Source organism: Malaclemys terrapin, chromosome 7 (genome assembly GCF_027887155.1).
Source record: "Malaclemys terrapin pileata isolate rMalTer1 chromosome 7, rMalTer1.hap1, whole genome shotgun sequence".
NCBI lineage: Eukaryota > Metazoa > Chordata > Testudines > Emydidae > Malaclemys > Malaclemys terrapin.
In genome coordinates, this window is record NC_071511.1 from 45616706 (window position 1) to 45688349 (window position 71644).

Here is a 71644-nt window from a genome sequence, read left to right on the forward strand (position 1 = left end):
CCAACAACACAGTGCCCCTTCAACATCAGTGTGAGTTGTTGAGTCAAGTCTCCATAGGAAAGAAGATCAGTTTCTATAGAACCAACACTGCTTCTGGCAGAAAAGTGAACTTCCATTGCCCTTTTCCCCTTCATATACTGAGTTGGCCCAAAACTTCTTAGTGTGAACAAGTGTAACCCTTCTACCAGGTGTTGTTAGCAGCAAAAAGGGCCAGGTTTGTTAATCTAGGGATTTCTTCAGAAACCCTAAATAATAGCAGCTTGAGCCCGTCACCAGGGCAGTGCTTTGGAACAACTCCATACAAAGCCAGACAGGACTCTGGGGGCGCCTCCTCTCTCTGAGCATACTGTCTCCAGGGCAAGAAGCTTACACAGCTTAGACCTTCCTGGGTTTGACCTCAGAGCATTCAGAATCCCCTTCCACGTGGTGTGCCTCCCACAGCAAGTCCGCCTGTGTGGGGCTCCTGGGGATGCCAGAGGGCCCGGCACCTGAACTCCACAGTCAGATGTGAGTGTGACTCAGCCAGCTGGTAAACCAGAAGGTTTATTAGGTGACAGGAACACTGTGTAGGACAGAACTTGTTAGCACTGACTCACTTACAGCACCCTGGCTCCTGCCCTGCCCGTTGCTCCTCCTCCGGCCTTTGTCTTGCTTCCTGGGCCAAGAGTCACCTGGTCACATCCCCCTCCTGGGTCTCAGGTTACGAAGGAACGGCCATAGTATACATGCTGGCAGCTGGAGCAGCCCCCCCACAAAAGTCACACACCCTTATGCCCACCACCTAGACATTGGTGCAATACACAGGGAAACTGAGGCACACAGAGTATTCATGCAAAATAGTAAGGCTCACATACAACATAACAAGGGTAAATCCCCACTACGTCACAGCCCCCCAACCCAGAATCTTCCTCTGGGCACCCTTGCTAGACAATATTCCCCACTCACCCACTAGCTCCAGAGGTTTAAGACAAGAAAACATTATTTAAAAGAGGCAGTCAGGCAGGGAGACAGGGTATGGGACAATAAACTTGAGGAAGCATGCAATTAACAAATGAACAGCAAATATTAAATAAGATTCCCCATTCTCTGAGGTTTCTTGGCAATAAGCTTAACCTTCATTCCTCTCACAGTTGTGAATGGCTAATGCATGCTAGCCACTTTCCTCCCCACTCTCTGGCTCCCCACTCATAATTTGTTGTCCAGGGTTGGCAGAGTCCAGGGGGGAAAAAATCCAGCAAGTCCATCTCCAGCCCATAAGGGCTGCCTCGGCAGCTCCAGAAGCTCTTCCACCTGACCCAGCGGAAGTAAGTCCATCTTTGATTGTTGAGTAGGGGGGCCCACCCTGTAGTCCCTCAGCTCAGCAGCTACTCTCTGCCACTTAAGGCCAAAACACCTGCCTTGGTACTGCTTCTGGGCCATCTGCCATCTCAAAGTTGCTTCAGCTCTATACTAAATCTTCAGAGCAAAACATCAGCAGTACATAAAATCCTGAGGGTCCTTCCATTTTACCACACACCAAAACAAAAGCCCCTTTCTTCTCATTAGTCTTGGCTAGCCTCCCTTACCCAATTATGCCTGATTGCAACCTTGGTCAGGGTTATTCCTCAGTCCAGGCAAAATTGGTTCAGTTCTGTCGTTCTTTCATTTCCCAGCAAGGATAAAAGCATTGTATTGCCCCATAACTGAAAACTTAACTGTACTTTAATCAAAATGCCCCAAACTGTCACATAATTGAAATGCACATGAGACCTAGCCCATTTAGCCATTTTCCCTGCTCACCAAAAGACGATGGCAGACAGACCCCTCTCCTGTGGAGTCCCTGTCCATTGGGAGTTCTCAGGCAGCTCTGGGCTGCTCTTCTCCTTGGTCACTCACAGTTGTCAATAATGAGTTCCCTACTCTCTAGGACTTCAGGCCCCCGGGCTTACATAAGATAATAAGAGAGTCCAGAGTTTTGCTGTTACTTGTAATTACACTGCATTACAGTGTACAAGCAAATAACAGAAAACCCAATATGAAAAAATGTACCATGTAACCTTAATAGCTGACACCCTATAGATGACTATTCTCAGTCCATTGATAACAACATGGGTTTAAAATGGACAATATTTAAATAGAAATAAGTATGTACAAACTTGACAGACAGACAATGATTTTCATTTATGAACACATATGTCAAAGACGGTACCAGCCATCTTTATGCTGATAGACTTGGTGCTTGTAAATGCAGGAGAGAAATCGGAGACAGACAAGCCACAATAGAGATGAAATCTGCAGAAAAATGTCATGGCTTGTGAATGTGAAGAACTGCAAATAGCATGCTGAAGAATAGGAAGGATCAATTTTTCTTTGAGACAAAGAGGAGAATAAAGAAATATAAATGTCATTGTTCCTGTGCAAACAAAGCTTGGAAAACAAGGTTGCATAAACCAGGTTATATCAGTCATTAGTTTGGTTTACAGATACATGGGGAAACTAATTGGCAAGATATTAAATTACCAGACTAAAAAGCCCTGGGAAGGGACAGATCTCAGGGAGAGTGTTAATGAAAATCTAAACGAAATGTTGGTAATGTCTATGCAACAAACAACCCCCTCTGTCTCTCTTAAGTAGTTAAACTTTAAGAAACAAAAATGAGTACAGGTGCAGGAACAAAAGCTGAATGCATGTGAAAAAACGCACACTCTACATCCCACTCGAAAAAGGAATATGCCTTATGTAAACAAAAAATAATTAGCAATGCAAAGTGAGTGTGTGCGGATTATTGACCCTAGGTAGCACGGATAGGTTGCTTAAGTGGATACCACAAAGTTAAGTAACAGTAGTGAGAAGGTGGAAGATTAGCCATAGAGGGCACAAAGGAGGAAAGTGGCTGAGCAGAGATGCGGATGTGTAGGTGGACCGTGATGCAGCCATACCTTGATTCATGGTCTTGCAGAAAGTCACAGGAGAAAAGAACCCATCCCGACTGTTGATTCTAGAGAGGGTATTTCTCTCACTAGGCGTTAGAATCATAGAATATCAGGGTTAGAAGGGACCTCAGGAGGTCATCTAGTCCAACCCCCTGCTCAAAGCAGGACCAATCCCTAGAAAGATTTTTACCCCAGATCCCTAACTGGCCCCCTCAAGGATTGAACTCTCAACCCTGGGTTTAGCAGGCCAATGCTCAAACCACTGAGCTATCCCTTCCCTGGGGGAGCCATGTTCTTCATGAAGGATGATTTGGGCTGTTTCAATAGCTTTCTCTTGAAGATGGTTATCACTGCTGAGACTGATTTTCTAAGGTGGACTGGAAGAGGGATGTCTACTAGCCACCGTTTGGCTGATGCTGTAACAGTTTGTTTAGGATTTGAAAAGCAAGGTGACAAGTTGTACCAGAGGGGGTAATTTTGTTCCAGGACAAGAGTATAGGTGATGTAGAAGCCATGGAGTGCTGACATCGCCACCAAATAGCTGAGCAGATTCTTGCTGGATCCCAACAATATCAATTTAAGCTTTTGTTTTGGGATAGGCCAAGAGCAGGTGATGGAGAGATTAGGTTGGCATTTTGCTATAACTGAGGCCTTGTCTACATGGAAAGGTTGTACTGGTATAACTTAAGGTGTGAATTTAAACCTCATTAAACAGTGCAATTCCATGTGTGGACACAATTATTTCAGTAGGAGTGTTTTTTTTGTGGTTTAGCTCAAGTCGATTGGAAACAGATTTAAAATATGCTTAAAAAAGAATGGCCACATAGGGGGTTGCATTGGTCTAGCTATACTGGTTCATAAACAGATTTAAGTTAAACCGGTGCAACTTTCTCATGCAGAGAAAGCTTTAGTCCCAATTTTCATCCAACAGGATAAGATCAAGTTCTTCCTCCCATTTTTTCCTTAATAAAAGCATATTTGATTACAGGCATTTGTAATAATTGCCATGAAACTGAAGCAACCCATGTCTTCTAAAGGCAACAAGCTGACGTTTGTGTTTCTGGTGACAACATTCTGTACAGAGATGTAGCTAAAAGGGGAGACATGAGCCCAGGAGTTGGTATTTTTTTTTAAACTTAGGGGAAGGTTATTTTTGGAGGCAGGTCTCCTATGCAATGAATACGATGAGTTTTCCGGTCCCATTGTCCTGTTTATAAAGTGGCCTTAGAAGAAGTGTGTTGGATTCCTCTTGGGTTAGGGCAGAAAATGAGAAGACTCTTCCTTCATTGTACCTCTGAGAGAAGCTGTGCATAGCAACTGACTCTATGTTGGAATCCCTCAGACCTGGCTGAGGATCTGCCATGTCTAAATGTCACTGTGTCTTAGGGTAGGTCTCCGGGTCCGGCGGTAAGCAATCGATCTTCTGGGATCGATCCTGGAAGAGCTCGCCGTCGACACCGGTACTCCAGCTCAGCGAGAAGAGTACGCGGCATCGACGGGGGAGCCTGCCTGCCACGTCTGGACCCGCGGTAAGTTCGAACTAAGGTACTTCGAATTCAGCTACGTTATTAACGTAGCTGAATTTGCGTACCTTAGTTCGAAGTGGAGGGTTAGTGTGGATCAGGCCTTAGACTTTGCATGAGTCACATTATTTCTGGTCTCGATTCAAGACATTATTCATGTAGGCATATGCTACATGCAGTCACTCATCCAGAAGAGAGACAGTGTGTTTATGTTCCCTATTCTTGTAGTCAGCTTTTGGAGGAAAATTTCTCCCTGCATAAGGGACCATCGAGGACTCAAATGGGGAAGCAGTAGATGTGATATATCTCGATTTTAGTAAGGCTTTTGACGTAGTCCCACCTGACATTCTCATAAGCAAACTAGGGAAATGTGGTCTAGATGAAATTACTGTAAAGGGGGTACAAAACTTGTTGAAAGACTGGCTTAAAGAGAAACTATCAATGGTTTGCTGTCAAACTGTGGGGGACAGATCAAATGGGGCCCCGCAGGGGTCAGTCCTGGGTCCAATACTATTCAATATTTGCATTAATGACTTGGATACTGAAGTGGAGAGTGTGCTTATAAAATCTGTGGATGACACCAAACAGAGCAGTTACAAGCACTTTGGAGGACAGGATTAGACTTCAAAACAACCTTGACAAACTGGAGAATTGGTCTGAAATCAACAAGATGAAATTCAATAAAGACAAAAGTGCAAAGTACTTCACTTAGGAAGAAAAAGAAATTAAATGCACAACTGCAAAATGGGAATAACTGCTGAGGCAGCAGTAATGCAGAAAGGGATCTGGGTGTTACAGTGGATTACAAACTGAATATGAGTCCACTATGTGATGAAGTTGGGAAAAGGGCGAACATCATTCTGGGGTGTATTAACAGGAGTGTTGTATGTAAGACATGGGAGGCAGTTGTCCCGCTCTACCCTGCACTGGTGAGGCCCCAGCTGGAGTACTGTGCCCAGCTCTGGGTGCCACACTTTAAGAAAGATGTGGAACATCTAGAGGAGAGCAACAAAAATTATAACAGCTTTAGAAAATCTGACCTATGAGGAAATGTGTAAAAAAAAATGGCATGTTTAGTTTTGAGAAAAGACAACTGAAGGGGGACCTGATAGTCTTCAAATATGTTAAGGGAAGATGGTGATCAATTGTTCTCCATATCCACTGGAAGTAGGACAAGCAATATTGGGCTTACCCTGCAGCAAAGAGGAATTAGTTCAGATATGAGGGAAATGTTTTTAAATATAAGGATAGTTAAGCATTGCAATAGGCTTCCAAGGAGGGTTGTGGAATCCCTGTCATTGAAGGTTTTTAAGAACAGGTTGGACAAACACCTGTCACGGGCGGCCTAGGTATACTTGGCTCTTCCTCAGCACCATGGGCTGGACTAGATGACTTCTTGTGGTCCCTTCCAGCCCTGCATCATTGGCTTAATAAATGGTACTACAGCACCAGGAATATGGAGGACAGTGTCCACTTCCAATTGCCTCTGGTTCAGATACAGTGGGGAAAAGTGAAGCTTCAGGGAGGTCTCGTCTGTCTCTTCCACATCTGGTTGTAATGAGGCAGCACAACCTAATCTTGTATCAAAGTGATAGTTCTGTGTGTGGGGCCACCTCTTCCACCACATCCTGCTCGTCTGTCCTCTCCCTGTCCTGTGCTACTTACCAGTTCTGCCTTCTGGCTCGAAAATGCAAGGGCCAGGATGTCCTAATTTCAGATTGACCAAGAAGGCTGGAAGAAGTGCTGTCTATGAGACAATGTATTTCTAGACAAAGGGATGCAGTGACTTCTAGGGAAAGGCAAAGACTTGTGATCAATCAGTCAGGAGTTTTTTGCTTCACTTTCTTTTCTCATTCTCTTTGTCTTTTCTGGTCTTCAAATAAAAAGGTGGGAAACCAAACATGGTCTGACAGTTAGAACAGGGAGCGGGGGCCAGGATGGCCAGGTTCTACCCCAGCCTCTGGCACTGATTTGCTGTGCAATCTTCAGCAAGTTACTTCACCTTTCTGTGCTTCAGTTCCCCCAGCTGTAAAATGAGGATAGTAATTCTTACCTACCTCTTGCAAATAAGGGCAGTGAGTCTTAATTAATGTCTGAAAGCACTTCAAGCTTCTTAAGGTGAAGGGTGATATAAGAGTACAAATCACAACTTTTAGTATGAATAACAAAAAGTTACTGTTAAAATTCCAAGTAAGTCTGGAAACTTGAAGCTGTTTACTTCGGTACGTCATTCCAAGAATGCATCCAGTGACTGACAAGCACTTTGAGCCATGTGGAATTTGTCCACTGCATTTAAGTTGTTGATTAAACGTAGCCTTTTAGCTTGTCCTCTTGTAGATGGCAGTTATATTGCTGAAAAAGTGAAAACATTAATGAGACCACTAGTGAGGGAATCCTATGTAGAATACAGCAAATAGATAGTTTAATAGTGCACCACAATGCTACACAACTGCCTCTGGCAACACCCAAAAGAGAATACCCTACCTGATCAAAGCTGCAGGAGGAATTTGGCTGAGACACAGGGGTTAACGGATGCATTTCCCTTCTCCCCCTGCCCCCTTCCTCACTCAAGTGGCCAAGTCTGAAAGAAAATGAGGTCACATATTCACTGCCCAGCCCATGGTTCACAGCAATTCGGTGGTAGAATGAACTTAGAATAGCCAGTGTTGAGACCCACAGTATGCTCTGTTGCTATTTTAGAGATTGCCTTTACATACAATGTAGCATAGGGAAAGTGGAGAGCACTTACAGCTATTTTCAACGTCTGTCTGTCTTTGTGCGTCATTACCTTCTATTGTGTACACAGCTTGGTAACCGTCTGGAACCACACAATCTAAACAAAGCAGGCTTCGTGCTCAGGCCTCCCACACAAAATGGATGGCGCCGCTGATCTTATTCAGGTTTGTCTTCACAGCAATTTTAACCTGGTGGGAGAGCATGTTATAACCCAACAGTCCCAGAGCATGTTCTACCACAGTCGAGTCTTGTATGTGTAGATGACACCAACATATGATTTAATCAGGTTACAGAAACATGTTATTGTAATGCCCAAAGCTGCTGTAGGTTTGGTGACATGGGTTGTCACAACAGGGGATGTGTCCTATCGACACAGGCAAGACCAACCTGTGTTAGATAACTTGAGTGGCCTGACGGAGGGCTATCTTTCTAAAGTGGATTGGCTCCAACCCCAAGTGTATACAAGACCAGATTAAAACACAGACAACAAACGGTTAGTCAGCTGGTGTGCTTGTATAGCACCAATCCCACTGGGTCCTGGTCTTGACAGGGTCTCCTCAGGGCTACAAATAATAACAACAAACAACACAGGAGGTTCCAGAGAAAAGAACGAGAGATGAAGCACCATGCACCATTTCTGATTTTATCCTCTGGTGCGGCACTCTTAGGGCTCAGTATTAAAACCTCCATGCTGTTAATAACAGGATTGGGTCCCTTCAGCTATCCAAGAGCTGCAATGTGGCCCTGACTGTGACCACTCCAGTTTTAAAACGGCGAGGCTCTACTGCTTTCAGTGATTTATTCCAGATTCACTAGTGCGAGTGACTAGAGAATCACGACCTTTATATATTGCTTCTATATTTTTAAAGCAATAGGAATTTGAAGCAATCACACAAGAAGTAATTAGGTCATGTTTAGGTAATAATTGCTGGGTTAGTCATTCCCTTCAGTAAAAGAAAAGCAATGCAGCTGTATTCAGAATAGCAAGAAGGTGCCAATCAGAATTACCCAACAGCCTGAGATTGAAAATCAGCGCCGGATGCATGTGTTTCCTTTTATGCATTATTATGCAAGGGCCTGGTGAGGTGACTGTTAATGATTTGCATCTTTGCTATTGATTAACTTATCACCATCCAGTGTTCCACTTCCTCACTGCAACAGGAAGCCAAAATATCACTTTAAGCTTGGCTAATTGCTGGTCTTTTCTGGGAAGAAGGAAGCGCCATTGAGGGACTGTTGAAAGGCTGTCATGTGACCAGAGAGCAGAGCAGAAACTGCATGAAGCAGAGGCTTCCTAAACAGAGTCAGCTGGGGTTTGTTTATAGTCCATTAAATGTCAGCTCAGCTGGTCTTTAAAGCTGACATGCAATGGGATCAAAATGCCATTGAGAGAGAGTAAGTCTTGTGGCTAAAGCACAGGGCATCTGGGTCTATTTCCAACTCTGCCATAGACTTTATTGCATTACCTTGTCTGAGTCATTTAATCTCTCTGCAGCTCTGTTTCCCATCTCTAAAATGAGATTAATAACATTTCCTTTTTCTGTCTTCTCCTGTCCTGACTGGGGGAGAGGGGCACCTGTATGATTAGTTAACCCTTCCTATTCCTCTGGGCTGAGACTAAAATTATTCCTTCCCTTCCACTTAAAGGAGGTATTTATGAAAAGAAAAATATGCCCAGGCTGTGTAGGCTGCATAGAGGAGACTAACACCATCTGTAGCAAAGGAAATGTGCCAGACATGGTGCCCAACAGGACAGAGGAGCGATGCCATGGGATGTGGTGCCCAAAGGGCCAGAGCAAAATACAGGACTGAGTCAGACAAAAATAAAACAGAAAAATATTTTGAGAGGTCACTTGGGTCTCCCCTTCCTCTCTGGGTACTTCCCCTTGTTTGCTGTTGCCCTGGTCTAATGGCTCTCCATTGTTCCACAGGTGAACGTGTCACCAACCAGCTCAGGTGTTAATGGGGCTATTCAGCAATATAACCTTGCCAAAGCGCTTTCCCGGCTGGCGTAACGTCACTACAGGACAATGTGTTTTCCACAACATGAGACAGTGGGCCAGATTCAGTCTTCTCCATCCGGAGCCGGCCTTCACATATCGGAATGAGCCTGTAGAACAATGTCCCACCCCCATGATCACACCCCTCTATATACGATGAACCTTCAGAGACTGAAGAGTCTTTGGGGTAATTTTGTGTGCGTGTCCCCTTCCACCCACCCCCACCCCCAGTCACACATGTTCAGCCCACCACCAGCACCTTCATTACTGAAGTGGAGTCCAGCAGTTTGTGCTGTGCAAAGCCATCAATATTTCAAAACAACAATCCAAGGGACGGTTCTCCATGTAAGGGTTGGGGGCTGCAAGGTTTTTATGTGCAATCTGATAAATGTTCTCTGCCTTTTCACCAGTTATTTAACTACAGAGCCCAGAGAGGCCAGCAATATTAACAGGAGTTAAAATAACACAATAAGATGAGCAATCTAGAGGGAAGGAAGCGATCCCCTGGTTATATATTGATCACGTGAGCCCAGGTCTTACAATAACCAGCAAGAGATGAACTTCAGCAATTCCATTGTGCCTGGCACTGTCTTCAAGTGGTGTTGCAGGCTCTCAGCTCCAACTCTATATCTGGTTAATGCTTTGCGGAAGGAGAGAGGAGACTGCAATAGCAGTGGACTAAGAGATTTCTGGGAATCTCCAGTTGTTCTGGGCCTCCTTCCAGACTCCTCCACTTACCCACACATAGCAGGAGTGCCCAACCTTCTCAGGAGGCAGAAAAAAACTGGGCCTCATGCCTCACCCTTCACTTGAGGCATGTGTAATATAGAGCTGCAAACCCCTTGTCCTGAGCCTGCATTCCTTGAGCTCCCTACACTCCTACTGATGACTAGGGGAGTTTTATGTAAGTCAGGCAAGCAAGATTTGGCCCCATACATATTTACTGCGGCCATAGAGGGCAGAGCTGTATTCTGTCCTGGGCAGGGCCCCCAGAACTCCCCCTGAACTCAATAGATTGTATTCTGCCCCTAGTTACAGCACTGGAACCCTAGTGAAATCAATGGGGCTAAATGTGTGTAAAAGGATTTGGCCTACATGGTGTTGTACAGACATTTTTGAGAGGCCCACCCAAGGCAGGCAGTGTAGTCCAATGGAGAGAGCATGAGTGAGAGGCAGGAGAAATGGGTTAGATCCCCAGTTCCATCAGTGACTCAGCAGGGCCTTGGGAAAGTCATTTAAAGTAACGTCGTGATACCGAGCACCAGCACCTTGGGGCAGTGACTGCCTGTTACTTGCAAAGTGCTTTGCCATCTGTGGACTAAGCATTATGGGGTTAAATCTAGGATACAATATAGAGGGGCTGATTCTGGTCTCCCACTGAGCCGGAGGGTGTATAAAACATGGCTTGTAGGGGAGTCAGTCCTGATCTACACTGGGGTGAAAGCACACAGAATGAGAACCAACATTTCCAAAAACTCTCATATAGCCACCAGGATTAAAAAAAGCCCAAACCTGTATTTAATCCCAGTGTGGAGTGGGAGCCATAATCATGCTTTTTAGATGATGGAACGGCAACAAGACTTTTAAAATTAAATTGCAAATAGGACTTGATCTCATGTTTAGAGAAAACAACATTTTGCTACACGAAAGAAAGGACGGTCTTGTGGCTAATAGAGTGGGCTCAATCCAGGTTCTGACACAGATATCTCGTGTGACCTCAAACAAGTCACTTAATCCTTCCGTGCCTCTGTTTCCCATCTGTAAAATGAGGATACCAACACTTTCTTTGTCTGTCTCGTCTATTACAATGGTAAGCTCTTCAGGGCAGTGTCTGCACAGCGCACAGCACAATGGGGCCCTGATAGTGGTTATGGGCTCTAGGTGACACCGTCACACAAATCGGTTTTAAAACAAAGCCTCCTATTAGCAGTGGTGCCATTTGTATTGCTGCTATTTTCAGGCTATTGTAACTGTCAGATTAAAAAAATATATATATATAACTCTTTGGGATGAACTGGCTCCTGCACGTTGCCGTCCCAAAGATCGTTCAATCAAATACCCTGCAGCTTTTTTGATTTACCACAGCAAGTAGGAAATAGGTGTTTTTCACTCATTAAGAAACTTTTCAGGTTCATTAAGTTGTCTTGGGTAACTCAGTAAAAAGACTCATCTTTAAAAACAAACTCACAATAGCCTTGTTCATCATTTGGGTCTGCAGCCTTTGACTGTTAAAAGTGACTGCATGTCGCATTTGTGGCCTAAAAGCTCCAGTGATGGGCACAACAGACATACAGATAAGATAAACGGGTGGCAGTGTAATTTTCTGTGAGAGACAAGGTGGGTGAGGTAATGTCTTTTATTGGACCAACGTCTGTTGGTGAGAGAGAGAAGCTTTTGAGCTGCACAGAGCTCTTCTTCAGGTCTGGGAAAGGTACTGAGAATGACAAAGCTAGATTCAAGAATCCTTTATTTCAGGGTGTGCTGCTTTAGCTGTCTTCCCTCTTATGAATTGCACCTTGCTATGTGAAAATAAGTAGTTAGCACAGTGATATTCAGACCTCAGTGGTTCAGGAACCAAATGAGCAATCAGTATTGCCCAAAAGAGCCACAGTAGTGTGAATTCAGTGTTTCATTTACTATAGTACTAAATCATAAAATCATAGGATATCAGGGTTGGAAGGGACCTCAGGAGGTCATCTAGTCCAACCCCCTGCTCAAAGCAGGACCAATTCCCAACTAAATCATCCCAGCCAGGGCTTTGTCAAGCCTGACCTTAAAAACCTCTAAGGAAGGAGATTCCACCACCTCCCTAGGTAACCCAGTGCTTCACCACCCTCCTAGTGAAAACGTTTTTCCTAATATCCAACCTAAACCTCCCACAGTGCAACTTGAGACCATTACTCCTTGTTCTGTCATCGGGTACCATTGAGAACAGTCTAGATCCATCCTCTTTGGAACTCCCTTTCAGGGAGTTGAAAGCAGCTATCAAATCCCCCCTCATTCTTCTCTTCTGCAGACTAAACAATCCCAGTTCCCTCAGCCTCTCCTCATAAGTCATGTGCTCTAGCCCCCTAATCATTTTTGTTGCCCTCCACTGGACTCTTTCCAATTTTTCCACATCCTTCTTGTAGTGTGGGGCCCAAAACGGGACACAGTACTCCAGATGAGGCCTCACCAATGTCGAATAGAGGGGAATGATCACGTCCCTTGATCTGCTGGCAATGCCCCTACTTATACAGCCCAGAATGCCGTTAGCCTTCTTGGCAACAAGGGCACACTGTTGACTCATATCCAGCTTCTCATCCACTGTAACCCCTAGGTCCTTTTCTGCAGAACTGCTTCCTAGCCATTCGGTCCCTAGTCTGTAACAGTGAATGGGATTCTTCCGTCCTAAGTGCAGGACTCTGCACTTGTCCTTGTTGAACCTCATCAGGTTTCTTTTGACCCAATCCTCCAATTTGTCTAGGTCCCTCTGTATCCTGTCCCTACCCTCCAGCGTATCTACCACTCCTCCCAGTTTAGTGTCATCTGCAAACTTGCTGAGAGTGCAGTCCATGCCATCCTCCAGATCATTAATGAAGATATTGAACAAAACCGGCCCCAGGACCGACCCCTGGGGCACTCCACTTGAAACCGGCTGCCAACTAGATAATGGAGCCGTTGATCACTACCCGTTGAGCCCGACGATCTAGCCAGCTTTCTATCCACCTTATAGAAATCCACCATTCATCCAGCCCATACTTCTTTAACTTGCTGGCAAGAATACTGTGGGAGACTGCATCAAAAGCTTTGCTAAAGTCAAGGAATAACACATCCACTGCTTTCCCCTCATCCACAGACCCAGTTATCTCCTCATAGAAGGCAATTAGGTTAGTCAGGCATGACTTGCCCTTGGTGAATCCATGCTGACTGTTCCTGATCACTTTTCTCTCCAATAAGTGCTTCAGAATTGATTCCTTGAGGACCTGCTCCATGATTTTTCCAGGGATTGAGGTGAGACTGACTGGCCTGTAGTTCCCGGATCCTCCTTCTTCCCTTTTTTAAAGATGGGCATTACATTAGCCTTTTTCCAGTCATCCGGGACCTCCCCCGATCACCAAGAGTTTTCAAAGATAATGGCCAATGGCTCTGCAATCACATCCGCCAACTCCCTTAGCACCCTCGGATGCAGTGCATCTGGCCCCATGGACTTGTGCTCATCCAGTTTTTCTAAATAGTCCTGAACCACTTCTTTCTCCACAGAGGGCTGGTCACCTTCTCCCCATACTGTGCTGCCCAGTGCAGCAGTCTGGGAGCTGACCTTGTTTGTGAAGATAGAGGCAAAAAAAAATCATTGACTACATTAGCTTTTTCCACATCCTCTGTTACTAGGTTGCCTTCCTCATTCAGTAAGGGGCCCACTTTCCTTGACTTTCTTCTTGTTGCTAACATACCTGAAGAAACCCTTCTTGTTACTCTTAACATCTCTTGCTAGCTGCAACTCCAAGTGTGATTTGGCCTTCCTGATTTCACTCCTGCATGCCTGAGCAATATTTTTATACTCCTCCCGGGTCATTTGTCCAATCTTCCACTGGACAAATATGCATATTTAAACAGTATGATGGGAAATATTTAGTGTATATATATTCTCACAGCAAAATGACTGACCAAGTATTATTATTTTATCAGCTACAATTGGTTAATAACATAGTAAAAGCCTCCTGATTGGTTAATAACTTAGATTGGTTAATAATTAAAATCACAGTGTTTTTAAATGCTGCGAAGAGCCACAGGACACATTAAAGAGTCACTTGCAGCTCACAAACCTCAATCTATCACTGAGTTAGCATATATTCTAAAGGACCATTCAAGATGAAGTGACCTGTTAGCACCTCTGCAGTCATAGGACAAAAAGCAAGGTTACCGTGTTCCAGGTTGTTGTAATAAGTCATAAATCCAGGGTCTTTATTAAGACCCTGATTTTTAGTGTTGAGCAAAGTCATGAATTTAAGTGCCCAGGCTTGTCGTTTGAAAGTGTTACACGGGTTACCTTTGAGGATGAGTCCTGATCTATCAGTCTATGTCTGACCTCTTTGGGATCACTCATTCTCTTTGACATTTTAAAGCACACGGATTAAACATAGCAAGGTGCAATTCATAAGAGGGCAGCCCGCTAGCGCGCCACACCTGCAGTAAAGGAATGCTGCTTATTTCTAAAACTGCAGAGTCACTGCGAGTGCTTATTCTGAATTTAAATCAGTTTAAGGAGTCACTAGGCAAACAGAATGGTTCTCTTTTTGGTGCTGTCCCTTCCTATTCCTAGGTGAGGGAGCCACCTGGTGGCCATTTTCCTCTCTTGATTTCCAGCTGCACTGCTTTTATATAAATAAAAGTGTCTCTTGAATTTTTATAACGTCCCTTATAGCTGTTGGGACCAGATTTCTCAGGTAAAAATCCAGGACCACTGGACAGGGTGCCAGTGTGTGCGAGGGAGTTGAACCAGTTTTTTCCTGTGCAGCCCACTCACCATTTCAATGTCCCCATTCTCCCAAAACCACACTGCCCTCTCCTCCAAACTAGACCCCATCTCCCTCAAAACATGCTGTTCCCCTGCCTGGTTGCAGATAGTATCAGTGCTGCTGCTGGCCCATCCGTGCTCCTCCTTCCTTGGTCTCCCAGCTCCTCCAGGGAGAACAGTCCCTCCAAACCAACACAGGCCCAGTAACAGGGACAGCTGAGGGCTCTAGGCATGTGACAATGGAAAGCAATCACAAAAGGCATGGCTTTCTTCTAATACTGAACAAGGAACTTTGTTATAATAAGGGAAACACCCTGAGCCCTAAAGCTACCATGTCTGGCTCTCCTTCAATGCAAAACTTCTGCCTAGAACCTTTCCCAGCTCCTCTCTTGCCTGGCCTCCTGCTGCAGATTTAAAGGGCCAGGACACAGGGTTCTCACAGCTGTGTCTGTATTTCACTGGGCCATTCAGATAACAGGTTCCTTGCTCTGGGAACACACCAGGTTCATTTTGCTATTTCTTCACAGGTGACATGATTTTGGCTGGGGCTAGTGACTGTCTGATGATGACAGGAGACGCTCCATCTCTCCCCCAGATTCCAGCCAGGGCAGAGCTGAAGAGAGGGAGGGGAAAGGAGACAATTGTACCAGGGACCAGAGCTCTGGGTGGGTCCACAAAGTCTATGTAAATAAAGTTAAATGGGGTGGGGGCAAACGAACATGTTGTACTGGGGCCCCAAATTTCTCTTGACAGGCCTGCCCGGGTGGATCCCCTCTCTGACTTGCCCACCTCCTGGGGAAGAGCAGCCATCCCAGGATGCTTTGGGAGGTAGGCAGCACATTCCCCGCAGAGTGAGATCAAGACAGCTGATGTTACAAATCTGGGCCCTGTCTCAGGGACTTTACTTATGTTCTTTCCTGCTGTTATTACTCTAAGGCCCTGTCTATTGACCTATGGAAGAGGAATAAGCTATAGTGGGGTAAGACCCCCTATATTTGTAGGTATATCTCCCCTCGAAGCAAAAGGACAGCGCTCTCCCATGGGAAAGGAGGGGTGGGCAGACCCTTAGCTGATCCCAGTGGTGCTGGGCTGTAGTCAATGGGGCACACTGGCAGGTGCTGACAAGTGAGGAGGAAGTTTGCTCTCCTCATACCATTAGGGATAAGCAAAGGAATTTGTCCTGAGGGGCTACTCACCCAGTGTAGGCCTTTGCAGTCCCGATGCACCTATCCCTACCTGTGCGCCCCCTAAAAGGACAGGGCTGTGTCACAACCGCTGCCACAGCCAATTCTCACTAGAGCTCAGATTCCTCTTCGTGAAATCTCCAACAAAGCACCCACCTCGCACCCCAGTGAGATGAGGGATCCCACAGAGATTCTAGTCCTCCTCAGAGGGATTGTTCACCCCTGAAACTCAAGCTTGCAGGGTCAGGAAGAGCCCCCTCCCCCCCAACCCAATGCTCAAAGGGGCAGAAGGGCTGTGAGCTGCTAGGGTGGCTGTGAGGGGGAGAGGGAAAAAGAGGGTGAAGGGTGGTGGAGGGTGGGTAGGGGTGTCTGGAGGAAAGGTGAAGGTCAGTGGGGCATGGGCAGGGGCTGAAGAGCTGTGAGGGGGAAAGATTGTGGAGGTTATGGTGTAGCTGGAGGGGGAAGGGCTGTGAGGGGGCATTAGGGTGACTGGAAGGCTGGGGGGGGTACTATGGAGGAGGATGGGGGAAGCACTAGAAAGCTTTTTCCCAAGCAGTGAGAAAGGAGGTTCAAAGGGCACAACTCCCCCAGGAGAAGAGATGAGAGAAACTCCGGCCCAGGGGCAGGGGGAGAGATGGACAGGGCAGGATTACAGTGCTGGCAGCACTTGTGATGTTATTGGGAGTCTCATGCTCTTGGGGGTTTGCTTTGTTTTTTCCTCAAAGCCCCAGCTCATGGAGTCATGCAGTTATGTGAGACTCTGCTTTCATTTCAAACAAAGTAAGTTGCTAACCCTTTAGTTGCAGAAAAAAGGATGGCAGACATGACCCCCTGAATGCGCAAGTCCAAGGAGATGAATAAAAAGCCCTCACCATTTATTAGATGTTCAAAATCTCATGATTTTCAAGCCCATCTCATTACTTTTGGGGGCCTGATTCAGATTTGAATGTCATGGGCTGGTAATATAAAGATTGAGGCTTAGGTACAAGAGGCGCAGGCCTCAAGCCTCATACACCAGTCCTGTGGTGACATCAAAATCTCAGCTTCCATTGGGAAAAATTATGTTTCTAGCCCTCCTGGTTGCAAAGAGAAGTGTGAAAGCTGATGCAGTGATATCTGCCTGTGTCTGCAGGCAGCCGCCAGAGCTGGGGAGGAAGATACCAGGACCCAGCCCCACAAAAAACTGGACCCCTGCCCCTCCTTTGGGCTGGGAGCGAGGAAGCCTGAGAGACAGGAGAGCCAGTTGGTTAGAAAATCAGATTAGAGGATGCAGGAGGGAAAGGAAGGAAATGTCAAAGAAGGAAGGGAATTATATATAGGAGTCTGAGGTGGGATAATGAGAAGCAATAGGATGGGTTGAAGCTAAAGGGGACAGAGCAGCTGGCCTCCAGCCCAATCCCCAACTCAGCCTCCATCTCCACTCAGAACTGTACAGACTTCAAGGAGAAGATCTGGAGTAGGTAAGGTAGTCTGACCCATTAGCTTTTCTTGTACACAGCTGAGAAGGGAGGGGGGAAGTAAGAAAAAAACACTTGAGAAAAACCCTTCAATCACCCAGAACCAATCCATTCATTTCACATGCTCAGTCCCCTCACCACTACATAGATTTGTGTGAATTCTTCGACCATGAAAAATAAGCTTAGTATAAAACAATAGGGTAACGCTCATTACTTTATTAACTATTTGGCACCCTATAGAATGTTTGCTGCTTATCCCTGATTTCACTATTTTTTGTCTATAGACTTTGTCTGTGTATTTTGGGGGGGAGATCTATTGGTTGTCAAATGGCAATCCCTTATGCTTGTTATATTATGCCCCTTTTCATGAGTGAGCTCCGGGGGAAGGAGGTTAATTTTTATAGATGGCCAGTAAAGGAAATTACATAAGTATCAGTATAGTCTGACTGTGTGAAGCCCCCAGAATTCGGTGAGAAATGGGTCTGGTGTTTTGGTGCTTTTGCAGACTTCATGCCAAGTTGATTGCTTGGAGTTCTGCTGCTGTAAATCTGCATAGGACCTGGTCCTCACTTTCTGCCCCAGCTGCTGAAAGTTGTGCTGCTGTCCATTGCTGTCCCCATGAAAGCTTGTCTAGAGTTTCTTTCTCAGGAGAGTTTTGGCCAGAGGGAGGTTGGAGGTTCTGTTGGTTAAAGACTCTTCAAAGTTTTTCTCCTGCATCTCTCCGGTGCCAACAGATGGGTTTTTTACTGTATCTGTCTGTCACAGCTTCCCATGAAGACTGGAACTCCACCCTCCTCTGGCTTGGAAGTGTTATTTTATTACAGTGTTATTGATTCTACATGGTTTAAAATCCTTCCTTATGGAAATGTGTTAATAGCCTTTGGCACTAGTTATAGTCCAGTATGATAATCATACAGTGCTTTGTTTCCTTTTCATCAACAGGAGGCATCCTCAATCCCGAGTTTCAGAAATTTTTTTTGCTAAAATGTTTATAAAGTTAATTTAATAAAACAATCTTGCCACCTACAGGTCTTTTGCCAGTCATTTCCAAACTCTGGAAACTTTTTCTTTATTCAAGACCTATATTAATTCCCTTTCTGACTCGAACACCCAAATAAGGGGCGGAAACTCTGCACAGCATCACAATTAAATTTATCCTATCATTTAAATTGTTAATCATCAGTAATTTAAGTCAATATACATTTTATTAATAATCATATTTTACAGATTAATACAAATCCTTCATTTTACTTGAAAGTCAAAGATTAAGTATGAAAACTTTCTTTACACTACAATGTCTATTGAAGACCTTTCTATCTACTTGTTTACATTATCAAAACTAAGTATAAAAAAAAGAAGAAGAAAGGCACTAACCTCTAATTGCATTAAAATGCATTTAGTTGTAAGTAGGCTTGGAAGGACTATGCATCCGAAGAAGTGGGCTGTAGTCCACGAAAGCTTATGCTCTAATAAATTTGTTAGTCTCTAAGGTGCCACAAGTACTCCTGTTCTTTTTGCAGATACAGACTAACTCGGCTGCTACTCTGAAACCTAGATTTTTATTGGTGAATGTCAGTAAATGTTGATTTCATCATACACACATAAACCAACTAAATATTTCCAACAATAATCAAGATTTTCCAATAGGCAAAGTATGAAAAATGATGCTTGAGAACTTATTATAGATTGATTTAAAGATATTTACTGTGTATGTTTTGATATGTGATGTGGGCAATGTGTGTTTTAATGGTTATAAAGCTTTAATTTTTTGAATCTCAACTTCTACTCTCCTTAAATAATTGTCTGACACCCCCCATAGTGTCCTGCAAATGTGAAAATTTAAATTGATTAAAGTAAAATGCTGAAAAACAAACCTCAATATTATCTGTTAAAATGACAGACAGACAAAAATCTGCACATAATGGTCTAGCCTCCTATGCGTTGTAATAGTTTGATCCAATTTCGGTTATTGGATTTAGTGTGCAGGTGTTGATGGTGTGTAGTATATAGGGGAGGTCAGACTGGATGATCCGGTGATCCCTTCTGATCTTAAACTCTGTGACACTAATTCTGCCAAGCCTGGTTCTAAGTATTTATCTGGTCTTGCAAACAAACCAACCTCATCTTTTAAACACGTCAAAATGACTTTGTGTTGTATTTAGAGCTGGTCAGGAAAATATAATTTTTTGTGTGTGTTGTTGAAAAATGCTAATTTGTCAAAACCAGAGTGCTTCATGGGAAAGGGTCAGCATTGAAATTTCTTAACATTTTTTTTGGGGGGGGAAGGGGTAGAAAACAAAAACAAAAAACAAGATTTCAAATTAGAAAACGTCCATTTCAACAAAACAGAAAATTCCAGTTTGAAATAACTTAAAAAAGAAAGAAAGAAAGAAAGAAAACTAATGAGAGTAAAACAAATTAACTGATCAAAATCAATTTTTGAAATGATCAAATTGAAACATTTTGATTGACCTGAATCACCTACCCACCCCACCTTTTTTTGTTTTTGTTGTTGTTTATGATGGAAATTGAGATTTCAGTTTTTCATCCTGATTTGAGACAGAAAATTTTTTTAAAATCTAAATAAATAAATAATAATAATAATGTGGAACAGAAAATCTTTCCCTCCAAGCTGTGGTTGTATTGTTCTAGTTGTATCAGACCTGCCATCAACATAAAAAAAATTGCAACTCTTGCTCTACTCCCACAAAACATTTTTCAAGCCAACTTCCAATTACTTTCAATGTGAAAGGAAAGCCTGTAAAGCACGTTTCATAGCAGTATTGGAATCTTATATAGTATAGTTAAGTAACTATTTATTTATATTTTTAGTTCATTTCCACATTTCTACTACACATGTGACTATATTTCTTGTCTTAAGGTATGTCTACACTGCAGTGACAGGGTCTGATTGCAGTTGGAGTAGACATACCTGAGCTAGCTTTAATTTAGTAGCAGTGAAAAGCTGCAGCAGTGTATACCTCAGCACGGGCTGTACAAACCCACTTGGTTAATTATTTGTGGGACTAGCCCACATTGAAGTTAGATTAAAGCTACCAGCTCATATTACAGAGGAACAGCCAGCAGCTGAAGAATTTCTGTAATTTCAAAGCTGAGCCAGATTAAAACAAGTGACCTAGATGTGAAAAGCTCCGTCTCCAATCGCAAGTCCACAGAGACTGGCCAGGCTCCATCTTCCCCTATAAATGTACCGAAGTGCCAACACAGTGCCCCACAGGGGACTAGAGGCCAAAGATCACACTGTGTTCAGGGATGCAGTGTTCCTGCTAGAGCAACACTGCCACTCTCTGTGTAGGAGAGAGCTTTCTATCTGGGTCAATGTGCCAGTCGCTGGAGTACCTCAGCATCAGGCTTGCTTTATATACAGGAAAGCAGCCTTTCAAGTGCTATCATCATCTGGGGGTATTGATGAAACACCCTTGGCAACGGGTGGCTTATCCCCTGACTCATACTGATGCTTCTGTAGACCCATTATCTCCTCTTTGGAATGCAGCAGAGACCAGGGATGTCTAGAAGGCTGAGCCTGAGTCCCCTCACCCATTGCAATGGCTTCACTCACATCATCGCGCACACACACGCACACACACACGCACTTCCACTGGAATTTATTCATAGCGATACTAAAAATATCAACTTGCAGGAGTCTTCAGTTGCCTGAAAGCACATTACAATCCTGAACTGGTAAAGGCTCCAAAGCAACGATCAGCGAGTCAGCAACATGGTCGAGTTTAGCACAGTTAGAATAAAGCTGGACAGGGAAGAAATAATTCCATTTCCCCCCCGAGTTGTATGCATTCTTCTTAATGCTCACTACATAATATTTCCCAATGCACAAAACCCCAAGAGGAGATCAGCACCACAGCATAGACTCATAGACTCATAGACTTTAAGGTCAGAAGGGACCATTATGATCATCTAGTCTGACCCCCTGCATGCTGCAGGCCATAAAACCGTCCCTACCCCTTCCCTGGACTCTGCTGTTGAAGTCCCCAATCCTGTTTTAGGTGACTTCAATCGGCAGAGACCCTCCTGCTAGAGATCCCTGCCCCATGCTGCGGAGGAAGGCGAAAAACCTCCAGAGGCTCGGCCAATCTGCCCTGGAGGAAAATTCCTTCCCGACCCCAAAAATGGCGATCAGTCAGACCCCGAGCATATAGGCAAGAGTCACCAGCCTGACCCCTGTCAGCCATTATACGATTTACCTACCATTGTTTGGTTTTCCTTGACTACTATGTTTTACCATTAAACCATTCCCTCCATAAATTTATCTAACTTAATCTTAAAACCAGACAGGTCCGTCGCCCCCACCGTTTCCCTCGGAAGGCCGTTCCAATATTTCACCCCTCTGACGGTCAAAAACCTTCGTCTAATTTCAAGCCTGAACTTCCCCACGGCCAGTTTATATCCATTCGTTCTCGTATCCACATTAGTACTAAGCTGGAATAATTCTTCTCCCTCCCTTGTATTAATCCCTCTAATATATTTAAAGATAGCAATCATATCCCCCCTCAGCCTTCGCTTTGTCAGACTAAACAACCCAAGCTCCTCTAGTCTCTTTTCATACGACAGGTTTTCCATTCCTCTGATCATCCTAGTGGCCCTTCTCTGCACCCGTTCCAGTTTGAGTTCATCTTTTTTAAACATGGGAGACCAGAACTGCACACAGTACTCCAAGTGAGGTCTCACCAGCGCCTTGTACAACGGGAGCAGGACCTCCTTATCCCTACTAGATATACCTCGCCTAATGCATCCCAAGACAGCATTGGCTTTTTTCACCGCCACGTCGCATTGTCGACTCATAGTCATCCTGCGGTCTACGAGGACCCCTAGGTCCTTCTCCTCTTCCGTTACTTCTAACCAATGCGTCCCCATCTTGTAACTAAAATTGTTATTAGTCATCCCCAAATGCATTACCTTACACTTTTTACTATTAAATTTCATCCTATTTCTGATACTCCAATTCACAAGCTCATTCAAGTCTCCCTGCAGGATATCCCTATCCTCCTCCGAATTTACAACGCCTCCCACCTTCGTATCATCCGCAAACTTTATCAGCCCACTCCTGCAATCGGTCCCGAGGTCAGTTATAAATAGATTAAATAAAATGGGTCCCAAAACCGAACCTTGAGGCACTCCACTAGTAACCTCCCTCCAACCCGACAGTTCACCCTTTAATACGACCCGCTGCATTCTCCCCATTAACCAATTCCTTATCCACCTCTGGATTTTCATATCGATCCCCATGTTTTTCAGTTTAACCAATAATTCCTCATGGGGTACAGTATCAAACGCTTTACTGAAATCCAGGTATATTAGGTCCACCGCATTTCCCTTATCTAATAAATCCGTTACTTTCTCAAAGAAGGAGATCAGATTCGTTTGGCACGATCTGCCCTTCGTAAAACCATGTTGTAATTTATCGCAATTGCCACTAACCTCCAGGTCCTCAACTAGTTTCTCTTTCAGAATTTTCTCTAACACCTTGCACACTACAGATGTTAAACTAACAGGCCTGTAGTTACCCGGATCACTTTTTTACCCTTTCTTGAAAATAGGAACCACATTAGCTATTCTCCAGTCTAACGGGACCACCCCCGAGTTTACAGATTCATTAAATATTATCGCTAACGGGCCTGCTATTTCCCGCGCCAATTCCTTCAATATTCTCGGATGAAGATCGTCCGGTCCTCCCGACTTAGCCCCATTAAGGCAATCAAGTTTTGTTTCTACCTCGAATACGGTAATCCCCCATCCCGAATGCCCCTCTGTAGTGGTGCTAGTATCCCTAATACCTTCATTGGCCTCATTAAACACCGATGCAAAATATTCATTGAGATATTGCGCCATGCCTAGATTGTCTTTAATCTCCTCTCCGGCAATAGTCTTCAGCGGTCCCACTTCTTCTTTCTTTGCTTTCTTCCTATTTATGTGGCTGTAAAACCTCTTACTATTGCTTTTAATTCCCCTCGCTAGGTCCAACTCTACACGGCCTTTGGCCTTTCTCACTCTATCTCTACATTCTCGGACTTCACTAAGGTAAGTTTCTTTATTAATCCCTCCCCTCTTCCACTCTTTGTACGCTTTCTGTTTTTTCCTAATCACCCCTTTGAGTCGGTCGCTCATCCAGCTCGGTCTAAATCTCCTGCTTTGTAATCTTTTTCCCTTTTTTGGAATGCAGGCCTCCGACAGCTCATGCATCTTTAACTTGAAGTAATCCCAGGCTTCTTCTGCCTTTAGATCCCTTAATACGTTTGCCCAATCCACTTCCCTTACCAGTCCCCTTAATTTGTTAAAATTGGCTTTTTTAAAATTATAAACCCTAGTCTTTGACTTAATTCTGTTACTCCTCCCATGTATTTTAAACCGAATTAGCTCATGATCACTGGAGCCCAAATTGTCCCCCACTAGCACTTCCTCAACGAGGTCCTCACTGCTTACCAGAATCAAATCTAAAGTGGCCTCCCCCCTCGTCGGTTCAGCTACCACTTGATGAAGGAATTGATCAGCAAGCACATCTAGGAACATCTGAGCCCTATTATTACTACTAGCGTTTGTGCCCCAATCTATATCCGGGAAGTTAAAGTCCCCCATAATTACACAGTTTCTATTAGTAATTACTTCTCTAAACACATTAAATAGTTCCTTATCCATATCCTGGGTCGATCCCGGCGGTCTATAGCACACTCCAAGCACTATCCCCGGAGAGGCTCTAGTAGTCCTATTACCCAGTGTGAGTATTGCCCAGACGGACTCTGTGTTATCTAATCCATCCACTATTATTTCTTTACAGCTTATTTCACTGTTGACATACAATGCCACCCCCCCACCTTTACCTTTGTTCCGGTCTTTCCTAAACAGCGTATACCCCTCCATACCTGTGTTCCAGTCGTGACCGTCATTCCACCACGTTTCTGTTATTCCTACGATATCCGGTTTCAGCTCTTGGACCAAGAGCTCCAATTCCTCCATTTTATTACCTAGGCTTCTCGCATTGGTGTATAAACACCCTAATGTATGTCGTTTAGCCTGTCTCCCATTAGTAGCACTATATGTTGCGGGCCTCCTTGCGCCCGTCCCCCCTGTCCTTCCTATGTCCAATCTCGTCTCCCCGGCTATGTCTCCTCTCATTTTACTCACCTTTTCCATACTGGAATCTGGCGTGGAGATTAACTGTGCATCTCCCAACCTTCTCCCCAAACTTCCTAGTTTAAAGCTCTTTTGATAAGATGAGCCAGCCTCCCTCCCAGAAGTCTATTTCCTTCCCTACTCAGGTGAAGCCCATCCCGCGAGAACAGGTGTCTGTCCCCAAAAGCCTCCCAGTGGCCATACATCCCAAAGCCCTCCTTATAGCACCACTCCCTTAGCCAAGTATTTATTCTCACAATCCTATCAGCCCTTTGTTGCCCTTCCCTCGGAACGGGCAGAATCCCACTAAAGATAATCTGAGCCTCTATCTCCTTGAGCGTCTTCCCCAGCCTGGCATAATCTCCCTTGATTCTCTCTAACGAGAACCTAGCCGTGTCATTCGTTCCTACATGAAGGATTATCAAGGGGTTCTTACCTGCTCCTTTTAGGATCCTTTTCAACCGCAGGTCCACATCGCGTATCTTTGCGCCCGGGAGACAGCACACCCTTCTGTTCTCCGGGTCCGCCCTGGTCACAGGCCTGTCCAATCTCCTCAGTAATGAGTCTCCAATTACATACACCTGCCTTCGCCTGGCAACAGTGCCATCTAGTAATCTAGTCTCTAATCCCTCTAGTCCTGACCTGAGCCTGTTCCTATCTTCCCTAAGCAGCTTGAGCTTGTTTTTTTTTTAATTGATCTTTTTCATGCTTTAAAAGCTGTATATTATATATATTTACACAAAGGCAGTGAAAATGCACAGGCATCATCGCATACTGTTTGACTTGAAAGGAAGTTGTGGCATTGATATGAGGTATGTGAGAGACAGGTGAGAGCCATTCATCCTGCTATACTGTACAAATCGGTAAGGACGATATGGAGGGCTGACATGAACCAACCTAAACCCAGAAATGTAGAGTTAAGGACAGAGTTTTTTCCTTGGCTCACCACATAATCCAGTACACTTGGTATGTAAAAGTGGCTCCCTGTACTGATCTGAGATCCTCTAAGACACCAAGGCACAGAAATGAGAGTTATGAATGGAGCAGCAGTCTTACCTCTATGCATTTCATTATGTCGGGCTTTTAGCATTAGAGCAATGAAAGAGTACTTTGTATTTAATGCTCTTTTCCTCCGGCAGAGATTCAAGTGCCCCAAACTTTACAGCACCACATACACATCAGATGCCTCACATTCCTTGTGTCTGAACCCTACTGAAGCCTCAAAGTATGGAATCAAAAGGATTTCCACCCTCCATTTCTAGTCTTTTCCCCCGTGAAAACTGGTACCACCCAGGTAGGACTCCATGGGACAATGGAGGCCCTTATTACATATCCCCATTGGTAGAGCCTGGTACCAACCACTGTTCTTCTACCCTCAACACCTGCAGACATGTAGCATTGCCGCTTCCCCCTACCCACCTTAGCCAAACATCATTAATGAATCATCCCCCATACCAAAGTCAGGTACCTCTCTGCTGCGTCCCACTATTGCAGCTCAGAATCATTCACAGAGCCTAGTGCCATTGACCCATCCCCTTACTGGAGCACAGTAATACTGCTGCTTCCCTGCACTCAACTAGAGTCCAAAATCTCAAGCATTCCCCCAACCTTGAGCCCATACAACTTTCACTGTGGCATAGTAACCTCTGCTTCCCCAGCCCTGGCTAGAATCCAGTAGAGCTGGTGTGTTTATTGTTTTGATGGCAGCCTGGCATTTTTGCACTCTTCCCAGCACAATAGTGTATGTGGAGACACAGGATCTCATTAATATTAGCAGTCAGGTGTGTCAGTCCTGGTTCTTGTCAGTAGGAAGACAGTCCTCCCCAATAAATACTAATTTCCCTCAGAACGGGTTTGAAATTTTAACCAAATGATCAATATCATCTTTCTGTGCAAGGTCTTTTGGTGGTCATGTGCAGGACAGCATATATTTTATGACCCTTCCCCCCCCCCAAAAAAATAAATAAATAAATAAATAAATAAATTCTATTTGTCCTTCTTAAAAGCTCCGGCTGAATTTTTTGCTGTACAACCTGTGGTTATCCTTGCCCAACCAAGGCTGTTCATAACTTGTCCCAAAAATACTGCTGCCCACAGGGCTTCTCAGGCTAGAACAAGACTCTCTTCCTGCAGACACATTTCCAAAGCTGAAGGTACTTGGATTTCTTTTCCATCTTCTCCAGCAGAATTAACACTACATCCTTTTTGTCCTCCAACAACCGCTGCCGCGCCAGGTGAAAGGTAATTCTCAGGATGCCACTCACAGGCTGAAACTTGGAAAGCACAATAATTTTCTTGCTCTTGTGGACTGAATCCCACACGTTTTCCATCAAGGATCTCCCTGGAATCCAGTCTTTCTTCAAGATAAAATTTGAACCGAGCAAGGTCTCTCTCTTCCATTCTGACTTGGAGTTCATTATAGACCCAGTCGGCTGCAGCTTTCTGATCTTTGTTGAAAGCCACAAAGGCATCATATTCCACCTCTTCTGCACTACTTTTCTTCACTGAGCATGCCTGGAAATGTGTCAGGCACAGATAGAAGGTGTACCAGAGGTCCCAGCCAAAGAGGCATTCCATGGTAGGCACAGCCAAGAATGCCAAGGTGAAGAGCACAGAAACCCCAAAACAGGCAGAGTGAGACAGAGTCTTCAGAGCAGAAAAGCAGTTCATGGGTGAAGATTCTCTCGCCCTTTAGCTCGCATGGAGAGCCATGGGTGACTTCATTAGTCAGGTTGGGTATTGTGATGTTCATAATGATGATGAATTCAAACAGTAAATCGACGTGCAGCACAGTGGGTTAAATCTGAGGTCCACTTCAATCAGGTTTGGGAGGCACTCTGTGAACGGATTCCTATCAATATTTTGGAGAAAATTGTAGCTTAAGTCCAAAGGAGTTAGCATGGCCACATTGGCAAAGAAGTATTTGCAGATATCGTCTATCTTGTTTTTGCTCAGAAACAGCTTTCGAAGCTTGGCCTTCCTGGGAATGCTGCGGCAGGACAAGAAGGGGAGATCATTCCTAGTCCAACACCTCCAGATTAGGCAGGAGCTGCAGGTTGGTCCAGTTGAAAAAAAGTGATGTGATTGCTCCTAGCACACAAGATCTTTACAGTCTTAGGCAGGTTTTCAAGAATCTGTGAAGGGAGGCCCGTCAAGTGATTACTGGAGATATCTAACTTGATTAAAATTGGTCAGATTCTGGAAAAACCTCAGGTAGATGTCTTCATGCCCTCACATCATCTCTAATTGGTTTCTGTTGAACATCAGAACCTTTAAGGAGGTGCTGCTGATAAACCAAATTACAAATAGAATCAGAGCTATGAGCCAAACTAAGGTACTGCAGAGATTTGAGGTGTGCTATGAAATTCTGGTTGTGACCAATATCCTGCATCAAGAAGTGGTAACTGTTGTAACTGAGATCCAAGGCCTCCGGGGGGGGGAGCGCAGTAAAGGCAGTTTCAAAGTACAAAATTGATTTTATTGTAGGAAAGATCTAGCATGCGGCGGTTGTTCAAGTGGGTGAACTGCAAGCCATTTATAGATTGACATGCTATTTTGTGATAGGTCAAGGCACTTAATGCGAATCAAGTTCTTAAACAACACTGCTTTCACAGCCACAAGATTGTTTCCTGCTAAATTGAGAGTCTTGCTGTAATTCTGGTAACTGGGTTTAAAATTTTCTGGACTGGTGGAATTCAACTTTGCATTTGCTGCTCCCTCTTCAAAGTCACTTTCTGTGTCTATTGACACAAGCAGTTGCCTGCTTATGCCCAGGAAATGTGGTTCCCCACATGTCCTGAACTCATTCCTATTGTTCAGTTCTGTGATACTATTCTTTGACTAGGGTGACCAGATGTCCTGATTTTATAGGGACAGTCCCGATTTTTGGGTCATTTTCTTATATAGTCTCCCATTACTCCCCCCCCACACACTTGTCCCGATTTTTCACACTTGCTGTCTGGTCACCCTATTCTTTGACAGATCAATGTAGTTTAATCTAGGGAAGTGGCTAAAAATTGACATCTCAACATGGCTGATAAAGTTTAAGATCAGGTGTAAGTTAGTGAAATTCTTTAGCCCCATTAAAGGTTGCATGTCCTCTTCAGTGAGCAATCAGAAGAAAAACCCATTGATCTCCCAGCTCTTGCAATGACTCCAAGTATTGGAAGGATTGGGTCAGGTTGACCATTGTAAAGGTGTACTTCTTTTGGTAATTAAAAGATAAAAGCTTTTGGAGCCTGGTGAGCCAGTTGAATGCTGCGCTGCTTCTGATGGTGTTGTAGATATAGTTAATAGTCAGGTTAAGCATCTTTAAGTTCCTCAAAGCCTGAAATAACTGAGAATCTAGTTCATGCAAGGAATTGTCCGACAGCACCAACTCCTCCAGCAACCTCAGGGGAAGAAAGGAATCAAGGTCTATTTGGAAGGAACCATTGCACTCTGCACACAGGTTCAACATGTGGTCACATCTGCTGCAGTTCCCCTTCACATCCAATGTCCGGAGATTGGGGAGGTTTCCAAAAATCACCTTTTGAGATGTGGGTAATCCGGTTAAAGAAGAGAAAGATTTTTCAAGCCAGCTGGAAGGTTCTGTGGCACACTGGTCAGGTTGTTCTAGTTGAGAGAGAGCAGGGTCAGGTTATCCCAGGTAGGACAGGACTCCTTAAGGAACAGCCACCCATGTGCCACAGGGATTTTTGTAATAGCAGTTCATCCATGCTGAGCATTCTCAAACTGAGCAGATTAGTAAACACCTTGGGTTCCAGCCTCAGAATACTGTTGCGTAACAAGTTCAAGTACTGCAGGGTTGGGGGTAGAAGTGGAATGGATGCTAAACTGTGTTCAGACAGATCCAGCTGTTTCAGACGCTGCAATCCAATGAAGGCTCCCAGCTGGATGGTTATACGACATGGGACAGATGAGATGCTCAGCCCTGGAGGTAGACAGTCCACTCTCAGATTCAGTTTGACCAGGTTGGGGACAGGGCCGGCTCTAGGTTTTTTGCCGCCCCAAGCAAAAAAAATTTTGGCTGCCCCCCGTCCCAGCCCTGGGCTCCTCACCACACCCCCCCTACAACCCCAGCCCTGGGCTCTCCCCAACCACCCGCACCCCCCTGCCTCCCCAGCCCTGGGCTCTCACCCCTCTGACCCACACCCCCCTGCCTCCCCAGCCCTGGGCTCTCACCCCCCTGACCCACACCCCCCTGCCGCCCCAACCCTGGGTTCTCACCTCCCTCACCCGCAACCCCTTGCTGCCCCAGCCCTCGGCTCTCCCACACACACACCCTGCTGCCCCAGCTCTGGGTTCCCCACTACCCCCCACCATTGCCCCCCCCCACACACACACACCTCCTGCTGCCCCAGCCCTGGGATCACCCACTCCACCTGCACCCGCCTTCCGCTGCAGACCTGGGTCACTGGTAACTCGGTCCCACAGCAGGTCATTCAGCAGGAATTTTAGATGTGCACAGAATACAGACAGGATTGGTTCCCACATGGTTACAGAACTGCAGTAAAGTGGATCAATTTTCAGCTTGTGTGATTGGAGGATATCTGGATGCATATTATAAGACTGTCCTACATAAATGAGGAAAAGTTGAGGTGCCTTTATTATTCTTTTGTTCCACTCTTTCTTTCTATCGGGAATTTCCCAGTGCAATATCACTGTCTTCCTTTTAAACAAACAAACAAACAAACAAACAAACAAACAAAAGGCAATGGCTGTTGAAAATAGCAATTCCAGTCCTAATAACCACTGAGAAGCATTTCTTGCTCAATTTTATCCTACTTTTTCTACAGCAAGTTACAGTGGATCAGTATATTTGATTTGGCAGAAATGAAGTAACAGCTGCCCAAACTGAGCTTGAGCACTCCTGAATTCTGAGGTGTTCAAATCTGAAAGGCAGGTGCTGGGCGGGAGGGGGAGCCTGTGGCTCCGCAGGGGAGCACAGCAGCATGTATGCAGCAGCGTGTCTGCCGCTGCACGAAGCCAGACACGCTAGTCGGAGTGGCACGGTAAGGGGGTTGGGGGGTTGGAGAAGGGTTAGGAGGTTCCGGGAGGGGGGGGTAGTAAAGGGATAGGGAGCAGGGGGGGTTGGATGGGGCGGAGGTTGGAGGGGGCAGTCAGGGGCAGGGAGAAGGGTGGGGTTAGATGGGTCAGGGGTTTGGGGGGGCAGTTAAAGGACAGACAGCAGTTGAATAGTCATCGGAGTCCCAGGGGGTTGTCAGGGGACAGGTAGGGGGTGGGGTCCTAGAGGGGAAGTTGGGGGGGGTCTCAGGAAGGGGGAAGTTGGGTACAAGGACCAGTGGGGCTTAGATAGTGGGTGGGGTCCTGCGGGGCAGTTGGGGCACTGGTCCCGGGAGGGGGTCATCAGGGGACAGGGAGCAGGGAGGTTGGATGGGTTAGGGTTTCTGTAGGGGGCAGTTGGAGGGAGTGGATGGGGGCAGGGTGGGGCTACCTGGAGCATGGTGCCCTTAAAAGTCCAGTCACCACTTAACCAGGACAAGAAGAACTTGACTCCAGCCAAGCTCATTCTCTGCTCTGCCTCCCCAAGGGGAACACTCCTAACCCACAGCCCCTGCAGCAGCATTTCCACAGAGCACCAGCCCACCACTGAGGGATGGATGCCCCATTAACCAGGGCTACCATCCTGTGGCTTCAGCATTAGTGTCTGGGATGATTTGGGGCAAGATCTCGACCTCCCCGCAACCCACTTCACTGCTTCCAGAATTCCTCCTCCCCACCCCTGCTAGAGGCCCCTCCCTGCCCAACCTGGGTGGGGGTGGGAGGAGAGGGTTCTGAGAACTTGAGCTGTGGTATGGAGGTGGATCAGCTGTCAAGGGCACTGAGGCGGAGGTGGCAGGAGCTCACCCTTCAAGGAGGGGGTTTGGCACTGGAGGTTACTAGAAAGGACAACAAGACTCCATTCTGGTGGTCAGGAGGTGAATCCATCCCTCAGTGGTGGGCAGGTGCTGTGTGGAAATGCTGCTGGTTCCAGATGCTCTTAATTCCCCCTGATTCCTCGGGGCATTTGAATCGGTGATCATGCAGGGGGTTAGATTAGATGCTCTAAAGGTCTCTTCTGGCCATCAGGTCTACTAGTTTTGGAAGCACTGAGTGTAGCATTGGGAGCAGCCTCTGATGTTTTACTGTCTAGCCGGCTTGCTTCCTAGAATGAACACGCATTGAGTGGGGTGATCCACAGAGAGTAGCTCAAACCTTCAAAGTGTCTGGCCAGCGGCAGGACATTTGCCCTTCATGGGAGGGGTGTGTGTGGCAGTGACATCACAAAGGCCTTTTGCAGGACCTCAGCCTATTGGTCAAAGGTGGTGGGGAGGTGGTGACCTCACAGAGAGATGCTGACATCAGCCAGGCAGGATAGGGGCGCAGGGCCAGGGAAACCTCAGAGACCCCTGTGGCTTTGCTTCAGCAAGTCTCCTTTTCGAGGTCTCTCTTTGAGGACTCAGAGTGTATTAGGGTTCACATACGTGAGTGCGAGGAGGAGCCTCTTTTGAACTTTCTCGTTTCCTTTTACTGATTTTACTAGAAAACAGACGTCCCTGTTTAGAAGGTAAGAGTCTCCGAGATGTTTGGAACCTGTTCAGTCTGATCCACCTGGTGCCAGTTGAATTTTAGGCATGGAAAACACTAGTTTAAAGTGGCAGAATTTTATTCCCCACCTGGGATTTTGTCCCATACAATCACTGGGGACATTAGGGCTTGTCCTTTCCATTTTACCTTTTCCTCTATCCCTCCTTCCTTTCTCTTCATCTCTTCCTTCTTTTCTCCTTTCTCCTGTTTCCCTCCCACCACCAGGAGGGGTGAGGCGGGCTGGCTCCAACTGGCTGTAGGATCTGCTGCTGCAGAGGCTGTGGGTTAGGAATGTTCTTCTTGCGGAGGCAGAGGCAGAGCAGAGAATGAGTTTGGCTGGAGTCAAGTTCTTCTTGTCCTGGTTAATTGGTGACTGGGCTTTTAAGGGCACCATGCTCCAGGTTCATGCCTTCCTGTCATCCTGGAGCAGCTGGGGAAGCAAGTCCTCATGGAGGGCCCTGCCCATATCCCTGTTCTCCAGGCTCCCTGGGGGCAGAGGAAATTAAGGGTCTAGCTCTAGCTTCTATCCTCTAGCATCTCCTGCAGAGGCACTGAGGGGAAAAAGAGAGTCCTGGCCCACGGGGCACTGGGAGCTGGCAGGAAAATGCTGATGGAGTCCCCTCTCCCTTTCCCTTCCATTAGAACTGAGCAGAATTCCCCAGGATGGGTCACCACGTGGCACAGCTGGCTCTGTTGATCAGTGACCCAGGCAAGGACATCAGCCGGCAGGCCAGGGAGGGGGTTTAGCGGCTCTACCAGCTGCTGCTGCACCAGAGGGAACCCAGCTGCGAAATGGCACCCGATAGAAGAGTGAGACTGGGACCCCAGCCAATTTCTCTCAGACTGACCCCGGCTGGAGGATGAGTCTCTGTCTGTCTCTTTCTCTGTTCTACACCCCACCCCTGCAATTCTGTTGGGCCAGGCACGCAGCGAGGACTCTGCCCACTGTGCAGCCACCAATGGGATTGGAAGGACACAAGCACTGCAACCAGAATGAGAAATGTGTGTGTGTGTCTCTCTTTCCCGGGGCTGAGCATCTATGAGGCCGAAGACCTGTGGTGCTGGGACTGGCACCAGGACAGCAGGCTCCTGGGCTACAGGAACACAGCTAGGGTGGGAGAGGTAAGGACACTCTGCCAGGGCATGAGACAGCTCAGGGAGTGGGGGTGGCTGGGTCCCCTGCAGTGGCTGCCTCCAGGGGCCACTAGATGGAGATGCTGTTCTAGCCCCAGGAGTTGGAGCCTGGCTCTGGGCAATCTGCTAATGCCTCACGTGCTGTTGGTTTTAGGTCTTCAGAAAGTTCTTCTCGGAAGGGCAGAGAAGACTCTTCCTCCGGACGGCAGTGCTGGCCTTCCACAACCCCCTGCTGCGTGTCCAGGGGCGGCTCTAGGCACCAGCAAAGGAAGCACATGCTTGGGGCAGCCCATTTGCAGGGGCGGCAGGGATCCAGCATGGCAGCTGAGAACCAAGAGGGGCCCCTGGGAGCTGTACTTCGTTGGTTAGCTCCCTGCCTATAGAGCCAGCCCTTGAGCAGGGAAAGAACTACATTTCCCAGTATTCCCTTGGCTACTACCAACAGGAAAGACGGGGAGGGAGTGAGGAAGCTGAGACCTCATGCTGTAGCCTGCTGTGAATGGAGAGCTGCACTGTGAGTAGGGATTCCATATTTTAACATTCAAGAAATAGGGCACTTCACGGGGAGGGAGGGTAGCCCCCATCCACTGCCTCCGACTGCCCCCCCAGAGAAACCCCAACCGATCCAACCCTAGGGTTACCATATTTTGTGCCTCCAAATGGAGGACACTCCACGGGGCCCCGCCCCCAGCCCCGCCCACGCCCACGCCCCAACTCCACCCCCTCCCAAAAGTCTCCGCCCCCTCCCCTGCTTCCCGCGAACATTTAATTCGCGGGAAGCCTGAAGCAGGTAAGGGGGGGATGGGGAGAGGAGGTGCGGCCCAGGCTGGCCCCCCCGGCGGCTCCAGCCTGGGGTGCCAGCCCCGGCCGATCACCCCCGGCCCGCCCAGCACTGCTGCCGGCCCCCGGCGGCCCGGCGCACCCCCCGGCCCAGCGCCCGTCCCGGCCCCCCGGCCCGGCGCACCCCCGCGGCTCCGCGCACCCCCGCGGACCCCCCAGCGGCCCGGCCCGGCGCACCCCCGAGCGGCCCGGCCCCGCGGGCCCAGACCGGCTCCCGGCACCGTGCCCCCTGCTCCCCGCCCGACCCCGCGCCCAGCCCGGCCCGGCACTGCGACCCCGGCCCGGCCCCGCACCAGCCCCGGCCGAGCCCTCCCTCCCTCCCGATTTTCCCGGACATGCCCGGCTTTTGGGGATTTCCCCCCGGACGGGGATTTGAGCCCCCAAAAGCCGGACATGTCCGGGAAAATCCGGACGTATGGTAACTCTATCCAACCCCCCTGCTCCCTGTCCCCTGATCACCCCCTCCTGGGACCACTGCCCCAACTGCCCCGCAGGACTCCATCCCCTATGGAAGCCCCACTGGTCCTTGTACCCAACTTCCCCCTTCCTGAGACCCCCCCAACTTCCCCTCTAGGACCCCACCCCCTACCTGTCCCCTGACAATCCCCTGGGACTCCCATGACTATTCAACTGCTGCCTGTCCCCTAACTGCCCCCCCAAACCTCTGACCCATCTAACCCCCCCTTCTCCCTGCCCCTGACTGCCCCCTCCAACCTCCGCCCCATCCAACCCCCCCTGCTCCCTGTCCCTTTACTACCCACCTCCCCCGGAACCTCCTAACTCTTCTCCAACCCCCCAACCCCCTTACTGTGCCACTCCGACTAGCGTGTCTGACTTCGTGCAGCGGCAGACACGCTGCTGCATACATGCTGCTGTGCTCCCCTGCGGAGCCACAGGCTCCCCCTCCCGCCCAGCACCTGCCTTTCAGATTTGAACACCTCAGAATTCAGGAGTGCTCAAGCTCAGTTTGGGCAGCTGTTACTTCATTTCTCCCAAATCAAATATACTGATCCACTGTAACTTGCTGTAGAAAAAGTAGGATAAAATTGAGCAAGAAATGCTTCTCAGTGGTTATTAGGACTGGAATTGCTATTTTCAACAGCCATTGCCTTTTGTTTGTTTGTTTGTTTGTTTGTTTGTTTGTTTGTTTAAAAGGAAGACAGTGATATTGCACTGGGAAATTCCCGATAGAAAGAAAGAGTGGAACAAAAGAATAATAAAGGCACCTCAACTTTTCCTCATTTATGTAGGACAGTCTTATAATATGCATCCAGATATCCTCCAATCACACAAGCTGAAAATTAATCATAGAATATCAGGGTTGGAAGGGACCTTAGGAGATCATCTAGTCCAACCCCCTGCTCAAAGCAGGACCAATTCCCAGACAGATTTTTATCCCAGTTCCCTAAATGGCTCCTTCAAGGATTGAACTCACAACCCTGGGTTTAGTAGGCCAATGCACAAACCACTGAGCTATCCCTCCCCCCATATTTCAGTGATCCACTTCACTGCAGTTTTGTAACCATGTGGGAACCAATCCTGTCTGTGTTCTGTGCGCATCTAAAATTCCTGCTGAATGACCTGCCGTCGGACCGAGTTACCAGTGACCCAGGTCTGCGGCGGAAGGAGGGTGCAGGTGGAGTGGGTGATCCCAGGGCTGGGGCAGCAGGAGGTGTGTGTGTGGGTGGGTGGGGCAATGGTGGGGGGGTAGGGGGAACCCAGAGCTGGGGCAGCAGCGTGTGTGGGAGAGCTGAGGGCTGGGGCAGCAAGCGGGTGCGGGTGAGGGAGATGAGAGCCCAGGGCTGGGGCGGCAGGGGGGTGTGGGTCAGGGGGGTGAGAGCCCAGGGCTGGGGAGGCAGGGGGGTGCGGGTGGTGGAGGAGAGCCCAGGGCTGGGGTGGGAGGGGGGTACGGCGAGGAGTCCAGGGCTGGGATGGGGGCCAGCCAACATTTTTTTTGCTTGGGGCGGCAAAAAACCTAGAGCCGGCCCTGATGGGGCTAAATACATGCTGGTGTACGGAGTGCTGGCCGCAGGTTACTCTGGATCTGGGGGAGCCAGCCTTAGCTTGTCTCTGGGACCCTACACTGCAAAGTAAAGAAAGATCTTCTTTGTGGCGAAGGAGGCCATGAAATTAAAGATAGGACCCTACTTCTCAGCATTGTAAAATGCCACCAGCGCTACCCTAACTCTGGGGTGGCTTACACATATGAACCCGAACCATAACACCAAGTGGCCTACCCATAGGTACCATAACCCTAGGGCAGGGAGCCCTACCCATATAAACCCTAACCCTGGGGTGGAGAGCCCTTTCAATCCTAGGTGGGGAGCCCAACCCATACCAACCCTAATCATACGGAGGGGAGCTTAAGCCATAGGAACTCTACCCCTAACTCCAAGTAGTCTACTCATAGGAACTGTAATCCTAACTCCAAGTGCCCGATCCATAGATACCCTAACCCTAAACTGGGGAACCGTACCCATAGGAACCCTAACCCAAGGATGGGGATCCCTACAGAAAAGAACCCTAAAACTAGGGTGGGGAGCCATACCCATTGGGGGTATGGCTCCCTGACCTAGGGTTAGGGTTCCTAGGGATAGGCCACTTGGAGTTTGGGTTAGGGTTCCTATGGATATGGCTTCCCACACTAGGATTAGGGTTCCTGTGAGTAGGGGTCCCCACTATAGTGTTAGGGTTCCTACGGTTTGGGCTCTCCAGGCTAGGGTTAGGGTTTCTCTGGCTAGGGCTCCCCTCCCTAGTGTTAGGGTTCTTGTGTTTCGGACTCTCTGACCTAGGGTTAGGGTTCCCATGGCTAGGGCTCCCTGCCCTAGTTTTAGTATTCCTATGGGTATGGCTCCCTGACCTAGCATTAGGGTTCCTGTAAGTAGGCCAGTTGGAGTTATGATTAGGGTTGCTAAGGGTAAGGCACCCCACCCTGTTATGCTTATAAGAAGCACACGGGATCTGTTTCAGGGGAAAAGGCAATATGCCGCATTTATTAAAGATACAACAATTAGCATATGTATTTATTCACCAGACACACACACACACATATGCACACCCCCCCGCGCCCCCGCCAGGTGATGTTATAGTTACCAGTCCAGAGTCTGGATCAATCTAGGGGTCAGCTAGATTGGTCACGGGTTGGTAGGAGCCAGGTTCTGATGGTCACAACATGATGCCCCAGGGAAGTCTTGGCAGCACAAACCCAAAGTTTCATGGCAAGACACCCTGTTTATACAGTGATTTTCCTTCATTGGGACCAATGAGTTTTGCATCGTCATGCTGTAATCCAGGGGTCTCAAACACGCGGCCCGTGGGCCGGGTATTTTCTGCGGCCTGCAAGCTCCTCGTGGCCCCCCCACACTCCCCAACGTTTACCTAGAGCGTCTCCGGCCCGACGCGCACCAGGGGAAGGGCAGGCTCCCTGCCTGCCTGCCTGCCTGCCCGCCCTGCTCCCGCGCCACCCCGGGAAGTGTCCAGAACTTGGGGAAGGGGGCGCACAGGGGTCTGTGTGTTGCTCTTGCTTCAGGCAGCGCCCCCTGCAGCTGCCATTGGCCGCAGTTCCCCGTTCCCGGCCAATGGGGCTGCTGGGGGCGGTGCCTGAAGCAACAGCAACACACAGACCCTTGTGCCCCGCCTCCCCCAGGTTCCGGACGCTTCCAGAGCGGCGCGGTGCAGTGCAGCAGGGAGCCTGACCTGCCCCCGCTGCGCGCTGGACGAGAGCCCGCCCCCTGAAGCCCTTTGGCACCCTAATCCCCAGCCCTGAACCACCTGCCACACCCCGCAGCCCTCCTGCTCCCAACCCCCTGCCCTAAGCCCCCTGCCACACCCTGCACCCTGATCTCCGGCTGAACTGAAGATGGCAAACCCAATTGCCTGGGCATTGAAACCTAGCAACAAATGACCCAGAGGGAGCTGCTGTCCTGGAGTCATTCAGCCCGGGACAGGGACTTGAACTCTGCATTTCGGGACTGTCCCACCCAATTTGGGACAGGTCATCACCCTGGTTAATTAGTCAATGCTCTGAATGTCACTGCAAATGCTTGGTGAGGTGCCTTAATCCCTGAAGTGTACACAAGTCTCCATCAGGAGTCTATCTCAGCTGGATTCGCTGAACACTGCTCTTGGTGTGAACCAGGAGTGCTGAAGGCCCAGAGGTCCAGTCACAGGAGGCAGTGAAGCCGTGTGTCTTACCTGCAGGAAGAGTGAGACCTCTAGGGGGTCTGGCACATCAAAGGGCTTCCTGACAGACTGTTCCAAAGTCAGAGTGTAGCACCAATCCTATGGATCCATGGCAGTAGGTGAGGTGACATCAGGGCAGATCTGTGCAGTGACCCCTGCTTGCTGCCACAGGAGGCGATCTGAGGGGTCCGTTCATGTATTCCCAGCCCTGGGCTCTCTGCCGACCCCTTTGGCTCCTCTTCCTCCCAAGGAACCACCTTGGGATGGGTTTCTGCCATTGCCCCTCCCCGCCTCATTGCATCCCTCCATCCTGGCACCAGGATCTCAGTTGGGATTCTCCATTCCCTCATCCCCTCCCTGAATTTCCATCATGGAGCTGGATGTCTGGGCTTGGTCTGGGTCTGTCTTCTCCGTGGCGTGCTGCTTTGGGAAGACTGGTTGCTCTAGAGTTTTGGTGCCCGACCTCAACCTCATGCACAGGGCTGCTCTACTCTAGCCTGCCTATTTTGTTGCCACAAAGCTAGAAAAAAAAATGCATGTTGGACTCCCTGGCTTTGCAGGCTGAACCCTTTTTGTGCCTGTTCCCCCTCAGGCAGAAAAGAAAAGAAAAGAAAAGAAAAGAAAAGAAAAGAAAAGAAAAGAAACTTCCCTGGCTTTGTAGGCTGCCAAAAGAAAAAATGTGTCCTTTTAAAATCCTGAGGTCTGTGCTTCTGGTTCAAAATGATCCCACCGCTCTGCCACCATGTCATGGCTGATTCCCCATTCTGGCACTTCAAGTGCAGAAGGTGGGGGCCCGCGAGGATTCTAAAAATTAATACTGGCCACTCCAGGCTTGTATTAAACTCCCAAGGTTACAGCTTCTCTCTGAACTTGGATAGGTAGATGCTGCCACCACCCAAATGCAAAATAAAAAAAACCCTTCTGAGCGCTCAGAAAGGCACATTTGGGAATTCCTTCCTGTGGGGTACCCTCAGGCCCTTTCACCCGCCCTCCCCAGGGAAGAGCTGAGAAAAAAGAAAACAAAGGAAATCAGCTGTTGCCACCAGCTAATTAAACAACATACGCACAAACCTCTTAGGGACACAAACATCCAATCTGGTCTTTAAAAAAGGTAAATTTTATTAAAAACAAAAAGAAAGAAAAATACGTCTGGAACTTATGCTTTTTGCTAGGTTTTAAATAAACAATTACAAGGATTAAGCATCAAGATAGCTTCTTGAGGTCCAGCTTAAGGGTTACAAGCAAAACAAAAGCACCTGGGGTTAGCACAGAGGAGTCACAAGCCATAAAGAAACAAAAGAGATAAACCTAATAACGTCTTCCTAGACATTTCCTGATCTACTTACATATCTGGGGTTTCAAAAGAGTAGTTTCTAGGTATGATCTGATGATTTTCATACCTGGCACAAGCTTTTACAGCCTAGATCCAGCCCTCAACCTGCTTTCCGGGAGAACAAACACAGACAGACAAAGGGGAAGTTTTTTCCCAATTTTAAAAAGTTCTAGCCTTCCCATGGACTCTTTTGGTCAGGTGCTCACTCTCTTCCTTTAACCTAGGGACTTTTTAACCCTTTACAGATAAAGCAAGTAGAGAACAGCTACAAACAGGGATTTTATAGCTAAGTGGCTGGCTGGGTGTCCATAAAAGGGAGATACCCCCGCCTTCATTTATCACACGTGCCTAGGGGGCAATGCAGTCGTAAATACTGATACGTTCACTTGAAAAGCAGACCTGGCCGTTCTGAAGTTGGGAGACCTTCCTCAGCCACCAGCCTCTGCCCTTCCCTGAATATGACCGTGAACATGACACTCTTCAACTGAAGGTTTACAATAAAATTGTATGTAAAGCACGGAGGGAAATGTCTCTCCAGATACTCTGGATTAGATAAAACATTAAAAGAAGGCAATAAATCAAAGCTCCAAAACAGCCCCGCTAGCCACCCAGGAACAACCCTCAACCCTCCCCTGTAACTCTATCAAATAAAGAAGGACCTGTTAGGCTCTGGTGAAGGGGCTGGTCCCCTCTCTTGTACCGGGGAACCAGTCAGGGCCTTTCTGATTAGAAGCCAGGGCAGAGAGCTCTGGAGGACGGCGGATATTGGTTGGGTTAGAGCACATGCAGTGGGAGTATGCCAGCTGCTGCACCACTTCATAGGGCTGCCTGCCCTGCAGGTGCAGCTCCAGGCACCAGCGCAGCAAGCGCAGGCAGTCTTCAGTGGCAATTCAGCGGCAGGTACATCGAAGGCACGGGACCGTCAGATCGCCCGCAGAAACGCCACCGAATCCACGTGACCACATCTGAGTGGGGTCTAATGAGTTCTATACATGTACTGGAAATACGCCCCCTGAAATATGTTGTGGGGTCAGACTTGATAAACCAGTTTGGCTTAGAGATAGAGAAGAAGTTCCTGTTTGTTTCATGTTCATAGAGCCATAGCCTAATAGCCAAGGCAGGAGGGGAGAAGAAAGTGTACCAGGGCAAGTGCAGGGGTAGGATCTGGTCAAGTGCCCAGCTCTCTCTCAGGTTTGTGGGTGAGAGCTAGGACAGGTCTGTGTTGGATAAAGGACAACGCCCTGCTCCTTACAATCCTCTGTGTCCATGGGAGAGAAGGGATGAATCCCTCCTTGAGAATCTCAGCAGCTTCCTAGGAAGGAGCCAGTGCTCTTCTCAGAGGGCCTTCTCCTGGACCTCACAGGGGTCTGATGCTCTCACTCCACAAGCCTGCCTGGGGCGTTGGAGTTAGTGCTCAACAGAACCAGGAAGAGCCCTGTTGTCGAGCACCAGTGCCTTCCCTCTATCCCTGAAGGTGGAAGGGCCCCAATGCTGCCCTGCACTCACTGCTCTGACCACGGATGGCTTTCAGGTAGGAGAACACAATGGAAACGTGGATCATCCAGTCTCTCCTTTCCAGGCCTCCCCAGGGCTAAGGTAAAAATCCTGCTCCCCCTGACCATTATGCTCACCTCCAAGATATGCTGGTGATTGTCTGTGCTGGGGGTTGCTGTCAGCAAGCTCTTCAGCATGGCATCCATGTCTCTGGGCAGGCCTTCTTCAGAGCCTGCCAGCAGAGGGAGACCATGGGTCAGGGTTATGGAACCTGGGGCTACACCTGCCAGGATGACAGCTGGCTCTGCAGTCCTTGCCCAGAGCAGCTCTCTGAAAGGGCCTGGTGCACAGCAGGTAGGGAACAGCCAAGCTGCTAGGGATGGGAGCTGGGCTTCCTGGCAGAGTCCAGCATCTGCAAGGAAGAGATTCCCCACAGAGGGGCAACATAATCTTCCGCAGAGGGGGAATCTCCCCCTGACACTTGATTAAATCCTATGGCCTGTTCCCACCTCTGCCCACCCCACCCCCAAATCGGAGCAGCTCCAGCTACCGAAGAGAGCAAAAACCAGAGGCCTTCCTGGCCCTTGGGACAGAGGAGTAGGTTGATGATCTACCTGGAGGTGAATTTTGGTCTTCCCCATGCCTATGCTCTATACTCCCTTCAGGACAGTGCACAGGAACCCACCATGGACTGCTCCACCCTTGTGTTTGTGCCTGCTTCAGTCTGCTTCATCTCTGTGCCAACCATTTCCTCCTTCACCTCGCTGCAGCACCGGACAGGGTGTGTGTGTGGAGGGTCAGCATGGTGCCCTTAAAAGCTCAGTCACCACTTAACCAGGACAAGAAGAACTTGACTCCAGCCAAGCTCATTCTCTGCTCTGCTTCTGCCTCCGCAAGAGGAACATTCCTAACCCACAGACTCTGCAGCAGCAGATCCTACAGCCAGTTGGAGCCAGCCCGCCTCACCCCTCCTGGTGTTGGGAGGGAAACAGGAGAAAGGACAAAAGAAGGAAGAGATGAAGAGAAAGGAAGGAGGGATGGAGGAAAAGGTAAAACGAAAAGGACAAACCCTAATGTCCCCAGTGATTGTATGGGAAAAAATCCCAGGTGGGGAATACAATTCTGCCACCTTAAACTAGTGCTTTCCATACCTAGAATTCGCCTGGCACCAGATGGATCAGACTGAACAGGTTCCAAACCTCTCGGAGGCTCTTACCTTGTAAACAGGGATGTCTGTTTTTTAGTAAAAGGAAAGGAGAAAACTCGAAAGAGGCTCCTCCTCGCACGCACGTACGTGAACCCTAATACTCTCCCAGTCCTCAAAGAGAGACCTCGAGAAAGAGACTTGCTGAAGCAAAGCCACAGGGGTCCCTGAGGTTTCCCTGGCCCTGCGCCCCTATCCTGCCTGGCTGACGTCAGCATCTCTCTGTGAGGTCACCACCTCCCCACCACCTTTGACCAATAGGCTGAGGTCCTGCAAAAGGCCTTTGTGATGTCACTGCCACACACACCCCTCCCATGAAGGGCTAATGTCCTGCCGCTGGCCAGACACTTTGAAGGTTTGAGCTTGTCATAACTATAAAGGGAAGGGTAACAGCCCTCCTGTGTACAGTACTATAAAATCCCTCCTGGCCAGAGACTCCAAAATCTTTTTACCTGTAAAGGGTTAAGAAGCTCAGGTAACCTGGCTGACACCTGACCCAAAGGACCAATAAGGGGACAAGATACTTTCAAATCTTGGTGAGGGGAAGGCTTTTGTTTGTGCTCTGTGTTTTGCGGGGGTTCTTCGCTCTTGGGAGTGAGAGGGACCAGACATCAATCCAGGTTCTCCAAATCTTTCTGAACAAGTCTCTCATATTTCCAACTTGTAAGTAAACAGCCAGGCAAGGTGTGTTAGTTTTTATCTTTGTTTTCTCAACTTTTAAATATACCTTTTTGCTAGAGTGTTTATCTCTGTTTGCTCTAACTTTGAACCTAAGGCTAGAAGGGATTCCTCTGGACTCTTTAAGTTTGATTACCCTGTAAAGTTATTTTCCATCCTGATTTTACAGAGATGATTTTTACCTTTTTCTTTAATTAAAAGCCTTCTTTTTAAGAACCTGATTGATTTTTCCTTGTTTTAAGATCCAAGGGGTTTGGATCTTGATTCACCAGGAGTTGGTGAGAGGAAGGAGGGGAATGGTTAATTTCCCTTTTGTTTTAAGATCCAAGGGGTTTGGATCTGTATTCACCAGGGAATTGGTGAAGGTCTCTCAAGGCTATCCAGGGAAGGAAATTAGCCTTGGGATGGTGGCAGCGGACCAGAGCTAAGCTGGTAGTTAAGCTTAGAAGTTTTCATGCAGGCCCCTACATTTGTACCCTAAAGTTCAAAGTGGGGATACAGCCTTGACAGAAGGCAATAAATCAAAGCTCCAAAACAGTCCCGCTAGCCACCCAGGAACAACCCTCAACCCTCCCCTGTAACTCTATCAAATAAAGAAGGACCTGTTAGGCTCTGGTGAAGGGGCTGGTCCCCTCTCTTGTACCGGGGAACCAGTCAGGGCCTTTCTGATTAGAAGCCAGGGCAGAGAGCTCTGGAGGACGGCGGATATTGGTTGGGTTAGAGCACATGCAGTGGGAGTATGACAGCTGCTGCACCACTTCATAGGGCTGCCTGCCCTGCAGGGGTATGCCAACATTCTCGGAAGGGCAGAGAAGACTCTTCCTCCGGACGTCAGTGCTGGCCATCCACAACCCCCTGCTGCCTGTCCAGGGGCGGCTCTAGGCACCAGCAAAGGAAGCACGTGCTTGGGGCAACCCATTTGCAGGAGCGGCAGGGATCCAGCATGGCAGCTGAGAACCAACAGGGGCCCCTGGGAGCTGTACTTCGTTGGTTAGCTCCCTGCCTATAGAGCCAGCCCTTGAGCAGGGAAAGAACTACATTTCCCAGTATTCCCTTGGCCACTACCAACAGGAAAGACGGGGAGGGAGTGAGGAAGCTGAGACCTCATGCTGTAGCCTGCTGCGAATGGAGAGCTGCGCTGTGAGTAGGGATTCCATATTTTAACATTCCAAAAATAGGACACTCCACGGGGAGGGAGGGTAGCCCCACCCTGCCCCCATCCACTCCCTCCGACTGCCCCCCCAGAGAAACCCCAACCTAACCAACCCCCCTGCTCCCTGTCCCCAGATCACCCCCTCCTGGGACCACTGCCCCAACTGCCCCGCAGGACTCCATCCCCTATGGAAGCCCCACTGGTCCTTGTACCCAACTTCCCCCTTCCTGAGACCCCCCCCCAACTTCCCCTCTAGGACCCCACCCCCCCTACCTGTCCCCTGACAATCCCCTGGGACTCCCATGACTATTCAACTGCTGCATGTCCCCTAACTGCCCCCCCCAAACCCCTGACCCATCTAACCCCCCCTTCTCCCTGCCCCTGACTGCCCCCTCCAACCTCCGCCCCATCCAACCCCCCCTGCTCCCTATCCCTTTACTACCCCCCCCTCCCCGGAACCTCCTACCCCTTCTCCAACCCCCCAACCCCCTTACTGTGCCACTCCGACTAGCGTGTCTGGCTTCGTGCAGCGGCAGACACGCTGCTGCATACATGCTGCTGTGCTCCCCTGCGGAGCCACAGGCTCCCCCTCCCGCCCAGCACCTGCCTTTCAGATTTGAACACCTCAGAATTCAGGAGTGCTCAAGCTCAGTTTGGGCGCCTTTTACTTCATTTCTCCCAAATCAAATATACTGATCCACTGTAACTTGCTGTAGAAAAAGTAGGATAAAATTGAGCAAGAAATGCTTCTCAGTGGTTATTAGGACTGGAATTGCTATTTTCAACAGCCATTGCCTTTTGTTTGTTTGTTTGTTTGTTTGTTTGTTTGTTTGTTTGTTTGTTTAAAAGGAAGACAGTGATATTGCACTGGGAAATTCCCGATAGAAAGAAAGAGTGGAACAAAAGAATAATAAAGGCACCTCAACTTTTCCTCATTTATGTAGGACAGTCTTATAATATGCATCCAGATATCCTCCAATCACACAAGCTGAAAATTGATCCACTTTACTGCAGTTCTATAACCATGTGGGAACCAATCCTGTCTGTGTTCTGTGCACATCTAAAATTCCTGCTGAATGACCTGCCGTGGGACCGAGTTACCAGTGACCCAGGTCTGCGGCGGAAGGAGGGTGCAGGTGGAGTGGGTGATCCCAGGGCTGGGGCAGCAGGAGGTGTGTGTGTGGGGCAATGGTGAGGGGGTAGGGGAAACCCAGAGCTGGGGTAGCAGCGTGTGTGTGTGGGAGAGCTGAGGGCTGGGGCAGCAAGCGGGTGAGCGTGAGGGAGGTGAGAGCCCAGGGCTGGAGCGGCAGGGGGGTGTGGGTCAGGGGGGTGAGAGCCCAGGGCTAGGGAGGCAGGGGGGTGCGGGTGGTGGGGGAGAGCCCAGGGCTGGGGTGGGAGGGGGGTGCGGCGAGGAGCCCAGGGCTGGGATGGGGGGCAGCCAACATTTTTTTTTGCTTGGGGCAGCAAAAAACCTAGAGCCAGCCCTGATGGGGCTAAATACATGCTGGTGTACGGAGTGCTGGCCGCAGGTTACTCTGGATATGGGGGAGCCAGCCTCAGCTTGTCTCTGGGACCCTACACTGCAAAGTAAAGAAAGATCTTCTTTGTGGCGAAGGAGGCCATGAAATTAAAGATAGGACCCTACTTCTCAGCATTGTAAAATGACACCAGCGCTACCCTAACTCTGGGGTGGCTTACACATATGAACCCGAACCCTAACGCCAAGTGGCCTACCCATAGGTACCCTAACCCTAGGGCAGGGAGCCCTACCCATATAAACCCTAACCCTGGGGTGGAGAGCTCTTTCAATCCTAGGTGGGGAGCCCAACCCATACCAACCCTAATCATACGGAGGGGAGCTCAACCCATAGGAACTCTACCCCTAACTCCAAGTAGCCTACTCATAGGAACTGTAATCCTAACTCCAAGTGCCCGATCCATAGATACCCTAACCCTAAACTGGGGAACCGTACACATAGGAACCCTAACCCAAGGATGGGGATCCCTACAGAAAAGAACCCTAAAACTAGGGTGGGGAGCCATACCCATTGGGGGTATGGCTCCCTGACCTGGGGTTAGGGTTCCTATGGATAGGCCACTTGGAGTTTGGGTTAGGGTTCCTATGGATATGGCTTACCACACTAGGATTAGGGTTCCTGTGAGTAGGGGTCCCCACTATAGTGTTAGGGTTCCTACGGTTTGGGCTCTCCAGGCTAGGGTTAGGGTTTCTCTGGCTAGGGCTTTCCTCCCTAGTGTTAGGGTTCTTGTGTTTCGGACTCTCTGACCTAGGGTTAGGGTTCCCATGGCTAGGGCTCCCTGCCCTAGTTTTAGTATTCCTATGGGTATGGCTCCCAGACCTAGCATTAGGGTTCCTGTAAGTAGGCCAGTTGGAGTTATGATTAGGGTTGCTAAGAGTAAGGCACCCCACCCTGTTATGCTTATAAGAAGCACACGGGATCTGTTTCAGGGGAAAAGGCAATACACCGCATTTATTAAAGATACAACCATTAGCATATGTATTTATTCACCAGACACGCACACACACATATGCACCTCCCCCTCCCCCCGCCAGGTGATGTTATAGTTACCAGTCCAGAGTCTTGATCAATCTAGTGGCCAGCTAGGTTGGTCACAGGCATGTAGGAGCCAGGTTCTGATGGTCACGACATGATGCCCCAGGGAAGTCTTGGCAGCACAAACCCAAAGTTTCATGGCAAGACACCCTGTTTATACAGTGATTTTCCTTCATTGGGACCAATGAGTTTTGCACCGTCATGTTGTAATCCAGGGGTCTCAAACACGCGGCCCGTGGGCCGGGTATTTTCTGCGGCCTGCAAGCTCCTCGTGGCCCCACCACGCTCCCCAACGTTTACCTAGAGCGTCTCCGGCCCGACGCGCACCGGGGGAAGGGCAGGCTCCCTGCCTGCCTGCCTGCCCGCCCTGCCCCCGCGCCACCCCGGGAAGTGTCCAGAACTTGGGGAAGGGGGCGCACAGGGGTCTGTGTGTTGCTCTTGCTTCAGGCAACACCCCCTGCAGCTGCCATTGGCCGCAGTTCCCCATTCCCGGCAAATGGGGCTGCTGGGGGTGGTGCCTGAAGCAACAGCAACACACAGACCCTTGTGCCCCGCCTCCCCCAGGTTCCGGACGCTTCCAGAGCGGCGCGGTGCAGTGCAGCAGGGAGCCTGACCTGCCCCCGCTGCGCGCTGGACCAGAGCCCGCCCCCTGAAGCCCTTTGGCACCCTAATCCCCTGCCCTGAACCCCCTGCCACACCCTGCACCCCTCCTGCACCCGACCCCCTGCCCTGACTCCCTGCCACACCCTGCACCCCGACCCCCTGCCCTAAAGCCCCTGCCGCACCCTGCACCCTGACCCCCTGCTGAACTGAAGATGGCAAACCCAATTGCCTGGGCATTGAAACCTAGCAACAAATGACCCAGAGGGAGCTGCTGTCCTGGAGTCATTCAGCCCGGGACAGGGACTTGAACTCTGCATTTCGGAACTATCCCGCCCAATTTGGGACAGGTCGTCACCCTGGTTAATTAGTCAATGCTCTGAATGTCACTGCAAATGCTTGGTGAGGTGCCTTAATCCCTGAAGTGTACACAAGTCTCCATCAGGAGTCTATCTCAGCTGGATTCACTGAACACTGCTCCTGGTGTGAAGCAGCAGTGCTGAAGGCCCAGAGGTCCAGTCACAGGAGGCAGTGAAGCCGTGTGTCTTACCCTGCAGGAAGAGTGAGACCTCTAGGGGGTCTGGCACATCAAAGGGCTTCCTGACAGACTGTTCCAAAGCCAGAGTGTAGCACCAATCATATGGATCCATGGCAGTAGGTGAGGTGACATCAGGGCAGATCTGTGCAGTGACCCCTGCTTGCTGCCACAGGAGGCGATCTGAGGGGTCCGTTCATGTATTCCCAGCCCTGGGCTCTCTGCCGACCCCTTTGGCTCCTCTTCCTCCCAAGGAACCACCTTGGGATGGGTTTCTGCCATTGCCCCTCCCCGCCTCATTGCATCCCTCCATCCTGGCACCAGGATCTCAGTTGGGATTCTCCATTCCCTCATCCCCTCCCTGAATTTCCATCATGGAGCTGGATGTCTGGGCTTGGTCTGGGTCTGTCTTCTCCGTGGCGTGCTGCTTTGGGAAGACTGGTTGCTCTAGAGTTTTGGTGCCCGACCTCAACCTCATGCACAGGGCTGCCCTACTCTAGCCTGCCTATTTTGTTGCCACAAAGCTAGAAAAAAAATGCATGTTGGACTCCCTGGCTTTGCAGGCTGAACCCTTTTTGTGCTTGTTCCCCCTCAGGCAGAAAAGAAAAGAAACTAAAAGAAACTTCCCTGGCTTTGTAGGCTGCCAAAAGAAAAAATGTGTCCTTTTAAAATCCTGAGGTCTGTGCTTCTGGTTCAAAATGATCCCACCGCTCTGCCACCATGTCATGGCTGATTCCCCACTCTGGCACTTCAAGTGCAGAAGTTGGGGGCCCGCGAGGATTCTAAAAATTAATACTGGCCACTCCAGGCTTGTATTAAACTCCCAAGGTTACAGCTTCTCTCTGAACTTGGATATGTAGATGCTGCCACCACCCAAATGCAAAATAAAAAAAACCCTTCTGAGAGCCCAGAAAGGCACATTTGGGAATTCCTTCCTGTGGGGTACCCTCAGGACCTTTCACCCGCCCTCCCCAGGGAAGAGCTGAGAAAAAAGAAAACAAAGGAAATCAGCTGTTGCCACCAGCTAATTAAACAACATACGCACAAACCTCTTAGGGACACAAACATCCAATCTGGTCTTTAAAAAAGGTAAATTTTATTAAAAACAAAAAGAAAGAAAAATACGTCTGGAACTTATGCTTTTTGCTAGGTTTTAAATAAACAATTACAAGGATTAAGCATCAAGATAGCTTCTTGAGGTCAAGCTTAAGGGTTACAAGCAAAACAAAAGCACCTGGGGTTAGCACAGAGGAGTCACAAGCCATAAAGAAACAAAAGAGATAAACCTAATAACGTCTTCCTAGACATTTCCTGATCTACTTACATATCTGGGGTTTCAAAAGAGTAGTTTCTAGGTATGATCTGATGATTTTCATACCTGGCACAAGCTTTTACAGCCTAGATCCAGCCCTCTCCCTGCTTTCCGGGAGAACAAACACAGACAGACAAAGGGGAAGTTTTTTCCCAATTTTAAAAAGTTCTAGCCTTCCCATGGGCTCTTTTGGTCAGGTGCTCACTCTCTTCCTTTAACCTAGGGACTTTTTAACCCTTTACAGATAAAGCAAGTAGAGAACAGCTACAAACAGGGATTTTATAGCTAAGTGGCTGGCTGGGTGTCCATAAAAGGGAGATACCCCCGCCTTCATTTATCACACGTGCCTAGGGGGCAATGCAGTCGTAAATACTGATACGTTCACTTGAAAAGCAGACCTGGCCGTTCTGAAGTTGGGAGACCTTCCTCAGCCACCAGCCTCTGCCCTTCCCTGAATATGACCGTGAACATGACACTCTTCAACTGAAGGTTTACAATAAAATTGTATGTAAAGCACGGAGGGAAATGTCTCTCCAGATACTCTGGATTAGATAAAACATTAAAAGAAGGCAATAAATCAAAGCTCCAAAACAGCCCCGCTAGCCACCCAGGAACAACCCTCAACCCTCCCCTGTAACTCTATCAAATAAAGAAGGACCTGTTAGGCTCTGGTGAAGGGGCTGGTCCCCTCTCTTGTACCGGGGAACCAGTCAGGGCCTTTCTGATTAGAAGCCAGGGCAGAGAGCTCTGGAGGACGGCGGATATTGGTTGGGTTAGAGCACATGCAGTGGGAGTATGCCAGCTGCTGCACCACTTCATAGGGCTGCCTGCCCTGCAGGGGCAGCTCCAGGCACCAGCGCATCAAGCGCAAGCAGTCTTCAGTGGCAATTCAGCGGCAGGTACATCAAAGGCACGGGACCGTCAGATCGCCCGCAGAAACGCCACCGAATCCACGTGACCACATCTGAGTGGGGTCTAATGAGTTCTATACATGTACTGGAAATACGCCCCCTGAAATATGTTGTGGGGTCAGACTTGATAAACCAGTTTGGCTTAGAGATAGAGAAGAAGTTCCTGTTTGTTTCATGTTCATAGAGCCATAGCCTAATAGCCAAGGCAGGAGGGGAGAAGAAAGTGTACCAGGGCAAGTGCAGGGGTAGGATCTGGTCAAGTGCCCAGTTCTCTCCCAGGTTTGTGGGTGAGAGCTAGGACAGGTCTGTGTTGGATAAAGGACAACGCCCTGCTCCTTACAATCCTCTGTGTCCATGGGAGAGAAGGGATGAATCCCTCCTTGAAAATCTCAGCAGCTTCCTAGGAAGGAGCCAGTGCTCTTCTCAGAGGGCCTTCTCCTGGACCTCACAGGGGTCTGATGCTCTCACTCCACAAGCCTGCCTGGGGCGTTGGAGTTAGTGCTCAACAGAACCAGGAAAAGCCCTGTTGTCGAGCACCAGTGCCTTCCCTCTATCCCTGAAGGTGGAAGGGCCCCAACGCTGCCCTGCACTCACTGCTCTGACCACGGATGGCTTTCAGGTAGGAGGACACAATGGAAACGTGGATCATCCAGTCTCTCATTTCCAGGCCTCCCCAGGGCTAAGGTAAAAATCCTGCTCCCCCTGACCATTATGCTCACCTCCAAGATATGCTGGTGATTGTCTGTGCTGGGGGTTGCTGTCAGCAAGCTCTTCAGCATGGCATCCATGTCTCTGGGCAGGCCTTCTTCAGAGCCTGCCAGCAGAGGGAGACCATGGGTCAGGGTTATGGAACCTGGGGCTACACCTGCCAGGATGACAGCTGGCTCTGCAGTCCTTGCCCAGAGCAGCTCTCTGAAAGGGCCTGGTGCACAGCAGGTAGGGAACAGCCAAGCTGCTAGGGATGGGAGCTGGGCTTCCTGGCAGAGTCCAGCATCTGCAAGGAAGAGATTCCCCACAGAGGGGCAACATAATCTTCCGCAGAGGGGGAATCTCCCCCTGACACTTGATTAAATCCTATGGCCTGTTCCCACCTCTGCCCACCCCACCCCCAAATCGGAGCAGCTCCAGCTACCGAAGAGAGCAAAAACCAGAGGCCTTCCTGGCCCTTGGGACAGAGGAGTAGGTTGATGATCTACCTGGAGGTGAATTTTGGTCTTCCCCATGCCTATGCTCTATACTCCCTTCAGGACAGTGCACAGGAACCCACCATGGACTGCTCCACCCTTGTGTTTGTCCCTACTTCAGTCTGCTTCATCTCTGTGCCAACCGTTTCCTCCTTCACCTCCCTGCAACACCCGACAGGGTGTGTGTGTGGAGGGTCAGCATGGTGCCCTTAAAAGCTCAGTCACCACTTAACCAGGACAAGAAGAACTTGACTCCAGCCAAGCTCATTCTCTGCTCTGCCTCTGCCTCCGCAAGAGGAACATTCCTAACCCACAGACTCTGCAGCAGCAGATCCTACAGCCAGTTGGAGCCAGCCCGCCTCACCCCTCCTGGTGATGGGAGGGAAACAGGAGAAAGGACAAAAGAAGGAAGAGATGAAGAGAAAGGAAGGAGGGATGGAGGAAAAGGTAAAACGAAAAGGACAAACCCTAATGTCCCCAGTGATTGTATGGGACAAAATCCCAGGTGGGGAATACAATTCTGCCACCTTAAACTAGTGCTTTCCATACCTAGAATTCGCCTGGCACCAGATGGATCAGACTGAACAGGTTCCAAACCTCTCGGAGGCTCTTACCTTGTAAACAGGGATGTCTGTTTTCTAGTAAAAGGAAAGGAGAAAACTCGAAAGAGGCTCCTCCTCGCACGCACGTACGTGAACCCTAATACTCTCCCAGTCCTCAAAGAGAGACCTCGAGAAAGAGACTTGCTGAAGCAAAGCCACAGAGGTCTCTGAGGTTTCCCTGGCCCTGCGCCCCTATCCTGCCTGGCTGACGTCAGCATCTCTCTGTGAGGTCACCACCTCCCCACCACCTTTGACCAATAGGCTGAGGTCCTGCAAAAGGCCTTTGTGATGTCACTGCCACACACACCCCTCCCATGAAGGGCAAATGTCCTGCCGCTGGCCAGACACTTTGAAGGTTTGAGCTTGTCATAACTATAAAGGGAAGGGTAACAGCCCTCCTGTGTACAGTACTATAAAATCCCTCCTGGCCAGAGACTCGAAAATCTTTTTACCTGTAAAGGGTTAAGAAGCTCAGGTAACCTGGCTGACACCTGACCCAAAGGACCAATAAGCGGACAAGATACTTTCAAATCTTGGTGAGGGGAAGGCTTTTGTTTGTGCTCTGTGTTTTGCGGGGGTTCTTCGCTCTTGGGAGTGAGAGGGACCAGACATCAATCCAGGTTCTCCAAATCTTTCTGAACAAGTCTCTCATATTTCCAACTTGTAAGTAAACAGCCAGGCAAGGTGTGTTAGTTTTTATCTTTGTTTTCTCAACTTGTAAATATACCTTTTTGCTAGAGTGTTTATCTCTGTTTGCTCTAACTTTGAACCTAAGGCTAGAGGGGATTCCTCTGGACTCTTTAAGTTTGATTACCCTGTAAAGTTATTTTCCATCCTGATTTTACAGAGATGATTTTTACCTTTTTCTTTAATTAAAAGCCTTCTTTTTAAGAACCTGATTGATTTTTCCTTGTTTTAAGATCCAAGGGGTTTGGATCTTGATTCACCAGGAGTTGGTGAGAGGAAGGAGGGGAATGGTTAATTTCTCCTTGTTTTAAGATCCAAGGGGTTTGGATCTGTAATCACCAGGGAATTGGTGAAGAGTCTCTCAAGGCTACCCAGGGAAGGGAATTAGCATCTTGGGAGTGGTGGCAACGGACCAGATCTAAGCTGGTAGTTAAGCGTAGAAGTTTTCATGCAGGCCCCCACATTTGTACCCTAAAGTTCAGAGTGGGAAAGAAGCCTTGACAGAGCTACTCTCTGTGGATCACCCCACTCACTGCGTGTTCATTCTAGGAAGCAAGCCGGCTAGACAGTAAAACATAAGAGGCTGCTCCCAATGCTACACTCAGCTTTTCCAAAACTAGTAGACTGGATGGCCAGAAGAGACCTTTAGAGCATCTAATCTAACCCCCTGCATGATCACGGGCTTCCCATATAGTACAATAGTTACTTTTGGGGCACACACATTCCAGAAAGGCATCTAGTCTTCATTTAATGACATCAAGAGATGGAGAATACACCACTTTCCCTTTTAGTGAGTGCCAGGGGGCTCCATTAGCCTTACATTAGCTCCCCATTTACAATGAGCCAGAGCAGTACCCGCAGCAGGGAGCGGGAGTTGCTGATGGCCTCAGAGGCACAGCCCCTGCAGTGCCTCAGGCACTTGGCGCAAGTGCCTGATGATGCGGAGCTGGTGCATCGCTTTGGCCATGACGTCCTCCTGCTGCATGGGAACAAGAACCTATCAGAGACTCAAATGCCCCGAGGAATCAGGGGGAATTAAGAGCACCTGGAACCAGCAGCATTTCCACACAGCACCTGCCCACCACTGAGGGATGGATGCCCCATTAACCAGGCCTGCCATCCTGTGGCTTCAGCATTAGTGTCTGGGATGATTTGGGGCAAGATCTCGACCTCCCCGCAACCCACTTCACTGCTGCCAGAATTCCTCCTGCCCACCCCTGCTAGAGGCCCCTCCCTGCCCAACCTGGGTGGGGGTGGGAGGAGAGGGTTCTGAGAACTTGAGCTGTGGTATGGAGGTGGATCAGCTGTCAAGGGCACTGAGGCGGAGGTGGCAGGAGCTCACCCTTCAAGGGGGGGGGTTGGCACTGGAGGTTACTAGAAAGGACAACAAGACTCCATTCTGGTGGTCAGGAGGTGAATCCATCCCTCAGTGGTGGGCAGGTGCTGTGTGGAAATGCTGCTGGTTCCAGGTGCTCTTAATTCCCCCTGATTCCTCAGGGCATTTGAATCGGTGATCATGCAGGGGGTTAGATTAGATGCTCTAAAGGTCTCTTCTGGCCATCAGGTCTACTAGTTTTGGAAGCACTGAGTGTAGCATTGGGAGCAGCCTCTGATGTTTTACTGTCTAGCCAGCTTGCTTCCTAGAATGAACACGCATTGAGTGGGGTGATCCACAGAGAGTAGCTCAAACCTTCAAAGTGTCTGGCCAGCAGCAGGACATTAGCACTTCAGGGGAGGGGTGTGTGTGGCAGTGACATCACAAAGGCCTTTTGCAGGACCTCAGCCTATTGGTCAAAGGTGGTGGGGAGGTGGTGACCTCACAGAGAGATGCTGACATCAGCCAGGCAGGATAGGGGCGCAGGGCCAGGGAAACCTCAGAGACCCCTGTGGCTTTGCTTCAGCAAGTCTCTTTCTCGAGGTCTCTCTTTGAGGACTGAGAGAGTATTAGGGTTCACGTACGTGAGTGCGAGGAGGAGCCTCTTTTGAACTTTCTCGTGTCCTTTTACTGATTTTACTAGAAAACAGAAGCCTTGTTTACAAGGTAAGAGCCTGCGAGATGTTTGGAACCAGTTCAGTCTGATCCATCTGGTGCCAGCCGAATTCTAGGCATGGAAAGCACTAGTTGAAGGTGGCAGAATTGTATTCCCCACCTGGGATTTTGTCCCATACAATCACTGGGGACATTAGGGTTTGTCCTTTTCGTTTTACCTTTTCCTCCATCCCTCCTTCCTTTCTCTTCATCTCTTCCTTCTTTTGTCCTTTCTCCTGTTTCCCTCCCATCACCAGGAGGGGTGAGGCGGGCTGGCTCCAACTGGCTGTAGGATCTGCTGCTGCAGAGGCTGTGGGTTAGGAATGTTCCTCTTGCAGAGGCAGAGGCAGAGCAGAGAATGAGTTTGGCTGGAGTCAAGTTCTTCTTGTCCTGGTTAAGTGGTGACTGGGCTTTTAAGGGGACCATGTTCCAGGTTCATGCCTTCCTGTCATCCTGGAGCAGCTGGGGAAGAAAGTCCTCATGGAGGGCCCTGTCCATATCCCTGTTCTCCAGGCTCCCTTGGGGACAGAGGAAATTAAGGGTCTAGCTCTAGCTTCTATCCTCTAGCATCTCCTGCAGAGGTGCTGAGGGGAAAAAGAGAGTCCTGGCCCACTGGGTACTGGGAGCTGGCAGGAAAATGCTGATGGAGTCCCCTCTCCCTTTCCCTTCCATTAGAACTGAGCAGAATTCCCCAGGATGGGTCACCACGTGGCACAGCTGGCTCTGTTGATCAGTGACCCAGGCAAGGACATCAGCCGGCAGGCCAGGGAGGGGGTTTAGCGGCTCTACCAGCTGCTGCTGCACCAGAGGGGTATGGAACGCAGCTGGGAAATGGCACCCGATAGAAGAGTGAGATTGGGACCCCAGCCAATTTCTCGCAGACTGACCTCGGCTGGAGGATGAGTCTCTGTCTGTCTCTTTCTCTGTTCTACACCCCTCCCCTGCAATTCTGTTGGGCCAGGCACGCAGCGAGGACTCTGCCCACTGTGCAGCCACCAATGGGATTGGAAGGACACAAGCACTGCAACCAGAATGACAAATGTGTGTGTGTGTCTCTCTTTCCCAGGGTTGAGCATCCATGAGGCCGAAGACCTGTGGTGCTGGGACTGGCACCAGGACAGCAGGCTCCTGGGCTACAGGAACACAGCTAGGGTGGGAGAGGTAAGGACACTCTGCCAGGGCATGAGACAGCTCCGGGAGTGGGGCTGGCTGGGTCCCCTGCAGTGGCTGCCTCCATGGGCCACTAGATGGAGATGCCGTTCTAGCCCCAGGAGTTGGAGCCTGGCTCTGGGCAATCTGCTAATGCCTCACGTGCTGTTGGTTTTAGGTCTTCGGAAAGTTCTTCTCGGAAGGGCAGAGAAGACTCTTCCTCCGGACGGCAGTGCTGGCCTTCCACAACCCCCTGCTGCGTGTCCAGGGGCGGCTCTAGGCACCAGCAAAGGAAGCACGTGCTTGAGGCAGCCCATTTGCAGGAGCGGCAGGGATCCAGCATAGCAGCTGAGAACCAACAGGGGCCCCTGGGAGTTGTACTTCGTTGGTTAGCTCCCTGCCTATAGAGCCAGCCCTTGAGCAGGGAAAGAACTACATTTCCCAGTATTCCCTTGGCCACTACCAACAGGAAAGAGGGGGAGGGAGTGAGGAAGCTGAGACCTCATGCTGTAGCCTGCTGCGAATGGAGAGCTGTGCTGTGAGTAGGGATTCCGTATTTTAACATTCCAAAAATAGGACACTCCATGGGGAGGGAGGGTAGTCCCACCCTGCCCCCATCCACTCCCTCCGACTGCCCCCCCAGAGAAACCCCAACCGATCCAACCCCCCTGCTCCCTGTCCCCTGATCACCCCCTCCTGGGACCACTGCCCCAACTGCCCCGCAGGACTCCATCCCCTATGGAAGCCCCACTGGTCCTTGTACCCAACTTCCCCCTTCCTGAGACCCCCCCCAACTTCCCCTCTAGGACCCCACCCCCTACCTGTCCCCTGACAATCCCCTGGGACTCCCATGACTATTCAACTGCTGCCTGTCCCCTAACTGCCCCCCCAAACCCCTGACCCATCTATCCCCCCCTTCTCCCTGCCCCTGACTGCCCCCTCCAACCTCCGCCCCATCCAACCCCCCCTGCTCCCTATCCCTTTACTACCCCCCCCGGAACCTCTTACCCCTTCTCCAACCCCCCAACCCCCTTACTGTGCCACTCCGACTAGCGTGTCTGGCTTCGTGCAGCGGCAGACACGCTGCTGCATACATGCTGCTGTGCTCCCCTGCGGAGCCACAGGCTCCCCCTCCCGCCCAGCACCTGCCTTTCAGATTTGAACACCTCAGAATTCAGGAGTGCTCAAGCTCAGTTTGGGCAGCTGTTACTTCATTTCTGCCAAATCAAATATACTGATCCACTGTAACTTGCTGTAGAAAAAGTAGGATAAAATTGAGCAAGAAATGCTTCTCAGTGGTTATTAGGACTGGAATTGCTATTTTCAACAGCCATTGCCTTTTGTTTGTTTGTTTGTTTGTTTGTTTGTTTGTTTGTTTAAAAGGAAGACAGTGATATTGCACTGGGAAATTCCCGATAGAAAGAAAGAGTGGAACAAAAGAATAATAAAGGCACCTCAACTTTTCCTCATTTATGTAGGACAGTCTTATAATATGCATCCAGATATCCTCCAATCACACAAGCTGAAAATTGATCCACTTTACTGCAGTTCTGTAACCATGTGGGAACCAATCCTGTCTGTGTTCTGTGCACATCTAAAATTCCTGCTGAATGACCTGCCGTGGGACCGAGTTACCAGTGACCCAGGTCTGCGGCGGAAGGAGAGTGCAGGTGGAGTGGGTGATCCCAGGGCTGGGGCAGCAGGAGGTGTGTGTGTGGGGGGGGGCAATGGTGAGGGGGTAGGGGGAACCCAGATCTGGGGCAGCAGGGTGTGTGTGTGGGAGAGCTGAGGGCTGGGGCAGCAAGCGGGTGCGCGTGAGGGAGGTGAGAGCCCAGGGCTGGGGAGGCAGGGGGGTGCGGGTGGTGGGGGAGAGCCCAGGGCTGGGGTGGGACGGGGGTGCGGCGACGAGCCCAGGGCTGGGATGGGAGGTCAGCCAACATTTTTTTTTATGCTCGGGGCGGCAAAAAACCTAGAGCTGGCCCTGATGGGGCTAAATACATGCTGGTGTACGGAGTGCTGGCCGCAGGTTACTCTGGATCTGGGGGAGCCAGCCTCAGCTTGTCTCTGGAACCCTACACTGCAAAGTAAAGAAAGATCTTCTTTGTGGCGAAGGAGGCCATGAAATTAAAGATAGGACCCTACTTCTCAGCATTGTAAAATGACACCAGCGCTACCCTAACTCTGGGGTGGCTTACACATATGAACCCAAACCCTAACGCCAAGTGGCCTACCCATAGGTACCCTAACCCTAGGGCAGAGAGTCCTACCCATATAAACCCTAACCCTGGGGTGGAGAGCCCTTTCAATCCTAGGTGGGGAGCCCAAACCATACCTATCCTAATCATACGGAGGGGAGCTCAACCCATAGGAACTCTACCCCTAGCTCCAAGTAGCCTACTCATAGGAACTGTAATCCTAACTCCAAGTGCCCGATCCATAGATACCCTAACCTGGGGAACCGCACCCATAGGAACCCTAACCCAAGGATGGGGATCCCTACAGAAAAGAACCCTAAAACTAAGGTGGGGAGCCATACCCATTGGGGGTATGGCTCCCTGACCTGGGGTTAGGGTTCCTATGGATAGGCCACTTGGAGTTTGGGTTAGGGTTCCTATGGATATGGCTTCCCACACTAGGATTAGGGTTCCTGTGAGTAGGGGTCCCCACTATAGTGTTAGGGTTCCTACGGTTTGGGCTCTCCACGCTAGGGTTAGGGTTTCTCTGGCTAGGGCTCCCCTCCCTAGTGTTAGGGTTCTTGTGTTTCAGACTCTCTGACCTAGGGTTAGGGTTCCGATGGCTAGGGCTCCCTGCCCTAGTTTTAGTATTCCTATGGGTATGGCTCCCTGACCTAGCATTAGGGTTCCTGAAAGTAGGCCAGTTGGAGTTATGATTAGGGTTGCTAAGGGTAAGACACCCCACCCTGTTATGCTTATAAGAAGCACACGGGATCTGTTTCACGGGAAAAGGCAATACGTCGCATTTATTAAAGATACAACCATTAGCATATGTATTTATTCACCAGACACGCACACACACATATGCACCCCTCCTCCCCCCCCCCGCCAGGTGATGTTATAGTTACCAGTCCAGAGTCTGGATCAATCTAGTGGCCAGCTAGGTTGGTCACGGGTAGGTAGGAGCCAGGTTCTGATGGTCACGACATGATGCCCCAGGGAAGTCTTGGCAGCACAAACCCAAAGTTTCATGGCAAGACACCCTGTTTATATAGTGATTTTCCTTCATTGGGACCAATGAGTTTTGCACCGTCATGTTGTAATCCAGGGGTCTCAAACACGCGGCCCGTGGGCCGGGTATTTTCTGTGGCCTGCAAGCTCCTCGTGGCCCCCCCCACGCTCCCCAACGTTTACCTAGAGCGTCTCTGGCCCGACGCGCACTGGGGGAAGGGCAGGCTCCCTGCCTGCCTGCCTGCCCGCCCTGCCCCCGCGCCACCCCGGGAAGTGTCCAGAACTTGGGGAAGGGGGCGCACAGGGGTCTGTGTGTTGCTCTTGCTTCAGGCAGCGCCCCCTGCAGCTGCCATTGGCCACAGTTCCCCGTTCCTGGCCAATGGGGCTGCTGGGGGCGGTGCCTGAAGCAACAGCAACACACAGACCCTTGTGCCCTGCCTCCCCCAGGTTCCGGACGCTTCCGGAGCGGCGCGGTGCAGTGCAGCAGGGAGCCTGACCTGCCCCCGCTGCGCGCTGGACCAGAGCCCGCCCCCTGAAGCCCTTTTGCACCCTAATCCCCTGCCCTGAACCCCCTGCCACACCCTGCACCCCGCACCCCTCCTGCACCCGACCCCCTGCCCTAACTCCCTGCCACACCCTGCATCCCTCCTGCATCCCGACCCCCTGCCCTAAGCCCCCTGCCGCACCCTGCACCCTGACCCCCTGCTGAACTGAAGATGGCAAACCCAATTGCCTGGGCATTGAAACCTAGCAACAAATGACCCAGAGGGAGCTGCTGTCCTGGAGTCATTCAACCCGGGACAGGGACTTGAACTCTGCATTTCGGGACTATCCCGCCCAATTTGGGACAGGTCGTCACCCTGGTTAATTAGTCAATGCTCTGAATGTCACTGCAAATGCTTGGTGAGGTGCCTTAATCCCTGAAGTGTACACAAGTCTCCATCAGGAGTCTATCTCAGCTGGATTCGCTGAACACTGCTCCTGGTGTGAAGCAGCAGTGCTGAAGGCCCAGAGGTCCAGTCACAGGAGGCAGTGAAGCCGTGTGTCTTACCCTGCAGGAAGAGTGAGACCTCTAGGGGGTCTGGCACATCAAAGGGCTTCCTGACAGACTGTTCCAAAGCTCGACTGTAGCACCAATCCTATGGATCCATGGCAGTAGGTGAGGTGACATCAGGGCAGATCTGTGCAGTGACCCCTGCTTGCTGCCACAGGAGGCGATCTGAGGGGTCCGTTCATGTATTCCCAGCCCTGGGCTCTCTGCCGACCCCTTTGGCTCCTCTTCCTCCCAAGGAACCACCTTGGGATGGGTTTCTGCCATTGCCCCTCCCCGCCTCATTGCATCCCTCCATCCTGGCACCAGGATCTCAGTTGGGATTCTCCATTCCCTCATCCCCTCCCTGAATTTCCATCATGGAGCTGGATGTCTGGGCTTGGTCTGGGTCTGTCTTCTCCGTGGCGTGCTGCTTTGGGAAGACTGGTTGCTCTAGAGTTTTGGTGCCCGACCTCAACCTCATGCACAGGGCTGCCCTACTCTAGCCTGCCTATTTTGTTGCCACAAAGCTAGAAAAAAAAATGCATGTTGGACTCCCTGGCTTTGCAGGCTGAACCCTTTTTGTGCCTGTTCCCCCTCAGGCAGAAAAGAAAAGAAAAGAAAAGAAAAGAAAAGAAACGAAACTTCCCTGGCTTTGTATGCTGCCAAAAGAAAAAATGTGTCCTTTTAAAATCCTGAGGTCTGTGCTTCTGGTTCAAAATGATCCCACCGCTCTGCCACCATGTCATGGCTGATTCCCCACTCTGGCAGTTCAAGTGCAGAAGGTGGGGGCCCGCGAGGAGTCTAAAAATTAATACTGGCCACTCCAGGCTTGTATTAAACTCCCAAGGTTACAGCTTCTCTCTGAACTTAGATAGGTAGATGCTGCCACCACACAAATGCAAAAAAAAAAAACCCTTCTGAGAGCCCAGAAAGGCACATTTGGGAATTCCTTCCTGTGGGATACCCTCAGGCCCTTTCACCCGCCCTCCCCAGGGAAGAGCTGAGAAAAAAGAAAACAAAGGAAATCAGCTGTTGCCACCAGCTAATTAAACAACATACGCACAAACCTCTTAGGGACACAAACATCCAATCTGGTCTTTAAAAAAGGTAAATTTTATTAAAAACAAAAAGAAAGAAAAATACGTCTTGAACTTATGCTTTTTGCTAGGTTTTAAATAAACAATTACAAGGATTAAGCATCAAGATAGCTTCTTGAGGTCCAGCTTAAGGGTTACAAGCAAAACAAAAGCACCTGGGGTAAGCACAGAGGAGTCACAAGCCATAAAGAAACAAAAGAGATAAACCTAATAGCGTCTTCCTAGACATTTCCTGATCTACTTACATATCTGGGGTTTCAAAAGAGTAGTTTCTAGGTATGATCTGATGATTTTCATACCTGGCACAAGCTTTTACAGCCTAGATCCAGCCCTCTCCCTGCTTTCCGGGAGAACAAACACAGACAGACAAAGGGGAAGTTTTTTCCCAATTTTAAAAAGTTCTAGCCTTCCCATGGGCTCTTTTGGTCAGGTGCTCACTCTCTTCCTTTAACCTAGGGACTTTTTAACCCTTTACAGATAAAGCAAGTAGAGAACAGCTACAAACAGGGATTTTATAGCTAAGTGGCTGGCTGGGTGTCCATAAAAGGGAGATACCCCCGCCTTCATTTATCACACGTGCCTAGGGGGCAATGCAGTCGTAAATACTGATGCGTTCACTTGAAAAGCAGACCTGGCCGTTCTGAAGTTGGGAGACCTTCCTCAGCCACCAGCCTCTGCCCTTCCCTGAATATGACCGTGAACATGACACTCTTCAACTGAAGGTTTACAATAAAATTGTATGTAAAGCACGGAGGGAAATGTCTCTCCAGATACTCTGGATTAGATAAAACATTAAAAGAAGGCAATAAATCAAAGCTCCAAAACAGCCCCGCTAGCCACCCAGGAACAACCCTCAACCCTCCCCTGTAACTCTATCAAATAAAGAAGGACCTGTTAGGCTCTGGTGAAGGGGCTGGTCCCCTCTCTTGTACCGGGGAACCAGTCAGGGCCTTTCTGATTAGAAGCCAGGGCAGAGAGCTCTGGAGGACGGCGGATATTGGTTGGGTTAGAGCACATGCAGTGGGCGTATGCCAGCTGCTGCACCACTTCATAGGGCTGCCTGCCCTGCAGGGGCAGCTCCGGGCACCAGCGCATCAAGCGCAGGCAGTCTTCAGTGGCAATTCAGCGGCAGGTACATCGAAGGCACGGGACCGTCAGATCGCCCGCAGAAACGCCGCCGAATCCACGTGACCAGGTCTGAGTGGGGTCTAATGAGTTCTATACATGTACTGGAAATACGCCCCCTGAAATATGTTGTGGGGTCAGACTTGATAAACCAGTTTGGCTTAGAGATAGAGAAGAAGTTCCTGTTTGTTTCATGTTCATAGAGCCATAGCCTAATAGCCAAGGCAGGAGGGGAGAAGAAAGTGTACCAGGGCAAGTGCAGGGGTAGGATCTGGTCAAGTGCCCAGTTCTCTCCCAGGTTTGTGGGTGAGAGCTAGGACAGGTCTCTGTTGGATAAAGGACAACGCCCTGCTCCTTACAATCCTCTGTGTCCATGGGAGAGAAGGGATGAATCCCTCCTTGAAAATCTCAGCAGCTTCCAAGGAAGGAGCCAGTGCTCTTCTCAGAGGGCCTTCTCCTGGACCTCACAGGGGTCTGATGCTCTCACTCCACAAGCCTGCCTGGGGCGTTGGAGTTAGTGCTCAACAGAACGAGGAAGAGCCCTGTTGTCGAGCACCAGTGCCTTCCCTCTATCCCTGAAGGTGGAAGGGCCCCAACGCTGCCCTGCACTCACTGCTCTGACCACGGATGGCTCTCAGGTAGGAGGACACAATGGAAACGTGGATCATCCAGTCTCTCATTTCCAGGCCTCCCCAGGGCTAAGGTAAAATTCCTGCTCCCCCTGACCATTATGCTCACCTCCAAGATATGCTGGTGATTGTCTGTGCTGGGGGTTGCTGTCAGCAAGCTCTTCAGCATGGCATCCATGTCTCTGGGCAGGCCTTCTTCAGAGCCTGCCAGCAGAGGGAGACCATGGGTCAGGGTTATGGAACCTGGGGCTACACCTGCCAGGATGACAGCTGGCTCTGCAGTCCTTGCCCAGAGCAGCTCTCTGCAGAGGGCCTGGTGCACAGCAGATAGGGAACAGCCAAGCTGCTAGGGATAGGAGCTGGGCTTCCTGGCAGAGTCCAGCATCTGCAAGGAAGAGATTCCCCACAGAGGGGCAACATAATCTCCCGCAGAGGGGGAGTCTCCCCCTGACACTTCATTAAATCCTATGGCCTGTTCCCACCTCTGCCCACCCCACCCCCAAATCGGAGCAGCTCCAGCTACCGAAGAGAGCAAAAACCAGAGGCCTTCCTGGCCCTTGGGACAGAGGAGTAGGTTGATGATCTACCTGGAGGTGAATTTTGGTCTTCCCCATGCCTATGCTCTATACTCCCTTCAGGACAGTGCACAGGAACCCACCATGGACTGCTCCACCCTTGTGTTTGTGCCTGCTTCAGTCTGCTTCATCTCTGTGCCAACCATTTCCTCCTTCACCTCCCTGCAGCACCCGACAGGGTGTGTGTGTGGAGGGTCAGCATGGTGCCCTTAAAAGCTCAGTCACCACTTAACCAGGACAAGAAGAACTTGACTCCAGCCAAGCTCATTCTCTGCTCTGCCTCTGCCTCCGCAAGAGGAACATTCCTAACCCACAGCCCCTGCAGCAGCAGATCCTACAGCCAGTTGGAGCCAGCCCGCCTCACCCCTCCTGGTGTTGGGAGGGAAACAGGAGAAAGGACAAAAGAAGGAAGAGATGAAGAGAAAGGAAGGAGGGATGGAGGAAAAGGTAAAACGAAAAGGACAAACTCTAATGTCCCCAGTGATTGTATGGGACAAAATCCCAGGTGGGGAATACAATTCTGCCACCTTCAACTAGTGCTTTCCATGCCTAGAATTCGGCTGGCACCAGATGGATCAGACTGAACAGGTTCCAAACCTCTCGGAGGCTCTTACCTTGTAAACAGGGACGTCTGTTTTCTAGTAAAATCAGTAAAAGGAAAGGAGAAAACTCGAAAGAGGCTCCTCCTCGCACGCACATACGTGAACCCTAATACTCTCCCAGTCCTCAAAGAGAGACCTCGAGAAAGAGACTTGCTGAAGCAAAGCCACAGGGGTCTCTGAGGTTTCCCTGGCCCTGCGCCCCTATCTTGCCTGGCTGACGTCAGCATCTCTCTGTGAGGTCACCACCTCCCCACCACCTTTGACCAATAGGCTGAGGTCCTGAAAAAGGCCTTTGTGATGTCACTGCCACACACACCCCTCCCATGAAGGGCTAATGTCCTGCCGCTGGCCAGACACTTTGAAGGTTTGAGCTTGTCATAACTATAAAGGGAAGGGTAACAGCCCTCCTGTGTACAGTACTATAAAATCCCTCCTGGCAAGAGACTCCAAAATCTTTTTACCTGTAAAGGGTTAAGAAGCTCAGGTAACCTGGCTGACACCTGACCCAAAGGACCAATAAGGGGACAAGATACTTTCAAATCTTGGTGAGGGGAAGGCTTTTGTTTGTGCTCTGTGTTTTGCGGGGGGTTCTTCACTCTTGGGAGTGAGAGGGACCAGACATCAATCCAGGTTCTCCAAATCTTTCTGAACAAGTCTCTCATATTTCCAACTTGTAAGTAAACAGCCAGGCAAGTTGTGTTAGTTTTTATCTTTGTTTTCTCAACTTGTAAATATACCTTTTTGCTAGAGTGTTTCTCTCTGTTTGCTCTAACTTTGAACCTAAGGCTAGAGGGGATTCCTCTGGACTCTTTAAGTTTGATTACCCTGTAAAGTTATTTTCCATCCTGATTTTACAAAGATGATTTTTACCTTTTTCTTTAATTTAAAGCCTTCTTTTTAAGAACCTGATTGATTTTCCTTTGTTTTTAGATCCAAGGGGGTTGGATCTTGATCCACCAGGAGTTGGTGGGAGAAAGGAGGGGGACGGTTAATTTCTCCTTGTTTTAAGATCCAAGGGGTTTGGATCTGTAATCACCAGGGAATTAGTGAAGAGTCTCTCAAGGCTACCCAGGGAAGGGAATTAGCATCTTGGGAGTGGTGGCAGCGGACCAGATCTAAGCTGGTAGTTAAGCTTAGAGGTTTTCATGCAAGCCCCCACATTTGTACCCTAAAGTTCAGAGTGGGAAAGCAGCCTTGACAGAGCTACTCTCTGTGGATCACCCCACTCACTGCGTGTTCATTCTAGGAAGCAAGCCGGCTAGACAGTAAAACATAAGAGGCTGCTCCCAATGCTTCACTCAGCTTTTCTAAAACTAGTAGACTTGATGGCCAGAAGAGACCTTTAGAGCATCTAATCTAACCCCTGCATGATCACGGGCTTCCCATATAGTACAATAGTTACTTTTGGGGCACACACATTCCAGAAAGGCATCTAGTCTTCATTCAATGACATCAAGAGATGGAGAATACACCACTTTCCCTTTTAGTGAGTGCCAGGGGGCTCCATTAGCCTTACATTAGCTCCCCATTTACAATGAGCCAGAGCAGTACCCGCAGCAGGGAGCGGGAGTTGCTGATGGCCTCAGAGGCACAGCCCCTGCAGTGCCTCAGGCACTTGGCGCAAGTGCCGGATGATGCGGAGCTGGTGCATCGCTTTGGCCATGACCTCGTCCTGCTGCATGGGAACAAGAACCTATCAGAGACTCAAATGCCCCGAGGAATCAGGGGGAATTAAGAGCACCTGGAACCAGCAGCATTTCCACACAGCACCTGCCCACCACTGAGGGATGGATGCCCCATTAGCCAGAGCTGCCATCCTCTGGCTTCAGCATTAGTGTCTGGGATGATTTGGGGCAAGATCTCGACCTCCCCGCAACCCACTTCACTGCTGCCAGAATTCCTCCTGCCCACCCCTGCTAGAGGCCCCTCCCTGCCCAACCTGGGTGGGGGTGGGAGGAGAGGGTTCTGAGAACTTGAGCTGTGGTATGGAGGTGGATCAGCTGTCAAGGGCACTGAGGCGGAGGTGGCAGGAGCTCACCCTTCAAGGAGGGGGTTTGGCACTGGAGGTTACTAGAAAGGACAACAAGACTCCATTCTGGTGGTCAGGAGGTGAATCCATCCCTCAGTGGTGGGCAGGTGCTGTGTGGAAATGCTGCTGGTTCCAGGTGCTCTTAATTCCCCCTGATTCCTCGGGGCATTTGAATCGGTGATCATGCAGGGGGTTAGATTAGATGCTCTAAAGGTCTCTTCTGGCCATCAAGTCTACTAGTTTTGGAAGCACTGAGTGTAGCATTGGGAGCAGCCTCTGATGTTTTACTGTCTAGCCGGCTTGCTTCCTAGAATCAACACGCATTGAGTGGGGTGATCCACAGAGAGTAGCTCAAACCTTCAAAGTGTCTGGCCAGCAGCAGGACATTAGCACTTCAGGGGAGGGGTGTGTGTGGCAGTGACATCACAAAGGCCTTTTGCAGGACCTCAGCCTATTGGTCAAAGGTGGTGGGGAGGTGGTGACCTCACAGAGAGATGCTGACATCAGCCAGGCAGGATAGGGGCGCAGGGCCAGGGAAACCTCAGAGACCCCTGTGGCTTTGCTTCAGCAAGTCTTCTTCTCGAGGTCTCTCTTTGAGGACTGAGAGAGTATTAGGGTTCACGTACGTGAGTGCGAGGAGGAGCCTATTTTGAACTTTCTCATTTCCTTTTACTGATTTTACTAGAAAACAGACGTCCTTTGTCCTTTCTCCTGTTTCCCTCCCACCATCAGGTAGACTTGATGGCCAGAAGAGACCTTTGGAGCATCTAATCTAACCCCCTGCATGATCACGGGCTTCCTGTATAGTACAAAAGTTACTTTTGGGGCACACACATTCCAGAAAGGCATCTAGTCTTCATCCAATGACATCAAGAGATGGAGAATCCACCACTTTCCCTTTTAGTGAGTGCCAGGGGGCTCCATTTCCCCTTCCACTAGCTCCCCATTTACAGTGAGCCAGAGCAGTACCTGCAGCAGGGAGCGGGAGTTGCTGATGGCCTCAGAGGCACAGCCCCTGCAGTGCCTGAGGCACCTAGTGCAAGTGCCGGATGATGAGGAGCTGGTGCAGCGCTTTGGCCGTGACGTCCTCCTGCTGCATGGGAACGAGAACCTGTCAGAGACTCAAACGCCCCGAGGAATCAGGGGGAATTAAGAGCACCTGGAACCAGCAGCATTTCCACACAGCACTTGCCCACCACTGAGGGATGAATTCACCTCCTGACCCCCAGAATGGAGTCTTGTTGTCCTTTCTAGTAACCTCCAGTGCCAAACCCCCTCCTTGAAGGGTGAGCTCCTGCCACCTCCCAGTCAGTGCCCTTGACAGCTGATCCACCTCCATACCACAGCTCAAGTTCTCAGAACCCTCTCCTCCCACCCCCACCCAGGTTGGGCAGGGAGGGGCCTCTAGCAGGGGTGGGCAGGAGGAATTCTGGCAGCAGTGAAGTGGGTTGCGGGGAGGTCGAGATCGTGCCCCAAATCATCCCAGACACTAATGCTGAAGCCACAGGATGGCAGCCCTGGTTAATGGGGCATCCATCCCTCAGTGGTGGGCAGGTGCTGTGTGGAAATGCTGCTGGTTCCAGGTGCTATACAGGAAGCCCGTGATCATGCTGGGGGTCAGATTAGATGCTCCAAAGGTCTCTTCTGACCATCAAATCTACCAATTTTGGAAAAACTGAGTGTAGCATTGGGAGCAGCCTCTTATGTTTTACTGTCTAGTCGGTTTGCTTCCTAGAATGAACACGCAGTGGGGGGGGTGATCCACAGAGAGTAGCTCTGTCAAGGCTGCTTCCCCACTCTGAACTTTAGGGTACAAATGTGGGGGCCTGCATGAAAGCTTCTAAGCTTAACTACCAGCTTAGATCTGGTCCGCTGCCACCACTCCCAAGATGCTAATTCCCTTCCCTGGGTAGCCTTGAGAGACTCTTCACCAATTCCCTGGTGAATACAGATACAAACCCCTTGGATCTTAAAACAAGGAGAAATTAACCATCCCCCTCCTTTCTCCCACCAACATCTGGTGGATCAAGATCCAACCCCCTTGGATCTAAAAACAAGGAAATATCAATCAGGTTCTTAAAAAGAAGGCTTTAAATTAAAGAAAAAGGTAAAAATCATCTCTGTAAAATCAGGATGGAAAATAACTTTACAGGGTAATCAAACTTGAAGAGTCCAGAGGAATCCCTTCTAGCCTTAGGTTCAAAGTTACAGCAAACAGAGATAAACACTCTAGCAAAAAGGTACATTTATAAGTTGAGAAAACAAAGATAAAAACTAACACGCCTTGCCTGGCTGTTTACTTCCAAGTTGGAATATGAGAGACTTGTTCAGAAAGATTTGGAGAACCTGGATTGATGTCTGGTCCCTCTCACTCCCAAGAGCAAACAACCCCCAAAAACAAAGAGCACAAACAAAAGCCTTCCCCCCACCAAGATTTGAAAGTATCTTGTCACCTTATTGGTCCTTTGGGTCAAGTGTCAGCCAGGTTACCTGAGCTTCTTAACCCTCTACAGGTAAAAAGATTTTGGAGTCTCTGGCCAGGAGGGATTTTATAGTACTGTACACAGGAGGGCTGTTACCCTTCCCTTTATAGTTATGACAAGCTCAAACCTTCAAAGTGTCTGGCCAGCGGCAGGACATTTGCCCTTCATGGGAGGGGTGTGTGTGGCAGTGACATCACAAAGGCCTTTTGCAGGACCTCAGCCTATTGGTCAAAGGTGGTGGGGAGGTGGTGTCCTCACAGAGAGATACTGACGTCAGCCAGGCAGGATAGGGGCGCAGGGCCAGGGAAACCTCAGAGACCCCTGTGGCTTTGCTTCAGCAAGTCTCTTTCTCGAGGTCTCTCTTTGAGGACTGGGAGAGTATTAGGGTTCACGTACGTGCGTGCGAGGAGGAGCCTCTTTCGAGTTTTCTCCTTTCCTTTTACTGATTTTACTAGAAAACAGACGTCCCTGTTTACAAGGTAAGCGCCTCCGAGAGGTTTGAAACCTGTTCAGTCTGATCCATCTGGTGCCAGCCGAATTCTAGGCATGGAAAGCACTAGTTGAAGGTGGCAGAATTGTATTCCCCACCTGGGATTTTGTCCCATACAATCACTGGGGACATTAGGGTTTGTCCTTTTCGTTTTACCTTTTCCTCCATCCCTCCTTCCTTTCTCTTCATCTCTTCCTTCTTTTGTCCTTTCTCCTGTTTCCCTCCCAACACCAGGAGGGGTGAGGCGGGCTGGCTCCAACTGGCTGTAGGATCTGCTGCTGCAGAGGCTGTGGGTTAGGAATGTTCCTCTTGCGGAGGCAGAGGCAGAGCAGAGAATGAGCTTGGCTGGAGTCAAGTTCTTCTTGTCCTGGTTAAGTGGTGACTGAGCTTTTAAGGACACCATGCTGACCCTCCACACACACACCCTGTCCGGTGCTGCATGGAGGTGAAGGAGGAAACGGTTGGCACAGAGATGAAGCAGACTGAAGTAGGGACAAACACAAGGGTGGAGCAGTCCATGGTGGGTTCCTGTGCACTGTCCTGAAGGGAGTATAGAGCATAGGCATGGGGAAGACCAAAATTCACCTCCAGGTAAATCATCAACCTACTCCTCTGTCCCAAGGGCCAGGAAGTACTCTGGTTTTTGCTCTCTTCGGTAGCTGGAGCTGCTCCGATTTGGGGGTGGGGTGGGCAGAGGTGGGAACAGGCCATAGGATTTAATCAAGTATCAGGGGGAGACTCCCCCTCTGCGGGAGATTATGTTGCCCCTCTGTGGGGAATCCCTTCTTTGTAGATGCTGGACTCTGCCAGGAAGTCCAGCTCCCATCCCTAGCAGCTTGGCTGTTCCCTATGCTGTGCACCAGACCCTCTGCAGAGAACTGCTCTGGGCAAAGACTGCAGAGCCAGCTGTCATCCTGGCAGGTGTAGCCTCAGGTTCCATAACCCTGACCCATGGTCTCCCTCCGCTGGCAGGCTCTGAAGAAGGCCTGCCAGAGACATGGATGCCATGCTGAAGAGCTTGCTGACAGCAACCCCCAGCACAGACAATCACCAGCATATCTTGGAGGTGAGCATAATGGTCAGGGGGAGCAGGAATTTTACCTTAGCCCTGGGGAGGCCTGGAAATGAGAGACTGGATGATCCACGTTTCCATTGTGTCCTCCTACCTGAGAGCCATCCGTGGTCAGAGCAGTGAGTGCAGGGCAGCGTTGGGGCCCTTCCACCTTCAGGGATAGAGGGAAGGCACTGGTGCTCGACAACAGGGCTCTTCCTGATTCTGTTGATCACTAACTCCAACGCCCCAGGCAGGCTTGTGGAGTGAGAGCATCAGACCCCTGTGAGGTCCAGGAGAAGGCCCTCTGAGAAGAGCACTGGTTCCTTCCTAGGAAGCTGCTGAGATTCTCAAGGAGGGATTCATCCCTTCTCTCCCATGGACACAGAGGATTGTAAGGAGCAGGGCGTTGTCCTTTATCCAACAGAGACCTGTCCTAGCTCTCACCCACAAACCTGGGAGAGAACTGGGCACTTGACCAGATCCTACCCCTGCACTTGCCCTGGTACACTTTCTTCTCCCCTCCTGCCTTGGCTATTAGGCTATGGCTCTATGAACATGAAACAAACAGGAACTTCTTCTCCATCTCTAAGCCAAACTGGTTTATCAAGTCTGACCCCACAACATATTTCAGGGGGCGTATTTCCAGTACAAGTATAGAACTCATTATACCCCACTCAGACCTGGTCACATGGATTCGACGGCATTTCTGCGGGCGATCTGACGGTCCCGTGCCTTCGATGTACCTGCCGCTGAATTGCCACTGAAGACTGCCTGCGCTTGCTGCGCTGGTGCCCGGAGCTGCCCCTGCAGGGCAGGCAGCCCTATGAAGTGGTGCAGCAGCTGGCATACTCCCACTGCATGTGCTCTAACCCAACCAATATCCACCGTCCTCCAGAGCTCTCTGCCCTGGCTTCTAATTAGAAAGGCCCTGACTGGTTCCCCGGTACAAGAGAGGGGACCAGCCCCTTCACCAGAGCCTAACAGGTCCTTCTTTATTTGATAGAGTTACAGGGGAGGGTTGAGGGTTGTTCCTGGGTGGCTAGCGGGGCTGTTTTGGAGCTTTGATTTATTGCCTTCTTTTAATGTTTTATCTAATCCAGAGTATCTGGAGAGACATTTCCCTCCGTGCTTTACATACAATTTTATTGTAAACCCTCAGTTGAAGAGTGTCATGTTCACGGTCATATTCAGGGAAGGGCAGAGGCTGGTGGCTGAGGAAGGTCTCCCAACTTCAGAACGGCCAGGTCTGCTTTTCAAGTGAACGCATCAGTATTTACGACTGCATTGCCCCCTAGGCACATGTGATAAATGAAGGCGGGGGTATCTCCCTTTTATGGACACCCAGCCAGCCACTTAGCTATAAAATCCCTGTTTGTAGCTGTTCTCTACTTGCTTTATCTATAAAGGGTTAAAAAGTCCGAGAGTGAGCACCTGACCAAAAGAGCCCATGGGAAGGCTAGAACTTTTTAAAATTGGGAAAAAACTTTCCCTTTGTCTGTGTTTGTTCTCCCGGAAAGCAGGGACAGGGCTGGATCTAGGCTGTAAAAGCTTGTGCCAGGTATGAAAATCATCAGATCATACCTAGAAACTACTCTTTTGAAACCCCAGATATGTAAGTAGATCAGGAAATGTCTAGGAAGACGCTATTAGGTTTATCTCTTTTGTTTCTTTATGGCTTGTGACTCCTCTGTGCTAAC

The 71644-nt window shown here is 49.5% G+C and overlaps 1 long non-coding RNA gene across 1 annotated transcript; it reads left to right on the forward strand.

Annotated features, from left to right (window-relative positions):
- The first annotated feature begins 43946 nt into the window (after window positions 1–43946).
- LOC128839950 (uncharacterized) lies at window positions 43947–56245 on the forward strand. The gene is made up of 3 exons (XR_008445577.1): window positions 43947–44050; window positions 55563–55657; window positions 55824–56245. It is a non-coding gene; the product is annotated as an uncharacterized LOC128839950 (long non-coding RNA).
- Window positions 56246–71644: the final 15399 nt, after the last annotated feature.